The sequence below is a fragment of the Macaca fascicularis genome, chromosome 7 (assembly GCF_037993035.2).
Source record: "Macaca fascicularis isolate 582-1 chromosome 7, T2T-MFA8v1.1".
Classification (NCBI taxonomy): domain Eukaryota; kingdom Metazoa; phylum Chordata; class Mammalia; order Primates; family Cercopithecidae; genus Macaca; species Macaca fascicularis.
The window spans coordinates 135,363,852-135,435,154 of NC_088381.1; the positions used below are offsets into that span (position 1 = coordinate 135,363,852).

General features: G+C 48.4%; 1 protein-coding gene across 9 annotated transcripts; it reads right to left on the reverse strand.

The window, feature by feature from the left end:
- Window positions 1-8,805: 8,805 nt before the first annotated feature.
- Window positions 8,806-55,670, reverse strand: TMEM229B (transmembrane protein 229B). 9 transcript variants are annotated; one of them, XM_045397560.3, is made up of 4 exons: window positions 55,268-55,638; window positions 26,684-26,756; window positions 26,180-26,352; window positions 8,806-12,796 (listed from the first exon to the last, which is right to left on the reverse strand). In XM_045397560.3, the coding sequence occupies exon 4, from the start codon at window positions 12,773-12,775 to the stop codon at window positions 12,272-12,274; it is 504 nt and encodes a 167-aa protein (XP_045253495.2). In that variant the 5' UTR covers window positions 12,776-12,796; window positions 26,180-26,352; window positions 26,684-26,756; window positions 55,268-55,638; the 3' UTR covers window positions 8,806-12,271. The 9 variants fall into 9 exon arrangements, with proteins under 9 accessions (XP_045253495.2, XP_073853695.1, XP_073853692.1 ...); XM_073997594.1 differs by lacking the exon at window positions 55,268-55,638 and adding an exon at window positions 27,386-27,547 and having other exon boundaries at window positions 8,806-12,793; XM_073997591.1 differs by lacking the exon at window positions 55,268-55,638 and adding an exon at window positions 27,386-27,547.
- Window positions 55,671-71,303: the final 15,633 nt, after the last annotated feature.

Consider the following 71,303-nt stretch of genomic DNA (forward strand, 5'->3'; position numbering starts at 1 on the left):
AATCTTTGTTGGGCAATCAGGAAGTTCCCAGGGGTACATGGAGCATAAAGAGCCACATTCCAGAAAGGCTGAGAAAGAGGGTGGTTGCAATCAGAGTTATGAACATGCAGCACCTAGTCCCCTCCATTTTCTGGTACTTTCCCTTCCCTCCCCCTCCCTTACCCTCACTCTCCTTCCTTCTGGACAACAAAGTCAGCTGTCATCTCAAGGATATGAAACGTAAGCCAGGATTGGGTGTCACGTGCCCTCAGCAGAGTCATAGGAAGAAAAAAAAACCTAGAAACAATGCACAGTCAGAAGAAGAAAAATTGTTTCTTAGGCTGCTCAGGGCACATGCAAAGGCAGAAACAATGAGATATTCCTGCAAAAGGTGCCATCTGGTCCTGCTGGTCAGCAAGTCTGAGATCCTGGGAGAACAGATTGAGTGAAAGTCAGCAAAATAACACTAAATAACACCTGATGTCATTTTGTTTTTATTTCTGAAGGGATCCAAGGAACAGGCTTGCCCTTGGAGGTTGAAGAGGGGCCAGGCAAGGTTCTGCCTCCTGTTCTGACCTTTGGCTTTGATTGGGCAGGTCAGGTTGTCCCTGGAGCTGCCCAGTGGGCAAGCCAGGGAGGCTCTGGGCACCAGTTGTCCTTGATTGCCTGTCCCTAAAGAACTCCTGGGGACTCTACTGCAGAAAAGGACAACAGCTAAATCAGGCATAGACTGATGTCTCCTGGAGGTGGGGTATGGGTTAGATGAGAGATACTAGCTCAGAGCATGAGCAGCATTTCATGAAGGTTAGGATGGGGGAGTGTGAGGGTTAAAGATATGATCACAGGTGATGGTCAGATGTTTACAAAGAAGTCAGACATGCAGCAGGGATCTGGATTGTCCCCATGCGGAAAGTTCTCACTGTTGTATACAGAATGGGGAAAGGGACTGGTTGCAACTAACTGAAGTAATTTTCTTTTTCTTTTTTTTTATTTTTAGAGAGCCAGCTTCTTACTCTATCACTCAGGCTGTACTGCAGTGATCATAGCTCACTGCAGCCTCGTACTACTGGGCTCAAGCAATCCTCCTGCCTCAGCCTCCCAAGCAGCTAGGCCTACAGCCATGAGCCACCACACCTGGGTAATTTCTTCAAAAAAGCAAAGACAGAGTCTTGCTATCTTGCCCAAGCTAGTCTCAAACTCCTGAGCTCAAGCGATCCTCCCACCTCAGCCTCCCAAAGCTCTGGGATTGCAGGCGTGAGCCTGGCTAACAAAGAAATTTATTGGAAAGTTGTGAGGGGCACCTCGTGGAGTCAAAGGAAAGGCTGAAGAACAAACTGAGAGGGCAACAGAAAGCCAAATACCTCCAAGGATCCAGGTAGCAGGAGTTATTGAACTGTCTGTTTAGGTTTTGTGTTGAGATTCAAATCAAGGGAAAGAGGTTGAGTGTTCTGGTTTGGGTTAGAAGTCCATCCTTGGCCTGGGGAGAAGAGGACCCACCAATACCATAGCCAACGGGAGAGGGGTCATTCTACAAAGCAGGAAATAACTGTATTGCACTTAGTAAGGATGTTGTAAGCTTCCACTAGCTAGCATTACTAATTCATCCTGATTTGCCTGGTTTTGCCACTGAAAGTTCCATGTCCTGGGAAATCCCTCAGTCCCAAGCAAAGCAAGTCAGCTGGTCATCCTACAACCAACAGGGTGGTGATCCTGAGTTGGCTGTGAAAAATCCCCCAGAGGCAATTCCCGACTGGATATGGTGTCTCACACCTGTAATCCCAGCACTTTGGGAGGCCGAGGTGGGAGGATCACTTGAGCTCAGGAGTTCGAGACCAGCCTGGGCAACATAGTGAGACCTCATCTCTACTTTTAATTTAAAAATGTTTTCAAATATATTAAAAACCAAAGGCAATGCCCAGAAGACTTAATAACATGGATGTCTAATATTCAATTTTAAGATGCTTGCTGTGCCAAGCTGCGATCTAGTGCCCCACCGGCTGCTCTAGACCATCAGCATAATTAACTTTTGCACTCAGCCTAGAGGGAGGCTAGAATGTGCTCCCAGTGAACTCAACTCAACTAACTACATCTGAGCTAAATACACTGACCTAAGTCTCAGAGAGGCTCAGTCTCTTGTCCAAAGTCATATAGACAGTAAGTGGTAGAGACAGGGTTACAACTAAAGTCTGTCTGAGTCAATACCTCTGCTACCTCTTCCCTACCTTTGCCCTACTCTGGGAAGGTCCAATACTGCCAACAACCTTGAGACTCCAAGGGTCTATGGGACTTGAGCTCTCACATAGCTTCAGGAGGGCCTCAGCAGGCCCAGCTCACAGAGGTTCGGGTGCATGAGGTGGCACAGGGTGTGTGTGTGGGGTGCATGAGGTGGCACAGGGTGTGTGTGTGTGTGAGAGAGAGACAGAGAGAGAGAGAGAGAGAGAAAGAGAGAGAGAAAGACAGAGAGAGAGCAGCCCTGCACCACCCGGCCTGGTGCAATCTACCCCAGGGTAGGAGTGCTTATGTAGCAGGTACAGAGAAAGATCCATATTTCCAGTCCCGCTGACCCTAATCCATGGCCTCTGAGAGAACAGGATGGAGGCTAAGGGTGCCTGGGACCCCAGGCTCTCCCTGCAGCCTCCCCTGGCCTGTGCCCCCCTCCTCAGAATGGGGTTCCCCGGAAGGGTCTGGGTGAGGCCCCACAGGTCTTCCTTAAAAGCACTCACATCCATCACCCTCTGTCCCTCTGTGCCCACTCTCCACTCCAGAGCCCTACAGGCTCTGACCCCTGCCTGCTTCTCTCACTCGCATGCTGTACTCCTCCTCACCCTCTCCCTCACCACGCTCCAGCCACACCAGCCTTTTATCTGTACCTCAAACTCTTCGAGCTCATTCCCATCTTTGGCTGTTGTACCAGCTGTTTCCTCTGCACAAAACACTCTCCCCACACCTTCACAAGGGCACTCTCATCACGATCCAGGCTTCAGACGAAATAACATCTCTTCCGGCAGACCTTTTGGGGCTACCCAGTCTAGAGAAGCTCCCTATTCATTTGCACACCACCCTGTTTTAATGTATCACGATCTGTTGTTTTCACAAGTTCTGCTCTCTGTGTGTTCTCAGCCTTCACACATGCTGTGCTTTCAACCTGGAGTGCCTGCTCTTCACCTCACCTCCTGCTTCACCCGCTGTCCTGGCTAAATCAGACACAGAAATATTTCCTGATCTCCCCTCCTAGATCTGGGTTAATCCCTCTTTCCCTAACAGTGAGCCATCAGAGTTGTCGGCACCCTGTAATTCCATTGAAGGCATCCTACAGTGAGGACACAGGAGTCTGTCTTGCTCCCTGTTGTGCCGCAGGCCTAGTGCAGGGAGGCCCTGGTGCACAGCAGGTGAATAGATGAACAAAGTCAGCTGTGTGGACGACACTGGAAGAACGTAGCCACTCTGCTGGTGACCGGCACACAGAGGGCTTCCAGGTGCCAGGACTGGGTTTGTAAACTGAAGGCAGAGCGAGGGGAAGCTCCACGGAGACAGAAACCAATGTTGCCGGCTTTAAGTGAGCTCATCAGTCTCCAGATGGGCTAACAGAAGAAAGAGTGTTCCAGGAAGAGGTAACATAGGGGCTAAAGGCCCAGAGGCAGTGAACGGGAGCTGCAGGGAGAACTACAAGTCAGTCTCCCTGGATGGCACAGGGCTAGGGCAGAGGCAAGAAATGAGGCCAAACCACAAAGGGTTTGTAAGCCTTGCTAAGGTGTCAAGCTTGATCGTTAGGGTAATGGGAAATCATTAAAGAGTCTGAAGTAGGGAGTGAAATGGTCAGATCTGCATCTAAACAGAAACTTCACAACAGCTACAGGTATATCTTGGGGTGCCTAAATCCTTGTGTTCCCTCCCAGATGACCACACACTGTGCTTCCAGCTCTCACTCCTCATGGAATTCCTAAGTGGGTACAAAATGCAAGGGCTTCAGCCACTGTGCCCGGCCCAGGCTGGAATCTTGCTGGCCAGAAATGCAGACATTTACTGTGCTCTGCCAGTTGCCTATACTCCTCGACCCCTATACTGGGGTGAATGGTGACCCACCCAAAAGGCGTAGCCATGCCCAAGCCCCCTGAAGCTGTGAATGTTACCTTATTTTGAAAAGGGGTCTTTGCAGATATAATTAAGGATCTTAAGATGAGATCATCCTGGATTACCTGGGTGGGCCCTACATGCAATGGTAGGTGTCTTTTTAAGAGACAGAAGAGGAGGAGACCATGTGACCACGGTGGCAGAAATGGGAGTGATGCTGCCACAAGCCTAGGAAGCCAAGGATTGCCGGTAGCCACCGGAGGCTGGAAGAGGCAAGGCCAGATCCTCCCCTAAAGCCTCAGAGGAGATGCAGCCTGCCGATGCCTTGATTTGACCTCTGCCTTCCAGAAGTGTGGCAGAGCACAGTTCCATTGTTTCGAGCTACTCATTTTGTGGTCATTCATTACAGCAGTCCTAGGACACTAACACAACCCCATACTCTAAGAAGCTTCAGCCCCAGGACCCTTCACCATCTGGTGGACCCTTCTAAACCAGAACACTTCCCTTCTGTTTAGAAGCTGTAATTGTGACAGAGGCAAACAGCCAGACCATATCATCTGTGGATCTCCTTCTCTGTATTTGGCACTAAAAGGCTGCCTTTGCCCAAACCAAGAAAGTGTATTACCAGAATGAAACAATGGACGGATCAGTGGAGCTGGATCTTTGGTCAAGGCTGGAAGACTCTAAGAGGGACATGCTGGCAGGACTCTGCAGGAATTAATGGTTTGGAAACAGGGAGGAGGACAGTGAGTTGCTCTATGGTGGTGGGTACAGAAATGGCATGGATGGTTGTTGTTTAAATAGATTCCTAGCTTCAAGTTCCCAAAAGAGCCTGGGAACTGGTGTTCCGGAACACTCAGCCTGGCCTTTAGGGTGGGTTCACTAACACTCCACTTGTCAAGAGTTTCTTAAAGCACTCACTATGTGCTTGCTGTGTTCGGTGCTGTACCCAGCTAGGCAACTGGCAGGGCACAGTAAATGTCTGCATTTCTGGACAGTAAGATTCCAGCCTGAGCCAGGCACAGTGGCTCACCTCTGTAATCCCAACACTTTGGGAGGCCAAGGCGGGTGGATCACCTGAGGTCAGGAGTTCAAGACTAGTGTGGTCAACATGGCAAAACCCCTTCTCTACTAAAAATACAAAAAAATTAGCCAAGCATGGTGGCACGGGCCTGTAATCCCAGCTAGTCAGGAGGCTGAGGCAGGAGAATCACCTGAACCCAGGAGGTGGAGGTTGCAGTGAGCCGAGATCGTGCCACTGCACTCCAGCCTGGGTGACAGAGCAGGACCCCATCTCAAAAAAAAAAAAAAAAAAAAAAAAGATTCCAGCCTATCTCTGAAAGTATCAGTAATCAACCTATCAACCTTTGAGTGTGTAATAAGTGTCTCTTCCTGGAAGAATCCTTACCCAACCCTGTAGACAGCCAGGGTCCTCTGTCAGAGCTTCTGTTTTGGAGGACTGGTCAACATTGTAATGTTAGGGGCTTCCCTTCAATATCTTCAGCATCACAGGAACCAGCCTGGTCCTTGGCTCACTGTAGGTATCTAATAAAGAGTTGATGAGTTAAACAGGTGAGTTCTCAGTTCCATCTGGGTTTTCAGAAGGCACTGCAGAAGGTTCTTATCTTATTAGGAGAAAGGTTTCAGCTGTTAGTTTCAAACACTCTGAGGGTACTGACAGCCAGGGGCCCAGGTTTCATGCCAAGACAAGGAAATAGGATGAAAGAGAAAAGGCCCAGGGCAAAAAGAAGGCTGTGGGTGGGTAGGAGGGAGGGAGGGGAAAGGGTATCAAAGCTAAACTCAGCATTGGTAGAGGCCACAATTTCACAGCTCTCCTCCACGAGGTGGGATCTTTGTGCCAATTGTCTTAAGTCTTGGCTAAGATGGCATTCTACACCTCCTTTCTTATAACTCCCTCTCTCTCCCTTCCCTCCCATTCTCAAACATTTTAATTTAACTGCAAATAGCACCTACATGAGCTGGACTCAAAAGGCATCCAGAAACTCATCAAGTACAAAGGGGCATTGGACTCACCACAAATCCTGCCCCCCGTGGAAGGTCTCTGCTTATATTGAACAAAAGAGTGTTTTGCAGAGAAATGTGGTAAATCTGGGTGGCCAACTCTTTGCCAATAGACTTCTCCCGTAAAACAGAGAAATAATGGTGGCCATCTGAAATGGGAAGAAATGAGAGCATGCATGTAGGGCCCCAAGTTCTGTGCCTGGCCGCGGTCACGGTACTGGCAGTCTTGAGGCTAGCCTGGGAACCACAGCTGCTATTTCAATTTTTTTTTTTTTTTTTTTTTAGGTGGAGTCCTGCTCTGTAACCCAGGCTGGAGCGCAATGTTGCAATCTCGGCTCACTGCAACCTCTGCCTCCTGGGTTAAAGCAATTCTCCTGCCTCAGCCTCCCAAGTAGCTGGGATTACAGGCATATGCTACCACACCCAGTTAATTTTTGGATTTTTAGTAGAGATGGGGTTTCACCATGTTGGCCACGCTTGTCTCTAACTCCTGACCTCAGGTGATCCACCCACCCCGGCCTCCCAAAGTGCTGGGATTACAGGCGTGAGCCACCGCACCTGGCCAGTGTTTCAATTTTAAAGACCTGGCTCCTCTAACCTGCTGTATGAGGAATCAGTCGCTCCCTTTTCCTCTGTTTCCCTCCTTTGGTTGTACCAGGGCAGTGTAAACATTGCAGCCTTCTGAGATAGGCACCCAGGAGGACCAGGCAAGACTACGGTCATGTACTCACTGTCAGTAAACATTAGGCTTTCACAGAGTCCGGGCAGACTTCAGAAGATGTGGCTGAAGTCCTTAGTGTTAGCTCTCCTGGGGCATTTCTCTCAACACAGTGTTGTTAGTGCCCTTTGGACTGGGTGAGGGAGGGGTGGAGGAGGTGAGGAAGGGAAGTGTCAAGAAAGGCAGGAGCCCACTGAGTAGAGTCGGGAAGTAGCTGGCACTTTGGGAGGCCGAGGCAGGTGGATCACCTGAAGTCAGGGGTTCGAGACCAGCCTGACTAATGTGGCAAAACCCCGTCTCTACTAAAAAATACAAAAATTAGCCAGGCCTGGTGGTATGTACCTGTAATCCTAGCTACTTGGGAGGCTGAGGCAGGAGAATCACTCAAACCTGGGAGGTGGAGGTTGCAGTGAGCCGGGATTGCACCACTGTACTCTAGTCTGGGTGATAGAGCGAGATTCCATCTCAAATAATAATAATAATAATAATTATTATTATTATTATTATTTTTTAAAAAGGGTCTTGGGCCCCCTCGGTCTTCTCGCTTGGGGACCTGCCTCTTGCCTCTTCTCTGAAGCTCCATAAAGGAGACCCTGTTTCACTTTGCTTGCCTCTTTTTTCTATAAAATCTTGTTCTGAGAGAACTACCTTGTACATTTGTTTATGCTAACATGTAAATGACTGCTGGGGATTTATGCTAGCTCATTTTCATAAGGGAAAAAGCTTTCAGTCAAAGAAATGAAAACCTTCAAGTGAGGGAGGCAGAGGGCCCTCCTAATGATTTAGAAAGCACACTGTCTACTCCATCCAGAAAAGCAGCGGGTGTTCTATAACCCAGCTGTGACAGGGGGCCCATGCCATTTGCGTTTAGCTGAAATGACTGAGCAACTTCAAGACAGGGTCTCACTGTCACCTAGAGTACAGTGGTGCAATCATAGCTCACTGCAACCTCTAACTCCTGGGCTCATGTCATCCACCTGATTCAGGCTCCTGAGTATCTGGAATTATAGGTGTGTGCCACCATGCCTGGCTTTTTTTTTTTTTTTTTTTTTTTGGTAGAGATGTTGGTCTCTGTATGTTGCTCAGGCTGGTCTCAAACTCCTGGGCTAAAGTAATCCTCCTGCCTCAGCCTCTCGAAGTGCTGGGATTATAGGTGTGAGCCACCATGCCCAGCCTGACTGAGCAACTTCTGAACCCTCCATCCTCTTCCTGGAATAGGAAAGTAGGCAGAGGCCTGGTGGTGGTGGTGGTGGTGGTGGTAGTGGTGGTGGTGCTGGTGGTGGTGGTGGTGGTAGTGGTGGTGGTGGTGGTGGTGGTGGTGGTGGTGGTGATGGTGGTGGTGGTGGTGGTGGTGGTGGTGGTGGTGGTGGTGGTGATGGTGGTGGTGGTGGTGGTGGTGGTGGTGATGGTGGTGGTGGTAGGAGGACAGGGAAGCTCAATGGAGCAGAGGTACATAACAGGGGAGAGATTACTCCCTCCAAATGCACTTCTCTGAAAAAACAGGGCTGCCAGAGAGGAGTACAGAGCTATTTTTTCAAAGCATGACTTTCAATGTAACATCACTTTCAAAGTAAAGGGCTCTGGCCTTCTATGTCTTTGGGAGTACCCTCAGCCACCCTGCTTGGTCCCTCCTGCCTCATGAGATGTCCCAGGACACGGCTGGTGTTTCCAGGAGGAGCTCGCCTCATGGGCAGCTGCAGCCAACCTGCAGTCTACCTGGATACTGCCTGGGATCCCCCTCTGCCTGGGTGCATGGCACCAAAGTAAGGCCTGGATCACATTATGCTACCTGAGAATTGGGGTCAGGGTGTGAATTCAGGTTACCAGAGAGTGTCAGAGCAGAGACAGTAAGAAGGATTGGCAGGGAGTGTCACCTGCCCCATCCACGGGGCAGCCCCACCCAATAGCCCTCTTGGTTCAGGAGGGTATGATGCCAGGGTGCCAAGGGCCTGGCCTCCAGGAGCCCCTGGGAAAGTGGTTCCAAAAGAGGAAAAACAGATGGGCCAGAGCCAGTCTTGGAACACAAACACCAGTATATTTTATGTGCACAAATGTGAAAAGGAAGAGACAGAGGGACCAACGGAGACACAGAGCAGGCAATGGGCTCACAAACCGGTCGTGTGTCCTTCTCAAAAGCTGCCCAACTGGGAGACAGTCCCACCCACCTCAAAGGCCCTTTAGCAGAGCTGGGGCCTGCAGCTTCTCCAGGTCTGGGTGGCCTCAGGGTGGAAGGCACTCTCCCTGCCATGGCTCCCCTAAGGGCTGGGCCTCTCACCTGTCTGCATCCCAGGGTGATGCCTACACACCCCAGGGCTTCATAAATGCAGGTTCTTATGAACCAACCCATTCAGCAGCTGCCTCCCCAGGAGACCCATGCAGAGCAAGGGACCAGGACAAAAGGGCTTCACAGGGACTCCCTAGGTATTATTGCTGTGAATAAGCATAGGCCATTGTGACTCACTGGCATTGAAGAGGGGACAGGGCACATGGAATGCCTAGCAGATGTCAGAAGCAGTTCAACTATGCAGGGCAGCATATTGCAATCTGTAACTCAGAGATGCTGCCATGTCCAGTGGAGAGAGGCCCAGGACACCAGAGGTTCATGAATAGCCAGCAAACACTCCCCACCAGCACCCTTTTTTTTTTTTTTTTTTTTTTTTTGAGACAGAGTCTTGCTCTGTCGCCCAGGCTGGAGTGCAGTGGCCGGATCTCAGCTCACTGCAAGCTCCGCCTCTGGGGTTTACGCCATTCTCCTGCCTCAGCCTCCCATGTAGCTGGGACTACAGGCGCCCGCCACCTCGCCCGACTAGTTTTTTGTATTTTTTAGTAGAGACGGGGTTTCACCGTGTTATCCAGGATGGTCTCAATCTCCTGACCTCGTGATCCGCCCGTCTCGGCCTCCCAAAGTGCTGGGATTACAGGCTTGAGCCATCACACCCGGCCCTCACCGGTACCCTTAATGCTTGGTAGGGCTGGGTTTATTCCAAACTTTGAGTCCCTGGGCACTAAGGGATTGGGGACCTGATACCCAAAAAAGCAAGAGTTGAAGTCTGGGCTATTCCCAGTGAGATCTGAACCTGTAGATCCCGTGGTCACGCCATGGGCTGTTGCCTTCCTTTGTTGGAGGTTTGATGCCTTATGAGGGGCAATTGGAGAAATGGGACACCTAGATGGAGCAGAAACACAATGCTGGATGTTGCCAGGCACAGAGGCATACCCCCAGGACCTCCTGCACTTGGGAACTTATAGGACCCAGAGAGTAAATGGTGCCAGGGAATGCCCACAGGGCAACGTCTGGAGCAGCAAGACCTGGTGGGCCAACCAAGGACTTGCTCTGGCTGAGAATTATGGAGGCATCAACAAGCTGGCCACTGGACTCAGTTGTAGAATGCGAGTGTGAAGGTGGGTAGTGTGGTCTAGGGGCCCACATGGAAGGCCTGAAGGGGTGCTGGGAGACTAAGACAACATGGAGTTGGGGAGAGAACCAAGGAAACAATTGCTCGGAGAGAACGGAGAAGCCAGACAATATTCTCCTCCTGGAATTTTCTCCATCTATAGATGGAAAACAATCTACTCCCACCAGAAGCCTGATTCTCTGTAACCCCCAAAGCCCTGGAGTTGGGGCCACAATAAAATCAAAAGGAGGGCTGGCCCCTGCAGAAAGTAGTTCATCCCTGGATTCGAGGAGCCTGCCCAATAAATAGGCTAGGAAATACCCTTCGTTCTGCTCTGGACAGGGCTAACTGCAGAAAATCCTGCCAAAGGCAGAGTCTGCAAGCTTTTCTTCAGACCTAGAACACAACTGTGGCCCACCCCACCATACCCTGCACCCTGGGTTGTGCTATCAGCACAGTATGGGCAGGGCAGCCAGCAGGGAAGAGGACATTCTCTCCACAGGTGATACCGTCACTTTGTAATGATCCATAAAAAGGGGAAGGCTAATTTCTACCTAAGAGTCCTACTGTGGTCAAGAAGAGACCATGTACCATGGGATGGGGCACTTTCTAACAGACCCTTTCCCTTGAGGAGTGAGAGAGCCAGCAGGCTGGAGAAGTATTTCACCTGTCCACTGCCAGCAATGGACCTGTCACAGGGCAAAGTGGGGCAGGGGAATCAAGGTGCCAATGCCCATGAGTGTGGCAGGGTTAATACTGTTTAAGGAGTAAGCTCAAAGGGTCAGCCTTGCTGGGAGGAGTTTGGGGAGAGGGACAGCCCTGAGGTTCTGCTACAGGGCTGGGGCTATGGCAGAACCAGAACTGATACCCTCCCACAAAGGAGGCTCCAAGGAGCCTTCTACAGCTGCAAGGTCCTCCTCTCTTTCTTCCTCTCATTCTCCATCGGTCTCCAATGCTGGATACCTGGCTTCTCCATCCCATAGAAAGCTAAACTGCTCAGTTTTGGCTTGAAAATAAACCAGGCAGGGAATAGACAACCTAGAACTCTGCCTTTTCCCCACCAAACTGACTCGCCTCTAGGTCACCATTGGGGATCCACAGCGCCTATCCCAGCCTGCCTGTGCATTGGAGGGCATCATTTTTTCTCAGCTAAGCCACTGAGAAGGGATCACTGCCACAGCCCACTAGACCGGGGGTAGGGAGGTGTAACTCAGGAACTCCTCAGGCATCAGGCCAGCGGGAACAATGGAGGGAAGGGCTGCAAGGGGGTGGGGGTTGGGGGTGTCTCAGGGCTCATCTCCCGCAGCTCCTGTGCTGGCTAGGGAGCTGGGGTGGGGCAGGTGTGGTGACCGACATGGATAAAGAGCTGCTAGTGGTAAAGGCCTTGAAAACAAGACAGAAAAGGGGGAAACGCCACCGAACACACGGGGATTGAAACCTCCAAAAGCCCAAGGTTGGTGGGAATCCAGCACCACGGGGGCCCCAGAAGGCCAAGGGAGCAGCGCAGGGCCCTGGGGGAGGGGAGAGGAGCCAAGGGAGGGTCTCCCAGCCCTTGCAGACCAGCGTTGCTGCCGCGCAGCCTCCTGGCTGCCCAGTCTCTCCTCGGCTGCAGCTCAGCAGGCCCCTGGGGAGGTATTGGTTGCAAGCAAGCACCTGAATATTGCCTAATGGAACCAGCCAAAGCTTAACTAAATCCAGATCAGAGGGAGGGAGGTCAGGCCTTGCCTCCCACCTGTGGCCCCATTCTCATTGTCCCTTAGCCAGGACAGGGCCTGCTGCTTCCAAAGTCAACTACATAGTCTATCGCTGCTCAGCCACAGGCCTTCTGGCACCAACCCCTGAGCTGGGCCAGGACCCATGGACCCTTCCCAATGTCCCTCTGCTGCCTCCACACCCCATCCCCCAACACCTGACCACGGCCCCCCAACACTGGCCCCCGCGGAGGTTAGGGGGCTCTGTGTGCCCCACAGGGCTGAGACTTGGCCGGGGCAGGGCTTTTGCTGCATGGATGGGGCAACCTCACCAGCTTGGTCTCTTTGTCCTTGAGTTCCATGAGAGATCCCCAGGCCCCCCACCCACTTCCTACTCAGTCAGTCTTGACATGGCCATTGGCCAGGGCCAGGGCGCCGCTGGGCTCCCCGGGCTCAGCGTCCTTGTCGAAGCGGAGGCGGAGGGTGTTGCGGATGATGAACTGCTCCATGATGAGGGCCCCACAGAACCAGGGCACGGCGTACTCCAGGGTGATGAGGCCCATGAAGTCAAAGTCGAACTGGGAGTAGTCCCAGGGGCAGGCGTTGAACTGGCGCAGGATGAAGCCGGTGGTGAACTCCCACAGGTAGGTCCAGAGCGTGTAGATGAGGCAGCGCAGGAGCAGCGGGCAGCGGCCGCGCAGCCGCAGGTACATGCGCTCCACGATGAGGATGGAGGTGCCGTAGATGAAGAGGGCCCACACACTCGTGACCCCTGGGAACTTCCAGTTCAAGTTCACCACGAACTCCCAGGCCGCCGTGAACATCACCTCGCAGAAGTAGCCGTGGATGGCGTACAGGTACCAGCGGGACAGCGCCGTCAGGGGCTCCGCAGAGGCCATGGCGCCGACTGGGGCTGGCTGCTGGGGGCACAAGAGAGACAGGTGAGGGCCGGGCGCGGTGGCTCACACCTGTAATCCCAGCACTTTGGGAGGCTGAGGCGGGCGGATCACTTGAGGTTAGGAGTTAAAGACCAGCCTGGCCATCATGGTGAAACCCCATCTCGACTAAAAATACAAAAATTAGCCAGGCGTGCTGGTCTGCTCCTGTAATCCCAGCTACTCGGGAAGCTGAGGTAGGAGAATCACTTGATCCCGCAAGTCAGAGGTTGCAGTGAGCCAAGATTGCTCCACTGCACTCCAGCCTGGGCGACAGAGAGAGACTCTGTCTCCAAACAAACAAACAAAAACAACAACAACAACAACAACAAAGCAAAGAACAGAATAACCCACCCACCCCACTGACTTCTCTGCAACTCTATCCAAATGCTACTTAGAGGGAGGTGTCTGTACTCCCTACAGCTTTTTTGGATTATCTGTGGTCAGTTGAAGAGTCGGCTGGCCTGGTCCACCAATCAACCCCATTTCTAGACTACTTGCTGATTTCTCAGCAGGCCTGTCCACTGGGGACCCCATTTCTTGCTCCACTTCTCAAACAGTTCCATGTCACTCATATTTCTGAGATGTAAGTGACCCATCACATTTGTCCTTGTGTGTGTGCATGCCATTTTTTAACCATTAAGTGTATAATTCAGTGGCCTTAAGTACATTCACATTGTTGCCCAATGATCACCACCAACCGTCTTCAGAACTTTTTCATTGTCCCAAACAGAAACTTTGTATCCATTAAATACAAACTCCCATTCCCCATACCCTCAGCCCTGGCAACCACTATTCTATTTTCTGTCTCTATGAATTCAACTACTCTGGGTGCCTCATGTAAGTGGAATCATACAAACACTGTCCTTTTGTGACTGGCTTAGCATAACCGGCTTAGTTTTCACTTAGCCGAACGTCTTTAAGGTTCATCCATTTTGCAGCACATGTCAGAATTTCCTTCTTTTTTTTTTTTTTTTTTTTTTTTTTTGAGACGGAGTCTCACTCTCTCGTCCAGGCTGGAGTGCAGTGGTGCGATCTCGGCTCACTGCAACGTCCACCTCCCAGGTTCAAGCAATTCTCCTGCCTCAGACTCCTGAGTAGCTGGGACTACAGGCGCACGCCACCACACCCGGCTAATTTTTGTATTTTAGTAGAGACGGGATTTCACCATGTTGCCCAGGCTGGTTGCAAACTCCTGAGCTCAGGCAATCTGCCCGCCTTGGCCTCCCAACATGCTGGGATTACAGGCATGAGCCACTGTGCCCGGCCAGAATTTCCTTCCTTTTAAAGGCGGAATCATATTCCATTGTATATATCACCATATGTTGTTTATCCATTCATCCATTGATGGACACCTAGGTTGCTTCTACCTTTTGGCTACTGTGAATAAGGCTGCTATGAACATGGGTGTACAAAGGTCTGTTTGAGTCCCTGCTCTCAACTCTTTCAAGTACATATGCAGAAGTGGAAATACTGGATTATATGGTAATTCTATAGTTAACTTTCTGAGGAACCACTGTGCTATTTTCCACGGTGGTCACACCATTTTACATTCCCTATCAGTAATGTACAAGGGTTCCAATTTCTCTACATCCACCCCAAACACTTGTTATTTTCTGTTTTGTTTTTATAATGGCCATCCTAATGGGTGTGAGGTGGTTCTCTCATTGTGGTCACATTTGTCTTTGCTCCATTAAATGGGGTTTTGGTGTTTGGTTTCAGTGTTGAGGGGAAACCAATGGATTGACACAGGAAAGTCCTCCCCTGTCCTTCTGGCTCCCTTCCCCTTCCCTCTTTTAAACCCCACCAGTCTTCAAGGCCCGGCTCCCATGCTGCTTCTCTCTACTTTCTCCTCGCCCTCCACCGGTGACTGTCTCCACTACTTATCTGGTCCCTTATCAGGTGCCACCCCAATGTCTTTTTGAGGAACGTGCTCTCATGATCCAACTAGCCTGTGAACTTCTTGAAGACAGTGACTGTTGCACAGGCTGGTGCTTTGCGGCCTTGACACAGGTCTCTCCTGGGCAGGCCCTCTCTAAATGACATGTCCTGTTCATGTGGAGGGCGGCGTGGGACTGCATCAAGAATGGGAAGGTGGGGCTTGAGAACATAAATCCCAGTTCTGCCAGCTGCCAGTGGCTTCACATCTCTGTTGATCCCCTCTCCAAGGTGGGAGAAGAGACAGAGGTTAAAGAGATGACATCTGTAGTATGCACACCTGTCTGGGAATCCCAGCCTCACATTTCAGCTGAGGCAAGCCTGGTCACATTAATACCTACCCATCCTTGTGCATTGCTCTGTGGTCTTCCAAGCACTTCATTCACATTTTGTCATGGATCTTACATAATTAAGATTCAGGCTGGGTGCAGTGGCTCATGCCTGTAATCCCAGAACTTTGGGAGGCCGAGGAGGGTGAATCACCTGAGATCAGGAGTTTGAGACCAACCTAGCCAACATGGTGAAACGCCGTCTCTACTAAAAATACAAAAATTAGCCAGGGTGGTGGCAAGCACCTGTAATCCCAGCTACTTGGGAGGCTGAGGCAAGAGAATTGCTTGAACCCGGGAGGTGGAGGTTGCAGTGAGCCAAGATCGTGCCACTGCACTCCAGCCTGGGCAACAGAGCACGACTTTGTCTCCAAAATAAATAAATAAATTAAAAAATAAAATAAAATAAAAAAGATTCATATGAAGGTCAGATAATTTTACTCCCATTTTTTTGCAGTGAGACAGTTAGAGCTCAGAGAGGGGACATCATTTGTCCTATATCTCAGGGCCAGTAAATGGAAGAGCTGAGACTAGAACCAATATCTCTTGCTTTCTACTTCAAAACTCATCCCCTGCACACAACTACCCATCTCTTAGACATACGTACCAAATGTTACTCCCCTGCTCAAAGATGCTCGATAGCAGCCAGGCACAGTGGCTCACGCCTATAATCCCAGCACTTTGGGAGGCGGAGATGGGTGGATCACCTGAAGTCAGGAGTTCAAGACCAGCCTGACCAATATGATGAAACCCTGTCTCTACTAAAAATACACACAAAAAAAGGATGGGTAGGTATTAATGTGACCAGGCCTGCTTCAGCTGAAATGTGGTGGCATGTGCCTGTAATCACAGCTACTTGGGAGGCTGAGACAGGAGAACTGCTTGAACCTGGGAGGTGGAGGTTGCAGTGAGTAGGGATTGCACCATTGCACTCCAGCCTGGACAACAAGAGCGAAACTCTGTCTCAAAAAACAAAACAAAACAAAACAAAAAAAGCGATGTTCGATAGCTCCCTATTTCCTAATGAAACACAACAGCATCCTTGGCCTGCCATTCAAGATTCTTCATGACCTTACCCCGATTGACATCTTCAGCCTTTTCCTCACAATCCAGCTCTTCCTGTCTTTCATTTCCTTGCCTTTGCAGGTCCTGTTCATTCTATTAGGCCTGCCTTTCTCCTCTTACTTCCGTGAGTATAAACCAGGTTACAGGTTACCTTCAGAACAAAATCTCTTTCATCCCCTCAGGTCCCAAGTCCTCTCTTCCTCTTCTGAATTTCTACAGCACTTACTCTGTCTCACTCCCTTTGGTACAGGTTATTTTCTGTTATATTATGTTGAGAATTTCAGTCCCCGGCCAGACCTCTTTCCTGTGTGCTGCACCTATAGCTCCTGCTCTTCTCTAGACAGCTCCCCGTAATATCCCACAGGCATCCCAAACCCCTTTCCTAAATCAAACCCATGGGCAGGTGTGGTGGCTCATGCCTGTAATCCTAGCACTTTGGGAGGCTGAGGCAGAAGGATTGCTCGAGCCCAGAACTCTTGAGTTCAAGACCAACCTAGGCAATGCAGTGAGACCCTGTCTCTAAAAAATCAATAAATAAAATCAAACCCATTATCTTTTCCTCAAAACCTGTTTCTCTCCTAAGACCCCCACCCCAATTAATGGCACCAGCATGCACCCAGTTAGAACCAGAGGCCTCGAAGTCTCTCTGGCTTCCTCTGCCACATCCCCACCCTAACATGAGTTCCTGAGAGTGAGGGCCTTGCCTGCCTGGTTCAGCACAGTATACCCGGTCCCTGGCACAAAGCCCAGCACACAGTAAGCATTCGAGAAAAGAATAAAGACATCTCTTAGTTAGCAATTGCCATATAACAAATCATCCCAAAAACCCTGGCCTAAAACAATTACTGTCTACTATTACAGCTCACATGTCTGTGGTTGGCAGGCGGCTGGGGCAGTGTAGCTCTGCTCCCCCTGTCTCTCATCCTCCTCTGGGGCCCAGTGGACTTGCCTGGCCCTATTCTTCTCATGACAACGGCAGAGGCACAAAGGTGAGCAAGCCCAGCAGCACAAGTGTGGTTCAAGACCCTGGTTAAGCCATGCCCACCAACATCCCACTGGCCAAGGGAAAGCCACCAAGTCAGCTACCAACTCCCACCCTTTCTATCTCTTAAATATCTTTGGGATCCATCCCCTCCTCTTCATTATTCTTCTCATTGCTGCCACTGCTCTGGTTCACGCCCTCATCATGTCTCACCTGGATGACTCCAAAGGTCTCCCAGCTTTGCCTTCTTCCTTCTAATTCACTCATCACAGGACCAAAGAGTGTGTAGAAAAAACGCAACCTTTCTAAAATGCAAATCCAATATTTCTCACCACTTAAAGCCCATGAGTGAATCTTCAACATCTACAGAGTAAATAAAGCTCAAACCCCTGGGGACTGCTGGCAAAGCCCTTCACAATTTGTCCCTGCCTCCGATCCTGTCCTCCAGATCTCTACCTTGCTGTTTTTGCTACCTGGGCCCCTCCCAGGGCCAGTGAACCCTCCTTAAAGACCCAGCTCTTCGTCTGTGAGGACTTTCCTAAGCACCCTGACTCCAGACTGTCTGCCCACTTCTGCACCCTCCCTTCTCTGTGGTGATAGAGAGCACTCTGCTTTGCTGGATTCATCTGAAGGCCAGCACCAGCAGCCTCCTGAGGAATGCTTATTTAAGATAGCGGTAAGAGAAAAACGCAGGATTCAAAACTGAATATTCAACCTAACTCTGATTCTGCAAAGGCATGCATATGTGCACATATACAAAAAAATTAAACAACAATCATCTCTGGATGTGATTTTTTTCTTTATATTTTTCTGCATACTTTTTTTTTCCTAACAAGCATGTATAACTTTTATAAAACTAAAATTTCATCTTAAAAATGCTTAAGGAGCCTGGACACAGTGGCTCACGCCTGTAAACCCAGCACTTTTGGAGGCCGAGGTGGGTGGACCATGAGGTTAGGAGTTCAAGACCAGCCTGGCCAACATGGTGAAACCCTGTCTCTACAAAAAGTACAAAAATTAGCTGGGCATGGTGGCGCGTGCCTGTAATCCCAGCTACTCGGGAGGCTGAGGCAGAAGAATTGCTTGAACCGGGACCCGGGAGGTGGAGGTAGCAGTGAGCGAGATCATGCCACTGCACTCCAGCCTGGGCTACAGAGCAAGATTCTATCTTAAAAAAAAAAAATGCTTGTGGAGGCTGGGTGCGGTGGCTCATGCCTATAATCCCAGCACTTTGGGAGGCCAAGGTGGGTAGATCACCTGAGGTCAGGAGTTCGACACCAGCCTGGCCAACATGGTGAAACCATGTCCCCACTAAAAATACAAAAATTAGCCAGGTGTGGTGGCATGCGCCTGTAATCCCAGCTACTCAGGAGGCTGAGGCAGGAGAATCACTTGAACCTGGGAGGCAGAGGTTGTGGTGAGCCGAGATAGCACCACTGCACTCTAGCCTGGGTGACAGAGTGAGACTCCATCTCAAAAATAAATAAATAAATAAATAAATAAATAAATAATCCTTGTGGAATGAATACGTATTCATTGTATTCATACATCATATATAGAAGGTGTTCAATGAATTTGCTAAGCAAATGAACTCAAAGAAACCTGAAGTCACATAAAATTAATGCAGGCTCTTCCCTCATGGGTCATCCAACAACAAACCATGCCTCACAGGTCTGAATATGGCCAGCTGGTCAAGCTCAGGGGCCCCAGATGATCCTAACTGCCTGAGTTGGAATCCTGGCTGATGCTTTCCACCTGTGGGACCTAATGGACGCTACCCAACTACCCTGTGCCTCAGGGTCCTTGTAGGTCAAGTGAGGATAATGGAAGTAATAACCACAGAAGGCTGTTGTGAGGATGAATGAACTAGTACATATACTCTACTTAAAATACAGCTAAGGCTCCAGAAAGGGCAGCTGTCATTTCTGGCACAGAGCCAGGCTTCTGGACATCCCCCTCCTGCTTTTACGCCACCTCCTACCCAATGCAGGGTCACTGTGCCCCTGCTCTCGGCAGCCTCCAGGCAGCCCTTCCTGTCAAGCAGGTTAAGTCTTCATTGCAACCCTGAGCACCAAGCTAGTGAGCCAAGAAATCCGGTGGCAATAATAACCCCACATATGGCCCTCAGGAAAACAAAACTCCCACAGACATCCCAGGAGAGTGAAGGTGAGCCTCCAGCTGCCTTGTGGCTACTGAGGGATGAATGGAAGAGGAAGGGTGTCAGAACCAGCCCGAGGGGCAGGCTTGAAAAGACGGTAGAATGAAAGGGGCACAGCCTCTCACCCCCTCATTTTATCCTATACCTCCCACCCCCAGGCAGGAGAGAACAGATCCACGCTCCAGGCAAACACACTGAGGAGGACTGAGGGCCTGAGACAGATGGCACAGCACAGGGATGTGGAGACCTCTGGACCTCCTACCCCGACTTAGGCCCCAGGACCTGCACGGATGCCCCTGGCACTCCCAGCCCCCAGGACCCAGGCTGAGGGAAGGGGAACCTCACAGGGGCTCTCCTGCAGCAGCCTGACATGACTGCATGGACCTCATCACTTGGGCCAGATCCTGGGCCTTGAGGCTGACTTTAAACCTTGCTCTTCTTGCCTCTGATCTCTCTGGGATGGTCCAGAACGGTTTCCCAGCTGTAACAGATGGGAGGGTCCAGTCTCTTCCCCATCCCCAGCAGATAACTTGGGAGAGTTAGATCTCAAAACCCTGGGAGCAGAAGCAAGATGAAAGGGGTAGCTGTCAAAGGGACAGAGAAACCTAGGGTGAGAGACAGCAAGTTGCTGAACAGAAGAGAGAATGGAGTTCATGTCTGTAGTCCCAGCACTTTTGGAGGCTGAGATGGGAGAATAGCTTGAGGCCAGGAGTTTGAGACCAGCCTGGATAACGTAGCGAGATCACCATCTCTACAAAAGGAAAAAAAGTAGCCTGGTTTGATGTGGTGTGCCTGTAGACCCCAGATGCTAAGGCAGGAGGATCCACTGAGTTCAAGAGTTCGAGGCTACAGTGGGCTATGATTGTGCCACTGCACTCCAGCATGGACAATGAGCAAGACCCTGTCTCTTAAAGAAAAGAAAGAAAAAGAAAGAAAGAAAGAAAGAAAGAAAGAAAGAAAGAAAGAAAGAAAGAAAGAAAGAAAGAAAGAAAAGAAAAGAAAAGAAAAGAAAAGAAAGAAAGAAAGAAAGAAAGAAAGAAAGAAAGAAAGAAAGAAAGAAAGAAAGAAAGAAAGAAAGAAAGAAAGAAAGAAGGAAGGAAGGAAGGAAGGAAGGAAGGAAGGAAGGAAGGAAGGAAGGAAGGAAGGAAGGAAAGAAAAAAAGAAAGAAAGAAAAGAAAAGAACAATGAAGAAGCAAGATGGGGGAGAGAGAAACAGGGTGTGCCCCAAGCCCAGATTCTGTTTCTGGGCAGCAGGAAGCCATGGGTAGTAGATGGAGGGGAAGCACACCACAGCAATGTCAGACAGTGTCCGACGGTGGAGCTAGGAGAACATAGCTGGTCCATGCAAGACCAGTGGGGGAAATGAAAGACCTGGGTCAGGGCAGAAGATGGGGTTGAAGACAAAGGAATAGGAGACAGTGTCATTGGCTGAGGTGGCAGCTCCCAGTGTGGTGGGGGAGATGATAATATTAGAGGCTGGGCGTTGACTTGGATGCGTTTTCAGAACCCCACCCTCCAAACCCATTTCTAATTAGCACAGGAGCTGTGCTTAACTTTGAACTAGGACAGGCTCACCCACCCCATACAGGGCCTAGACAGGCCCCTATTCCCTGCCCTGGCCTCCAACCACCTGACTCACTGTACCCCTGGGCCCTTTCCACTAGCTTCTTGCTCAGCCCTGGGATCAGAGCCCTGGTAAAGCCTATAGCAGGAAGAACTGGCAGCTCAGGGGACCTTGGCTTCTTTCTCCTGGTGACAAACAAAACTGTCCTGAGACCTGTGACATGAAGATAGGACAGCCCAGGAACAGAAATTCAGAGTTGATTGAAGTGGAGGAGAGTGTGAGCAAGGTTGAATGCAGGAGGACAGTGTTTGGAGAGCAAAGGACAGCTTCACAAGCAGGGTTTGACTGAACAACACTCAAATCCAAGAGTCCTCATACCTGATGAAAGGGCCTGGGCAAACAGAGTCCCAGCGAAGGGCCAGGACTCAAGGTGACTTGTGAGGGCTGGGAACTACCCCTCCAAGGGAACAGGTGATGGGGAAGAAGAAGGGGAGCTGGCTTTCAGAGCCCTGCTCACTAAGAGCATCTCACCGGCTGCTCTCCGAGCCTGCTGTTCCACAGGGTGGCAGGGGACACGGCCAGCAGTTCAGAGGGGTAAAGAGGCTGCCATAAAAGTCTAAGACAGGCTGAAGGCAAAACCAGATGGAATAACTGCCCTTGGTTTTGTCAAAAACTCCCATCTTGTTTCAGGGGCCTAAGGTGCCACAACACAATGACTCTGGGAATTTTGTCCAGAGAAGCATCTGGCCAGAAAATCGGGATTCCCCTTCCATGCAACCGGCCTGAGAAGGCCTTCCGTTTTCACCCCACTCACTTCCCAAGCTTCACTCCCTAGCCCCAGGGATGCCCATCACTACAGTTCCATGTTCTGGGGAGACCCACAGCCCTTCTAGGAGGCCCCTGAGGGCAAGGCAGTGGGGGACAGCTTCAGGAACCCCTGGGTGGCTCTGTACTGAAGGTGAGTGGCTTCAATGAGGAAAGGGCAGAAACTTCCCTGAACTTCCCCTGTGGTCATCAAGTTAGCAGGGAGGAAAACAGGGCTTGCTCAGGGCCAGAAGGGAAGCAAGTGGAGGGAAACTCCTGTAGCCACTGGCTGGTGCATATGCCGCAGATTTCCACCCTCTTGCTGTGGGCACCCACCCAGGAAAGCCCCTGGGATCAGTGATACTGCAGGCCTTGACAAAGTCCTCCCTCCACCTCCCAAGTCACAGTGATAATAATAACCAGGTACTCTTCTAAGTATTTCCATGTATTAACTGAAAAAAATCCTCAAGCCCATTTTACAGATGGGGAAAGTGAGGCAGAAAGAGACTACATTTTTTTTTTTAGATGGAGTCTCACTCTGTTACCCAGGCTGGAGTGCAGTGGCATGAACTTGGCTCACTGCAACCTCTGTCACCCCGGTTCAAGCGATTCTCATGTCTCGGCCTCCCGAGTAGCTGGGACTACAGGGAGCACCCCCACACCCAGCTAATTTTTGTATTTTTAGTAGAGATGGGGCTTCACCACGTTGACCAGGCTGGTCTCCAACTCCTGACCTCAAGTGATCTGCCTGCCTGGGCCTCCCAAACTGCTGGGATTATAGGCATGAGCCACCACGCCTGGCTGAGCCTACATTCTAATAACTATAAAAGGCAAGTCTGGGATTCAAACCCCACAAATCGGGCTCCAGAGTCTTTGCTCCTAATCAGCACACTGCACTGCCCCCGAGGCTGACTACAGGCTCCTCTGAGGGCACCACCATTTTCTGAGTTCCTGCTTCTGGAAGGCTGGGATGGTATGTGGAGGGACAACAGGAAGTAAGGAGAAGGCTGTGAACTTCCAGGTGGATCATTAACAGACATCCCAACTGAGCGTCAGAGCTCCTAACGGCTCCCAGCCTGTTCCTCAGGATCCACACAGAGGCCCTCTAGGGTAAAAGCTGACAGTCACAGGACCGTGACAGTAACCAGCCCTCAGGCCTCAAGGCATGCGCCACTCAAAGGCCCCTCACCAGGACACACAACCCAGAGGCCCCCTGACTGCCAGCCCACCCCAGTGCTCCTGGGAGTCTCAGATGGCCCAGCCCTGCCATGGAGAACTACCCCTCCAAGCGAACAGGTGATGGGGATGGGGAAGGGGAAGGGGAGCTGGCTTTCAGAGCCCTGCTCACTAAGAGCATCTCACCAGCCAAGAGCAGGGCCAGCTGCCCAGAGGAGCAACAATCAGCATGTCAGGAGCAACGGTCCAAACACAGAGGATTTTAGGGGGGCTCAGATCCCAAGCAAACCCCAGCAGGAGGCAGGGCAGGGTGAGTGGGCTTAGGGGATGGAGTCAGTTCTGGCACAGAGGTCCCTGGGGCTCAGGAAGCAAAGGGCGCCCTGCACGGGGGAGCCGGCAGGCTGACATCCCAGACCTGTATGTGGCTGCCTTGCTGTTACCATTCAGATCTCAGCTCAGCTGTCACATCTCAGGGACTTTTGATTCCCCAGTCCAAAATAGCCTCTCTGTCACTCACATCATTCCACTTTATTTTCTACATAGCACTTTCACTTTCTGATATGTTGCTTCTTATTTATGGTCTGTCTCTCCTCAACTAGAATGAAAGCTTCATGAGGGCAGGGGCACTGTCGTGTTCACTGCTGTGTAATCAGTGCCTAGAGTGGTGCCTGGCAATAATACCTAGTAATACTTGTGGAATGAACGGATGGATGAATGGGCCCAAAAAGGCCCAGGCCCTTAAACACTGATGAGGGCAAGTATAAACACTAGCTGCCTCAGTCTCTCTTCCCTCCTTTCTTGAGAAATATAGCCTTATAAAATGTTTAATTCTCGCATTTAATTTTTTTCTGATTAAAGCAACATGTGCTGAAATTTAAACATTACAGAATGACATAGAAAGCAAAAGTTCCCTGTAATCACACATCTTAGAGAAAGTCACTATTAATGGTATGTTGTGTAGTAATCCAGATTCAATTTTATTTTTTAAAAAGCCAATCCATGCATCATAGAAAAAGCATTCATAGGCCAGGCATGGTGGCTCACACCTGTAATCCCAGCATTTTGGGAGGCTGAGGCGGGAGGACTGCTTGAGCCCAGGAGTTTGAGACCAGCCTGGGCAACATAGTGAGACCTCATTTCTAATAAAGAAAAAGCATTCATAATTCCAGGCTAACAGAGATTATCATTTCTCCTTTGCAATATTTTCCTATGTGTGTATTTACAAGTCACCATAATATACTTATTCTGCAACCTGCCATTTTTACTTGTCATAACTATTTTTCCAAGTTGTTATATAGCCTCTGTGCTCGTGATTATAATGGCTGTGTAATATTCCAGCAAGTGGAAAACTGTAATTTACTTAACCTAGATGTCCAAAGGAAACAACTGTTTCCCATTCTACTACTGCAGATGATATAACGAGAATTACCTTTAATGCCTGTAATGGAAGAATTTAGTCCTTTTCTTCTCTGGTAATATTTCCTAATAAGATTTCTTAATGGATAATTCCAGAAGGGGAATCACTGAACCAAATGGTACAACAGCCTTAAGGCTGATGGTATAAATTGCTGTGGGGAGATGTGTCTCCCATCTGAGTCATCACGCTCCCACAGAGGCATCCATGGCCATCTCTCTACCTCCAACCCCACTTCTACAGTCTAGGCTTGCTCACACCACCCTGGCTACAAATCAACTCAAGAACACACTTCCTGAAAAACACTCCAGTCAAACTGACTTTGCAAGCCCAGGCTGAGTGGAAAACAGATTCTGGCCCTGAATTATAAACTCTCAACTAGGAGAGTCAAGATCTACCTAAAGTGGAGAAAGACCTGATTACTCCTTTTCTACTCTCTGCAAATTCCTGCATGGAATCTGAAGCTCTGGGCTCCCATGGACCAGCCTAGGAACTCCTAAAAAAGCTTGTCTCTTCAAGATTGCAAAAGCCCAGCTCTGCCTGCCATGCCTTCTGGGGAACTTCCTTCCTGCAGGTCTCTGATCCCACCAGGCTACAGGCCCTGCATAGACATAACAGCCTTCAGGCCAGACAGGCCTCTGGGGGTTGGGAAAGCAGCCAATTGTCATTTTTTAAGGCATCATAATTAAGGAAAAGCCAGGGGCTGAGGCTGGAAAGAAAGGCCTGTAAGGACAGGCAGGGCTGTGCAGTTAGGAGCCTCTCGCCCTACCTCGAGCTTGTCTTGCTGAGGAGGAGATGCTGCTGCTGACATGTGGCAAAAACAAGAGGACCTGCTTCTCCAGATCCCCTGGTGGTCACTCTTATGGCAACTAAGGCTCACAAATCTCCCCACCTCCCAGGGCCCTGGATGCCCTACTCCAGGCCTCCTAGACCAGCACCACATGGGTTGCTCATGGCTTCTGGGCAGAGTCCAGTCCCAGGTGATGCACGGTCCTCACTGCACAGATCTGAAGCCTGACGGCCAAAGTAGATGCTGTTTCCCAGGTGTGGGTGCTCACTTCACTCACGCCAGCAAATCTGAATGATATGGTTTGGCTGTGTCCCCACCCCAAATCTCATCTTGAATTCCCACATGTTGTGGGAAGAACTGGGTGGGAGGTAATTGAATCATGGGGCCAGGTCTTTCTCATGCTGTTCTCGTGATAGTGAATAAGTCTCATGAGATCTGATGGGTTTTCGTTTTGTAGTCTTGCTCTGTTGCCAGGCTGGGGTGCAATGGCATGATCTCGGCTCACTGCAACCTCCGCCTCCCAGGTTCAAGCCATTCTCCTGCCTCAGCCTCCCGAGTAGCTGGGACCACAGGTGCATGCCACCACGCCCAGCTAATTTTTGTATTTTTAGTAGAGATGGGGTTTCACCATGTTGGCCAGGATGGTCTCAATCTCTTGACCTTGTGATCTGCCCACCTTGGCCTCTCAAAGTGCTGGGATTACAGGCCAATCTGATGGTTCTATAAGAGGGAGTTTCCCTGCACAAGCTCTCTCTCTTTGCCTGCCATCATCCATGTAAGATGTGACTTGCTCCCCCTTGCCTTCCACCATGATTCTCAGGCTTCCCCAGACACTTGGAATTAACCCTCTTTTTCTATATAAATTTTCCAGCCTTAGGTATGTCTTTATCAGCAGCATGAAAACAAACTAACACACTGGGTCTGGCCTGGCTTTTAGAGGCCATGTGGCCATAAGACGGCTCCAGCATGTGATGGCCCAATATTGCTTGACATTCCCCTCCCATTGCAGAACTGCAGCCCTGTGACAGGACCTTGGATGGGGAACAGACTCAGAACTAGAACCTCCAGACTTGTGCCCATGCTGATGAGGTGCTGAGCAGGCAGGATCACTGGGCTGGTGATCCCCTGGGTGCTTGTAACATACTCACTTATCACACCCTTGAGTGTGCAGCTCACAACAGACATCAGGATCTTTGTCCAGGAGTGTCCCAGGATAACCTTTGTTGGCTGGGCCTCAGTGCCATTCTTAGCAACGTAGGCAAGCATCAGCCCTAGGACTCAGGTGATCCTTGGCTGGGGGGCTGGCAGCTTCCATGTGTCCCTGGGAATAAAAGAGGAGGCCTTTATCAGCTCAGACTGCCCCCAGCAGATCCAAGGCAAACACTGCAAGGACCTGGGCTCTGGGGTCAGCACCAGACACTCATCCCCACCTTGGCCACCAAGGCCCTCTCCTGCCCCCTCCTCTCTGCATCCAGTTTGCTCAGGTCTGATTAATCCAGCCACAAGAGTCTGGGATGGTCCTGGACAATCCACATGTCGGGGGTTAGGACTTAGGGCTTCTTGCCTGAATGTGTGCACACTTGTGAATCTGAGAGGAGCTATAATTTTAGAATCCAGTTACATCCTCATTCAGCTTCAAATTACATTCTCACCTTCACCCTGTAGTGGGTACATCTGTTCTCAAGGGCGGTCAGAACCTCATGGAAGGCAGACAATGTAGGACATCTGTTTCAGCATTTTGAAAGCAGAGAACAACCGCACATGCAGAAAAACAAAATGTGTGCTAAATCTTTCTATGTACAATTCTACCTCTCCAATATTTATTCATCTCATTTTATGATTTTGGTTGAGGCCCTTCCTATGAACATCAGTAGCCGGCTACAAGCTAATACAAATCTTACTTTATAATGCCCTTTGCCATTATAAAGGGGGTGGGAGCTGGCACTCCCCCGTGGATGACCAGGCAGGATGGACCAGAGGCGCTGGCCTGTGCTGATGCCCATGTCCACCTTCCTCCCTCCCCTCTGACCCCCAGGCTCTCTGAGTAGACGCCACTTGGGCCCTTGCTCAAGCTGACAACCTGTGAGGCAGCCAGGCAGCCGAGGAGAAGTGAAAGCGCAGGAATGGGGGACCTGAAACTCACTGTATGGTGTGGTTTTGGGGGGTGCCTCCCCTAGGTCTCCCCTCGGGGCCTCTGCACTGAGAGCATCACAGTGGGCTGCTGTACTCAGCCTTGCCTTCCCCCGACCCCCCAGCTCCTTCACAAACAGGACTCTCCAACCCTCCCCAACCTGTCCATCTTTCCCACTTTTCCCAGCCTGCCGGATGGCGGACGGGGTCACCTTGGCACGTACCTATCACCTTGAGGAAAAGGCTTTAACGGGGCATGTCCGAACCCTCTGGGACTCCCTCTCCACCAGCACCACAAGGACCATGTGCCTGGAGAGTTCAATCCCACCTGTGGCGACTTCCCCTACCCTAGGCCCTCAGCCACATCCACGGCACAAGTCAGAACTAAAACAGAAACAGAAACCAAAGACCACATCCTGCCGGCACAGCCTGAGGGTTGCTGCAGCCAGCTCTGGAAGCCCACTGCCTGCTGGGGTGCAGCCCTGGCACCTGAAGCCCCAGCACTCAGAACAGACTCCTTTTCGGGGCAGCATCCCACCAGAGACCTCCCGCTTCCTGATTGGCAGGCTTTTTCCCCAGGAAAAACTTAGTTGCAGGGAGGAAGAGATGATGGTGCTGCAGGGGTCACACCTCTTCCTCCAAGTGCATAAGCTGTCCCTAGGCCTCACTGACACTCCCTATCCCCCAAGAGTAGGTCCCAGGGGACAGAGGACATGAGGCTCCTTTGAGGACTGCAGTACCTGAACCAGAGGTTCTTGGAGCATATGAATGAATGATGAGCCTTTATAGGAACTAACATATGGATGGAACTTAGATCCTCTCTCATGATTTTCTCAGGCTCCTGTGGGGCAGGGAGGGCAGAAATGGTCACCTCTATTTTAGAAATGAAAACACAGAGGGTTCAGAACAGTAAGAGATTTGGCCATATCCAAACATTTGATTCAAATCCCAGTCCTCAGCCTCCAGAATCACCCTGTCCCCATACGACGTGCCTTGGAACTGCTTCCCACCCAAATCTCATCCTTAAGGCACATGTCTGCACGCAAGGGTCTTCAAGTCCGTGTAATCTACTTAGTCCGTTCCAAATAAGCTGCTTATTTTGCAAACTTACAGCTGAGTTTGTCCATGCAGCTTCTCGTAAATATGCCTGAGACACTGCTGGGAGCATGAAGAAGCAGAGACCACCGGCCTGTTTCAAGCCCTGTCATCTCTCCTGCCCTCCTCTGCAGCCACCATTCTGACTCCTTCTTCCAGACCCTGCCCCCTCCTCACTCCTTTGCGATGCCATCCCACAGCCTCCAGGTCATTCCATCACTGATGTTCCCAGGGGGATCTGACCATCCTTCAACTGAAACATGTCGTCCCATCTTAAAATTATTTCTTTGTGTCTATTTCCCCCACCACACTATGAATTCCTTGAGATCATAAAATTTCTACTGGATGGATGGACAGGCAAGGTGAAGAAGGGCCCAGCTACATCTAAATTCTTGGGCAACTGAAACATCTAGTGTTACTAATCAAACATAGCAATGTCTTGTGTTTTTCTCTAATTTCTGGGTCACCATCACAGATGGGTTGTCTCCCACAAAGCGCCATACATGTCAGTTTACCACAGGCAAGGCTGTCTCTGCAGGTGAAGGAAGCAAGGAGGGTGCTCACTTTCCTTTCTCCCATCTCCAGGAGTCATTGCACCACCAGAGAATGAAGAGAGGCAGAGTGGGCAGTCTAGGTTTGCACAACACAGAAGACATGTCCAACATCACGCAAGGAAGACTGGGGCAGGAACAGACTGTCCCAGGCATCAGGGGAGATACTGCAGGCTCCTACATGGGCAAGGGGCCAAGCGCAGGTTCAGGTCAGAGAATAACAACTCCTGTTCTGTTATTTCTACAATGTGCTGGCACTCTCAAAACCCACATCAGTTTTCATGCACGTAGGATTCACTTCCCAAAGAGGCTACTGGCAGGAAATTCCCTTTGCATCATTTTCTCTCCTTTCCTATAACTATTTAAGGTAAGCTGGGCTTGCAGGATTGAGTCTCTGCTTCTCTGACCGGAACCTAAAAACCAGATCTCTCTCCCCGGCCCCTCATCATCTCCTTGGCCTGGAACCTAACACTGGAGACAGAAAGTATGCAGGCAAACACTACCTCTGTTTTCTTACCCCCACTCTCCTTTTCCTTAACCCTCCCCAAATCTCCCTATAAAGCAAAAAAAGTGTTTTTCCTTCTGCTCTCACACTCAAAGCAGAACACTTCTATGACCAGATATGGGGTGGGCATGGAGGGGGTCCCCCACCCCAAACAGTTCTCCAGCGGACACCAGCTGGGTCTCCTGCAGTTCATTTAAACTTTGATGCTGTCTATCCCGAGATAGCAGTGGACCCCACATTTTGAGGGCTCAGTCCCACAAGATTGCCCCCACTTCAGAGGCCAGTCACACACAGTAAATCATCACCTACACTTCTGACCAATTGGCTACAAACCAGGTTGACCCCCTCCGTGGGTTCTATTAATTTGCTAGGATGGCTCACAGAACCCGGGGAAACACTTACCTTTACTGATTTATTATAAAGGGTGCAGATGAACAGCCAGATGCAGACATGGATAGGGTGATGTATTGGCGGCCATCCACCAGCACCGCCACATGTTCAGCCACCCAGAAACCTATCAAATCTTGTTCAGGAGTTTTTATGTAGCTTGATCTCCACCCTCCCACACCTTTCTTGGAGGTTGGATGGTGGGGTCAAATGTTCTAATCCTCAATCCTCTAAGCATTTGGTCTTTCTGGTGACTGGCTCCATCCTGAGGCTGTATAGCCCCTCCACCACCCCACCACTTCCCCAGTAACTTCATTAGCACAAACTCAGGTGTTATCAAAGGTGCTTATTATGAATAACAAAAGGCATTCCTTTCACTCAGGAAATGTCAAGGGTTTTAGGAGCTCTATGACCAGGACCTGGGACAAAGACCGAATACATTTCTTATTACACCACACTCTGACCCAGGTGCCCACAAAGTAGAGAAGATGCCTAAAGGCCCACTGGGGAACCCTCTGGTTACTCAAAGCCCCCAGTTCTTCCCACGTGACTCAGAACAGCCACTTTTACTTATCCTAGAGTAAGAAAAGCCCTGAGCACAAATGGATCTGGTAACTTCCTACACTGAGGAGGGGCCAAGCTCAACTACAAAAGCAATCAGTATTCCAGATCCCCTGAGGGGAAAGCCTGTGTCTGTCCAGCTCCCCTGGGAAGCAAGGAGAGGCCCAGGCCATGGGGGCCTGCCTGGCATGGGGAAGGTGTGTGGAGATGGGAGCCAGGCCCCAACCCCACCGGGCCCTGTCCTTCCCCTCTGTGCCCCTTGCTCTGAGCTTGGAAGCTGCATTGTCTGCCTGACATCTCTTCTGTCTCACTTGGAGACCACCTGTCTTGTCCCTCTCCTCTCCCCGTTCCTTCTCCCTGTATAGCCCACTCTATCTCACATGCCCCTCTCAAAATCCCCCTCTGAGCAAACCCTGACCACCCAACTCCACCACCTTGGAGGGTGGTCTCTGGTCCCATGTCCCTTTCCTCCCATTCCCACCTCCGGCACTCAGTAGCTGCTGCTCGCTGCCTGAAAGGCTGGACAGCTGCTGGGCTCTCTAATTAGCTGCCTGGCCGCCGTCCCAGAGCGAGGCATGTGTTACTGTAAAGAGCTGCCTCACCTTGCCTTCATCAATAATCCCCTATGCAGATCCCATCAGGCAGTGGCTGAGAGGCCCTAGAATACTCTGCACGTAAGACCAGGAAGCCCTCTCCTGTCAGCCAGAAAAAAGAGGCAGTGGCCTCACAGACTCACTGGCAAAGTGACCAGGATTTTATCTGGGTTCTCCCCATTACTGCCCATGTCCTGAGGGTGTCCTGGAGGTTACTCCACCACACTGCACGTTCAGAAGCGACGAGGACCCTGCCCCTTTGTTGCCTCACCAGGGATGCAGAAAGAAGCCCAGCAGGGCTTTCAGAAGACAAGCCTGGACTGCTCCTATGGTGTGACACTAGGACTCTGCTTTTCACAGCCTGTACAACCAAGCCACCCAGAGATTTCTAAACAACCAAGGAACTTAGTACAAGAAGTCCTGTGGTAACTGGTTTGTTTATTCAAGGTGTTGTATTCCAGTAGTCAACAAATATTTATTGAGACCCAGTGAAGGCCAGGTACTGTACCATGTGTGAACAAGACAATGGTCCTGCCCCCTTGGAGCTCACAGGCAGGTGGGAGATCAACAATAACTAAGCAGTCCCAAACATACTATAATTTCTAATATTATGCCATGAAGATGGGGAAGGCCAGGTAGGGGAAAGAAAGAAACCAGATGCTGGAGGGTGAGTCTTAAATGTTAAGGAGGTAGCATTTGCGCATAGGTCAGAAAGATGAGAAGAAGCCATGCAAAGAACTTTGGGAAAAGCATTCCAGGCAGAGAGGACAGTTAGTGAAAATACCCTGAAGTAGGAGAAAGTTAGACAAAGTTTGAGAAACAGCAAGGCCAGAGTAGCTGGTGTTAGGCAGTTTCTCTTCAAAGGTTTCAGTACTTGGTTCTTTGTTCTATTCTGAAAGTAATCTTACCCATCCATCTATCAGCCCTCCCCATCTTTGTTGCACCCAAACACACCCAAGCATGTCCCATCACCTATGTACTCGTCTTTCCCTTCAAGTGCCCACCCTTGCCTCCTTTGATGATGTCAACAGTAGCCTATCGGAATTAGTTTAGATTGTGCAGTCCAACCCCAGCCAACACGGGGAGGACACAGGAACAGGGTCTGTGTTAGGGATAAAAACCCCTGCTCTCCTTTGTTCAGTGTGCTCCTGTGATTGTAACTGACAAAGGCAGCACCCTTCTGCAGAAGTAAATTGCCTTGCTGAGAAAACTTTTTTTTGCCTGAGTGCTGGTTTCACTTCGCTACACTGAGCTTTATTTCCAACACTGGGGGGTCAGTGTGCTTTGGATGCTGTCAATACCCTGCCTGTTGGGGTGAGCATCAGGCCCCAGCCTGGCCAATCACAGCACCACATTCCCCTGGTTCTGTGATTGGTTCAGGGATGGATACATGCTCCAGTCAGAGCCAATCCTGAGATTCTTGTTGGAATGGCCACAAAGACCACAAAAGAGGAATCTTCTTTTTTTTTTTTTTTTGGACTTGGAGCTATAAGGATGTCAGTCTGAAATTGACAAGGTAAGGCCAGGGACAGTGGCTCACACGTATAATAAACTTATTTATTTATTAAAAATAAATCAGTTTTTGTTTTTTTTTTTAATTGAAGGATGAGAATTGTTCTGGGGAATCTGTGACAGTTGCTGTCTGCTCTCCATCTGAACCAATTGGGACCATTCCTTTCCTTAAGTAACAGCCCACAGGAAAGGCCAGCATGCAGTCAGCTGGACACTGACCCCAGCCACACCAAGCACCTCCACCATAAGCCTTAAGCCCAACAACCCCTGCCCTTCGCTCAGCCCCTTGCTGGACAGCTCCATATACTGAGAAAGCACCCAGTCTTGCTAATGCTCAAAATATGGCTTCAAACAGCACTTAGGCAAGAGTAATTAAAGGGAATGTTATCTCAGTCAGTCTCTCATTAGCCACGTAATTAGACTGCTGAAAATAATTAACATTCCTTTTGACAAAGGATAAGAGGACCCATTACATTCATTAGGACAGCCTCAAACCAGCCTGAGAAAGGCAAGAAGAGAATTTAGAGATGAGACCCAAAGAGGTTATGCAGCTTTCTCAAGGTCACAGTGCTAGTAAGGGCAGGGCTAGGATTTGAAGCCAGGCAGTGTGCCTGTGGGTTCTGTGCTCTATCAGAGAAGCAGCCATGGGGGCTACAAGGTTTCAGCCAGCAAATCTAGGCACAGGAAGGGCCCTGAATTGGTGGTTATTGAATTTGGAGCAGCCAGGCCAGTCGGCCGTGCCCCTGCCCACCATGCTTATACTCTGGACACTAGGGTTGAGAAGTAGGGGATGCCTAGACCAGTTCTTGCCAGTGCCCAGCAGGTACATCCCACCCTCCTGTCCACAGCCAGTGGTGGCTGGCTCTGGTGCACAGAATCAGCGTTCACAGAGAGGTGACCTGAAGACCTCAAGATCCAACAGAGGAACACAGAACAAAGGCTCATCCAACATTTGACAAGAACCAGGGCTACAGAAGAAGCACCAAATTTAAAAACAGAAGTGGCCAGATGCAGTGACTCATGCCTGTAATCCCAGCGCTTTGAGAGACTGAGGCAGGAAGACTGCTTGAAACCAAGTGTTTGAGACCAGTCTGGGCAACATAGTGAGACTTTGTCTCTACACAAAAATTTTAAAATTAAATAAAGCAAATGGGGCAAAATGTGAATCACAGGTGAATCTGGGTAAAGAATATATGAGTGTTTTGTACTGTTCTGGCAACTTTTCTGTACGTTTGAAATTATTTCTAAATAAAAAGTTTGGAGGCAAAAACATCAGGGACCCTCTTGTTAGGACAGGGGGTGGGGCCCAGAAACAGACATGGAGGCAAATCCAGGGAGAACCACACTGGTCATCAGAGGTCTGCACTGGGCACAAAAATTCCAGCTCTGGGGTTTCTGCCTGCCAAATCCCTCCTGGAAACATTTCCTCTTCCAATTTGGCCCTCCTTTTTCTTGCTTCTCCACTGAGTTACTCCCTCCACCACCCAGGATCAGCAATCCTGCAGAAGGCATCCATCCTAATGCCAGAAGACAGGGTTAAACTTTGGAGTCTATTCGCATATGTAGTTAGTATCTCCTGGAGATGTTTTCACACTCGTTTTGTCCACAGCCCATAATAATGAGTCAGGTTACATTTGTTAAACCACAGCCTTCTAGATTTTTTTTTTTTTAGATGGAGTTTCACTCTTGTTGCCCAGGCTGGAGTGCAATGGCACAATCTCAGCTCAGCGTAACCTCTGCCTCCCAGGTTCAAGCGATTCTTCTGCCTCAGCCTCCTCAGTAGCTGGGATTACAGGTGCCTGCCACCATGCCCAGCTAATTTTTGTATTTTTAGTAGAGATGGGGTTTCACTGTGTGTTGGCCAGGCTGGTCTTGAATTCCTGACCTCAGGTGATCCACTCACCCTGGCCTCCCAAAGTACTGGGATTACAGGCGTGACCCAACATGCCCGGCCAGCCTTCTGGATTTTATATTTTATTTCCCCCAAAGTTCTGTGCTATTCCGAGTCACACTGCCTGACTTAGGCCTTCAGGCCATGTTCCTCCCTTCTGAGCTCTCACACAGGCTTTCTAGGGTAGATGCCCCATTTCAACACCTCAGCACCATCACAACCACCTGATTCCAAAGCAAAGCCCTCAGACACAGGCACAGCCTCCTCCTCAGGTTCACTGTCACAGCTGTGTGTGGCCATGTTAGATAATGCACAGCCAGACAGCTGAAAGAGTCTTTACCCACTGTAGTCCCAGCTATTCAGGACTCTGAGGTGGGAGGATTGCTTGAGGCCAGGAGGGCAAGGCTGCAGTGAGCCGAGAGGGTGCCACTGCACTCCAGCCTGGGTGACAGAGTGTGACCCTGTCTCTTAATATTATTTTTAAAAAGTTTGTATCTATTTATTTTGAGACCAGGTTATGAGACTGGCTAATTTTTTTATTTTTGGTAGAAACAGGGTTTTGTCATGTTGCCCAGGCTGATCTCAAATTCCTGGGCTCAAGTGATCCATCCATCTAGGCCTCCCAAAGTGCTGGGATTACAGGTGTGAGCCACTGCTCCTGGCCTTTTTTTTTTTTTTTTTTTTTTTTCGAGACAGGGTCTGGCTCTGTCACCCAGGCTGCAGTGCAGTGGCACGATCTCTGCTCACTGCAGCCTCTGCTACCCAGGTTCAAGTGATCCTCTCACCTCAGCCTCCCAAGTAGCTGGGACCACAGGCGCGCTCCATTACACCTGGCTAATTTTTCGTATTTTTGGTAGAGACGAAATTTTGCCATGTTGCCCAGGCTGGTCTCAAACTCCTGAGCTCAAGCAGTTTGCTCACCTCAGCCTCCCAAAGTGTTGGGATTACAGGTGTGAGCCACGTGGCCGGCAGATATCCTGTCTCAAAACAAAGAGAGACCCACTTAGGACTAAAGGGACTCAGACAAACCATGCTATTGTACACATTCACTAGCTTATTAATTTGGGAATCTTTACATGCATATTTTATGTCCAGACCACTGAATGCAATGTAAGCTGGGGCATGAATGCTGACGCACAACAGCAGGGCTGGTTGTTTTTTAAAACACTGGCAATATAAGAGCTTGGAAATTCTACAGTAACATCCAACATCAGAAAACTAATAATAACTTACATTCTTACAGTGCTTTTTACTTAAGCGAGACATTTCAAATTCATCTCAGTATTCATGCATTCACTCACACGTTCATTAAACATTTACTCAGTATCTATTTTGTGCCACCAGGTACATTCAAAGACCACAAAGTCAAAGACCCCAGCCCAGGGCCAAAAGAAGCTGACATTCTATATGGTCCTGGATTACCCATCTGCACACTACACACATGCTTAGGGCACCGGCCACCATGGGGCATCAAGAAAATTATTTTAAAGAAGAAAAAATGAGAGAGAATACAAATGAAGTCATTTGGCTTCAGCACACATATAAATTATCTGTGTTTTATATTATAATTTAGAACTATATTAATTTATTTTTAATTGCTTATGGGACCCTAATATCATCAGTGTTGAGGGCCTCTAACTCAGTCCAAACAGTAAATCAGGGATTACAATCCTAAATGCTAACAATCTTAAATGCTAACAAGGGTCAAGCAGCTACCACAAATTAGTGAAGGCTATTAAGAAACACAACACACCAGTCCGGCCAACATGGCAAAACCCCATCTCTATTGGACACTGGGGTTGAGAGCCAGGCATGGTAGCGTGCACCTGCAACCCCAGCTACCTGGGAGGCTGAGGCAGGACAATCGCTTGAACCAGGGAGGCAGAGGTTGCAGCAAGCTGAGATCGTGCCACTGCACTCCAGCCTGGGCAACAGAGCGAGACCCTGTCCAAAAAAAAAGAAAGAAAAGAAAAGAAACATGACAAAAATTAGCGAAGCCTATTAAGAAGCCAAGACTGACAGGACTCAGTGAGTGATTTATTGGGAGGGAGATTGAGAGGGAGGAGTCGAGGATGACACCCAGACTTTTTTTTTTCTTTTTTTTGAGACAGGGTCTCATACACTGTCACCCAGACTGTGAGTGCAGTGGCAGAATCTCAGCTCACTGCAAACTCTATCTCCCGGGTTCAAGCGATTATCCTGCCTCAGCGTCCTGAGTAGCTAAGATTATGGGCACGCACCACCACACTCATAATCTTAGCCCCCACCAGGGGGCTAATTTTTTGTATTTTTAGTAGAAAAAGGGTTTCACCATATTGACCAGGCTGGTCTCGAACTCATGACCTCAAGTGATCCGCCCACCTCGGCCTCCCAAACTGCTGGGATTACAGGTGTAAGCAACTGTGCCTGGCCTAACATTCAGACTTCTGACTTGCACAATGGCACCCAAGAGAAGAGCTACAGGAAGAGGTACGAATCTGGGGACCCACAATGGGCTGCCTTTTAGGTGCTCTAAGTGTGAGGTGCTCCAGGACATGTGGGAACAGTCAGTTTGGGACCCCACCTGGATGAAGCACTGCAGAGGAGGAGCACACTGTGGAGAAGGTACATGGGGTGACATCTGGGGCTGGTGGAGGACGAGGTGCTTTGAAGGGGCCAGAGAGGCAGGAGGACACCCAGGGAAGCGGAGGCAGGAGAGTGCTGGAGGCTGTGATCAACTGCAGTTGTAAGCTGGCCAGGGACAGAGAAAGCTAAGCAGCACACTAAAGAGCATGTGAGATGGAGGAGTGTAGGTTGGGCGCGGTGGCTCTCGCTTGTAATCTCAGCCCTTTGGCAGGCTGAGGTGAGAGGATGGCTTGAGCTCAGGAGTTTGAGACCAGCCTGGGTAACATAGCAAGACCCCATCTCTACAAAAAATTTAAAACGTAGCCAGGCATGGTGGTGCAGGCCTGTGGTTCAAGCAATTTGGGAGGCTGAGGTGGGAGGATCCTTGAGCCCAGGAGGTCGTGGCTGCAGTGAGCTATGATCATGCCACTGCACTCCATCATGGGCAACAGAGTGAGACTCTATCTAGAATTTTTTTTTTTTTTTTTTTTTTAAGAAGAAAGAAAAATGCTTCCTTTAGGCCAGGCATGGTGGCACACACCTGTAATCCCAGCACTTTGGGAGGCTGAGGTGGATCACTTGAGTTCAGGAGTTCAAAATCAGCCTGAGTAATATAGTGAGACCCCATCGCTACAGAAAGAAAAGATGGAGGAGAACTGTGAGGGGAGCTAACTAAGATAGTGTGTGCAATGACTCTTGAGAAATTAGTTTGTGAAGAAAAGGAGAGAGAAAAGCTGCTGGAAGGGAAGCAGAGGTGAGACAGGTGTCCTCCCTCTGCCTCCCTCCTTTCTTCCTATTCTCTTCCCTTCCCCCTTTCTTTCTCTCTCTCTCTTTCTTTCTTTCTTTCTTTCCTTTCTTTCTTTCTCTCTCTCTCTTTCTTTCCTTTTTCTTTCCTTCTTTCTTTTTGTTTTTTGTTGTTGTTGTTGTCTTTTTTTTTTTTTTTGAGCCAGAGTTTCATTCTTGTTGCCCAGGCTGGAGTGCAATGGCACACAGTCTCGGCTCACTGCAACCTCTGCCTCCCAGGTTCAAGTGATTCTCCTGCTTCAGCCTCCCAAGTAGCTAGGATTACAGGTGCCTGCCACCACGCCTGGCTAATTTTTGTATTTTTGGTAGAGATGGAGTTTCACCATGTTGGCCAGGCTGGTCTCAAACTCCTGACTTCAGGTGATCCACCTCCCTTGGCCTCCCAAAGTGCTGGGATTACAGGCGTGAGCCACCGTGCCTTTCTTTCTTTCTCTCTATCTCTCTCTTTCAAGATAAGAGAGACCTAAGGATGTTTAAATAGTAAGGAGAAATTACAGCAAGGGAGAGCTCGTGGATAGGGTATACGCTGTGGGCACACACGAATGCCCTGGATTGTCTGGGGTCGCGGGAGGGCAGCACAGTGGGCATCCGTCCCGAGGTTAGGCCAGAAGCGTGTGTCATGGTCATCCCTTTTACAGAGAGGAGACCCAGGCACATGGAGTTAAGTGTAACCTACCTAAGGTCATACAAATACTGAGACACGGTAGCCCAGGCCGAGAACGCAGGTATCCCAGTCCTGGGCCCTCCTTCCAGTGCCGGCATGAGAAAGAGCTGAAGGGCAGCTCTGCCAGCACCATGGTAGGTGGGGAATGCCACAGGTACTTACAAGTGGACACCTGGAATGCAATTCCCACACGGCCAACGAAAGAACTCTCCCACATGACTTTGGAACGTTCTACTGGACGTCACAGAGGTAAAACGTCCTTTTATAATTATCTATATCAAGATTCGAACTCCCTTTCTAAAATAAACACAGCGGGGTTTTGCACGATTTTAACACATGCTGAGTTGTCTAGGAACACCATTAGCAAGCAAAATGGAGGAGATACTGTACTCTGTGTTCTTTGGAGCTTTACCAGGAATGGTTCAGCATTTTGGAAAGTCACGTCAACCCCAGCAGCACCTCTCCTGGTATTTGAGTCACTCACACAATACACCTGTATCTTGTGGGTGTTTGTGGATGTTACATTCTCGGTGAGTCTATGCAAAGGTTCAAGCATCTGACTGCATCCTTCTGCCTTCTGTATGGTTGTGCCCAAGCAAGCACATGTTAGAATAGATAATGATATATTGCTGGGGCTCAGAAACCAATACCTCAAGGTCTCTCTGACCTTCTCCCCACCACCCATCTACTCTCCCAAAGGAGGATGAAGTTCTCTGAAGTTCCTTCATCTGCCTAAGATGCAGATCCACCAAAGAGAACAATTGTGTTTTCTTCTCCTCTGTAAGACCAAGAATGTAACCACATCTGAAAACCACACCTGAACAGACCCTTTACAAGTTAATGTCTGTTCCCGATCCACTCGTTCCTCCCTCATAATCTTTTATTACCCATCAACAGAATTCCTCATTGCCCCCCTCCCATACCTGGTTTGCCAAGATGTTCTGTAAGCTTCTGAGCCACGATGGAGGGTGGGCAATCACTCTGTGGTTCTCCCCGTGCACACATTAGTAGAGTTTATATGCTTTTTCTCCAATTAATCTGAGTTTTGTGAGTTGATTTTTCAGCAAACCTTCAGAAGGCAAAGGGGAGACTTTGCTTTGACCCCTACAGTATTATAACTAACTTTCCCTTATTTCTTTCTCCTTTAGAGTATGGTTGAGGCATTATACTGACTCTTAAAAACTTATATTTACAAATATTTACTAAATAAAAGACAGGGCTACCATTTCAGATAATGTGCCCTAAAAGCAAGGGAAACTGCAATGCCAAGAAAGACGAAGGAGTGAGCAGAATTAAGGTGGCTTCAAGTGATCAATCTCCCAGAATAAAGGCAACGTGTTTTGTTGCTGTTGGTTTTTCTTTTTTAAGACGGAGTCTCCCTCTGTCGCCCAGGCTGGAGTGCAGTGGCACGATCTCGGCTCACTGCAGCTTCCATCTCCTGGGTTCAAGCGATTGTCCTGTCTCAGTCTCTCGAGTAGCTGGGATTACAGGTGCACACCACCATCTTGATTAATTTTTTTTGTATTTTTAGTAGAGACGGGGTTTCACCATGTTGGTCAGGCTGGTCTTGAACTCCTGACCTCAGGTGATCCACCCACCTTGGCCTCCCAAAGTGCTGGGATTACAGGCAGGAGCCACTGAGCCCAGCCAAGGCAATGGTTTTATTTATTGATTTATTAGTTATTTAATTTTCGAAACAAGGTCTTGCTCTGTTGCCCAGGCTGAAGTTTAGCAATGTGGTCACAGGTCACCATAAACTCAAACTCCTGGGTTCAAGCAATCTTCCTGCCTTAGCCTCCCAAGTAGCTAGGACTACAGGCACATGGCACAACACCCAGGTAATTTCTTAATTTTTTTGTAGATATGGGGTCCTGCTGTGTTGCTCAGGCTGGTCTCAAACTCCTGGCCTCAAGTGATCCTCCTGCCTCGGCCTCCCAAAGCACTGGGATTATAGGCAGTGGCCACTGTGCCCCACTAAAGGTCTTTTATTGATATCAGCTGGGTACACGGACAATGTAGTCAACCTATGGAGCTTAAAAAAACTATTCAGTTGGCACCTTTGGGAAATTTCATTTCCCTGACTAATTCAAATTACATTATATCTCAGCATTTTCCAGCGTAATGACAATAGGTAGAAGACCACAAGTTATCTGAAGAGGCCAGGGAAATCATAAATGTTTCAATGTCTGGAGGCAAAGATTGTTTAGATGAAGTCAAATAAATAGGTGCCAGGCTTGGTCTGTGGAATATCTTCCTTAATGGACAAGAAGATGAGTAAACAGTATGTAAGAGGATGCTTTAGTATATTTATGGAAAATGCTATATCGTGAGGAAGCATGGACAGGAATGGGGTAGAGAAGTGATGATCCCAGAAGACCTCCAATAGGTTAAAAAGGCAGTGTCAGAAATACTTATGGCTCAGACTCTGAGAAGGGCTGGTTATTTAATAGTGTGGGAAAGGCAGCCTCAATTCCCACAAGTATGACCATCACTGCTAAACAGCAACAAAGGATAAAAAAATATATATATGCCCTTCAATTGAGGGGATAGCTGATTCATGGGTCCTCCACCATCTGAGGACACCTCGGGGCTGGGGATTAAGGAGGGGCGTGGTCTCCTGGCCAGTGGAAGGTCCAGAAACAGGACTTTTTACGCCTGGCTCTTCCATTGACACTTGTAACTCTCAGTCATAGCTCCTGTACAGTTTCTGCATCAAAAAAGTAAATAAGGGTACAGTGTCTCTGCCTCTAGTCCCAGCTACTCACGTGGGAGGATCCCTTGAGCTATGATCACACCACTGCACTCCAGCCTGGGCAATAGAGTGAGACCCTGTCTCTTAAAAAAGAACAAATAAAAACCAAGAGGCCGTGTGCGGTGGCTCACACCTGTAATCCCAGCACTTTGGGAGACCACGGTGGGTGAATCACGAGGTCAGGAGTTCAAGACCAGCCTGGCCAACAAGGTGAAACCCTGTCTCTACTAAAAATACAAAAATTAACTGGGCGTGGTGGTGTGTGCCTGTAATCCTAGCTACTCGGGAGGCTGAGGCAGGAGAATCGCTTGAACCCGAGAGGCAGAGGTTGCAGGTGAGCTGAGATCTCACCACTGCACTCCAATCAGGGCAACAAGAGCGACACTCTGTCTCAAACAAAATAAAACAAAATCGAAAACACAATAGAACACCTTAGATTCCATTATTGTGCATTTCTGTGTTGCTTTTATGATTTTCCATGTGCATTTGGATATTTTTTAAAGTTTTAAAACATCCAGTCAAAGCAGCTATAGGAATTAATCAGCAAATTGACTCAAATGAGTAGCTGCATCACCTTCCAGATGAAAGTAGAGGAACAATGTTCATTTGGGATCCAAAGAAACATCCAGGTATAGGAAATGCCTCCAGGTATACTTGGGGGTTAAAAAAAATAATAATAATAACAAAGAAAATGCCTCTAGGAACCAGCTTCTTTGCATGAGCTAACTTGGCCTAGGGGCAACAGGTCCCAACTAGCTTGAACTGAAGTGCAAACCTCCAGCGGGTCCCCCCTGCCCTGAGGACACACCAGTTCATCCCAGAGTCATGGCAGTGGGGTTAGGAGAAATGGAAGGATTGACCCACAGGCTAGAACTAGGGTGAGACAAGACAGGCACTCAGCTCAGGCACAAAATTTAAGGGAGTGCCAAAATATTTAGTAATAAAGATAAATGATATTTTATTATTTTCGTTTATTTATTTTTGAGACAGGGTCTTGCTCTGTTGGCCAGGCTGGAGTGCAGTGGCATGATCATAGGTCACTGCAGCCTTGACCTCCTGGGCTCAAGTGATCCTCCCACCTCAGCCTCCCAAGGTGCTGGGATTACAAGCATGAACTATCGCACCCAGCCAAGATAAATAATATTTTTAAAAATCAAGTTGGTAAGCCATGACCACAGGCTATAGTTATATTGGAGCCAGGGCTGAGATTAGGGACAGGCCAATGAGGCAGGGTCCCAGGTGAGGTTCTGTAATGTTTGAAGAGCCCAAAGACCTGTCCCACTCCAGTGCCAATGGCATCTCTGTTGAGGAAGGTCATATAGCACCAAAGTCCCCTATCTAAAACCCCTGGAATTCAGAATTTTAAAGATTTTTTAAAAGGTAATGTAGAGCACATATCATAAATTACATAATCCTCACAGCAGGGTCTGGGGCAGCACCCACTAATCAAGCACATTCATGTTTCTATGGTGACATCTATGAATATTCATACTGTGTGGTGTGAGCCTCTGTTAGACCAAGTCAGATTTTGCTGTCACTTGAGTGAAAGAAAAGCTTTTGGTTTTATAGTGCTTCAGATTTCAAAATTGCAGAGAAAGGACTGTGGGCCTTAACAGCATGACATTAGGTCTCCCAAAGAAAAAAGGCAACAGGCTGGGCGCTGTGGCTCATGCCTGTAATCCCAGCACTTTGGGAGGCCGAGGTGGGCAGATCACCTGAGGTCGGGAGTTTGAGACCAGCCTGATCAACATGGAGAATCCCCATCTCTACTAAAAATACAAAAATTAGCTGGGTGTGTTAGCATGCGCCTGTAGTCCCAGCTGCTCGGGAGGCTGAGGCAGGAGAATCACTTGAACCTGGGAGGTGGAGGTTGCAGTGAGCTGAGATCGTGCCATTGCACTCCAGCCTAGACAACAGAGCGAGACTCCGTCTCAAAAAAAAAGAAAGAAAGAAAGAAAAAAATGCAACAGATAGGACCCAAACTTTTGTTATAAACGTGTGCTGAAAAGAGAACTGCAAAGTCCTTGCTGGTGATCACCCAGAAGGTGATTTCTTCTTCCTCTTCTTCTTTTTTTTTTTTTTCTGAGACTGAGTTTTGCTCTTGTTGTCCAGGCTGGAGTGCAATGGCATGATCTCGGCTCACTGCAACCCCGCCTCCCAGGTTCAAGCAATTCTCCTGCCTCAGCCTCCCGAATAGCTGGGATTACAGCCATGCGCCACCAGCCCTGGCTAATTTTGTACTTTTAGTGGAGACGGTGTTTCTCCATGTTGGTCAGGCTGGTCTCAAACTCCCGACCTCAGGTGATCCGCCCACCATGGCCTCCCACAGTGCTGGGATTACAGGCATGAGCCACCGTGCCCGGCCCCAGAAGGTGATTTCTAAAGGTCAGTCAAGGCCAAAGCAGAGTGATCACAGGGCTTATTTCCCAGCAGCCAACCAACTAACGTTATTAAATACCTTCTGTGTGTAAAACCTTGTACAGGGTCCTGAAATGTATTAAGATACACAAAACAGAGTTCTAGCCTTCGGGAGCTTAAAAATTAGTGGAGACAATATGGCAAGCAAAACCACCATAGAATATTAAAAAACTGAAGGAATATCATCTGGACCCACCCTTTAAACATGAAACCAACGTTCAGAGAAGTTGAGAGCCTTGCATAAGTTAGCAGACAAGCAGATAACCGCATGCTAACAAGCAGATAGTGGCGCTGCACGAAGAGATCAGGATCTGTGTTTGCCAACTCTTGTTCACTGCCTTTTGCATAAACGCACATAATAATTGTGACCTGGTGACAAATGATAAGAGTAGTTAAAAGATCCTAACAGAAGTGGTTTTGTTTAAATGCACTTTTGCAGCAGAAATGGTCTCTGGTTTCTAAAAGGACTACAATTTGGGTACGCAGCAAGGCAGGTGAGTGCCCTTCAGGCATTGGAACAACTGAAGCAGGGGTGGGTGTGTGTATGCCAGATTAGTTGTTCAAGTGGATTAGGCTCTGGGAAAGGGCATAGAAGGAGTTCCTGGGGGCGCTGGGGAGATACGTTTGGAAAAGAATGTAAAGACTATGGAGAGCTTGAATGCCAGGGCGAAGGATGTCAATTATCTCCTAAGGTAGCATTTCCCATCCCTGCATGCCACCTTCATGACTCGGCATGGCTGCCCACTGCCCTACGGGAAATGACAGAGGGTAGTACTCTGGAGTACTCTGGAGTCAGATTAGTAATCCGGAGTCAGATTCTTTCACACTCTGGAGTCAGATTCTTTCCATTCGAATCCCAGCTTTGACACCAATTATGTGACTTGGACATGCTGCTTCACCTCTCTGCCTCACTTTATTCATTCATTCATTCATTCATTCATTCATTCATTCATTCATTGAGACAGAGTCTAGCTCTGTTGCCCAGGTTGGAGTGCAGTGGTACGATCTTGGCTCACTGCAACTCCGCCTCCCGGGTTCAAGCAATTCTCCTGCCTCAGCTTCCCGAGTAGCTGGGATTATAGATGCCCTCCACCACGCCCAGCTAATTTTTGTATTTTTAGTAGAAACAGGGTTTCACCATGTTGGCCAGGCTGGTCTCGAACTCCTGACCTCGTGATCCGCCAGCCTCAGCTTCCCAAAGTGCTAGGATTACAGGCGTGAGCTACTGAGCCCGGCCTATTTTTTTTAATTTTTATTTATTTATTTATTTTTTTGAGACAGGATCTCGCTCTGTCACCCAGGCTGGAGTGCAGTGGTGCAATCTCGGCTCACTGCAGCCTCTGCCTCCTGGCTTTAAGCGATTCTCCTGCCTCAGCCTCCTGAGTAGCTGGGATTACAGGCGCCCACCACCATGCCCAGACAATTTTTGTACTTTTAGTCGAGATGGGGTTTCACTATGTTGGCCAGGTTGGTCTCAGACTTCTGACCTCAAGTGACCCGCTTGCCTCAGCCTCCCAAAGTGCTGGGGTTGCAGGCATGAGCCACCATGCCCAGGCTCAGTTTATTTCTTTGTAAAATAGAGAAAATATAAGTACCTTCCTCATGAGGATTAAGTGAGAAAGCATGTTTACTGTACTACAAAGAGCAACCTGGCATTATAAGTTTATCAATAAATGTCAGTTGTTGTCATTAACCGTTTTATTTAAGTCACTTTTTTTTTTTCAGTTAAATATATACTGTAGCCTTATTCTAAGCAATAATATCCACGAAATCACAGGCTTATTGTGACAATGATGGTTTTGATGATACACATATAACAAGATGTTAAATCAAAAAGTCTTAACTAAGGCAGCAAGATGCAACAGGTATAATGCACATAAGTGTGACACCAGAGAAGGACGCACATTTTCAAAAGAGGTGTGCAAGGGCCCCTCTCTCAAGCTGAGGGTATAGAGGGTCAGAATGGGCAGAGACTGGGGAAGAATCTTTGTGGAGGAACTCTGGGGTTGCTGTTAGTGTGCTGTGATATCTCACCCTATCCCCATAGAGAACTGGCCCTCCTGTCGAGTTGGTGAGAGGGGGATTCACCAGGACCACTCAGGAAACTTGATGTCTGTCCCTTGCAACTGGGAGGACATGGTGGACTTGCACCTGACCACCTACTGAGACATCCAAAGGATGGGACACAAGTTGGCCATCTGCTGTTGGAGGAGCCAAGGGAGACTGCTGAGCTGGGGTCAGCCTGCCTTCCCAGGTTCACTGCGCCCAGTGATGTGTCATTGTTTCCTTGGACCAACGTGGGCCACATGCCCTAATGTGGGCTGACTTGAGGTCAGAGCAGGTCTTCTCTGAGATGGCCCCTTGGGCAGACTGAAGGACCTTAGCTAAAAGAGGCTAGAGAGGTGAACCACTGGATTTCAGGGGCTGAGGAAGGAGCAATGAACTAGAATAGAGGATAATTTGCTCTTTTTTTTTTTTTTTTTTTTTTTTTTGAGACAGAGTCTTGCTCTGTCGCCCAGGCTGGTATGCAGTGGTGCAATCTCAGCTCACTGCAACCTCCGCCTCCAGGGTTCAAGCAATTCTTCTGCATCAGCCTCCCTGGAATTACAGGCACCTGCCACCACGCCCATCTAATTTTTGTATTTTTAGTAGCGACAGGGTTTCCACCATGTTGGCCAGGCTGGTCTCGAACTCTGACTTCGGGTGATCTGCCCGTCTCAGCCTCCCAAAGTGCTGGGATTACAGGTGTGAGTCACCTCTCCTGGCTGATAATTTGCTCTTTTTAAGACAATAGAAGTGAGACATCCCAGCAATTGGGAGGGTAGGGAGGGTTCTCTGAGAATCTGATAAAAATATGGACCAGGAAGCTGGAAGCCAGCAGACAATGTACCCAATGAGCACTTTCCTGCCCCTCCCAGTCCAGTGACAAAGGAGTAGATGTATTTTTATTTTATTGTGTTTTTTAGTTTTTTCCATGGGACTCTGCTTCATAGAGTGGGTATATTATGTACTTAGTTGAGACTATGCTTGTAAGACTTAAAGTGATCACAGAATCTTCTCCTATGAATAACCAGAAAAGTTACAGGGCCTAAGTTTTCACCCTAGACCAGGGAAAGAACTAATCCCACTGGATAAACATAAAGAGACAGTGGGAGGCAAAATTAAGTTGCTTGATGAGTACATTCCAATGAGTCATGTTTCTTTATGCTCACTAGAAACATAGCTATTAAAATGAAATGTTTGTCCCTGTACCAAATGAAATCATCTCTCATCCCCCCCGGTAGCATGGTACCACCATTAGAAATAATGGAGATAGGGGAATAAGAGGTGAGGAGAACATAAGATAGGCAGGGATGTAAAATATTGGTTTGGTGGGTTCAATGGGAACTCATTTGCTCCCCAACCTTGAATATGATGAAATGAAAATAGAAGATGCACCAAGGAATGAAATAATCCAAGCGTCCTTAGAAAATGGCTTTGTTTGGACCGGGCGTGGTGGCTCATGCCTGTAATCCCAGCACTTTGGAAGGCCAAGGCAGGCGGATCATGATGTCAAGAGATCGAGACCATCCTGGCCAACACGGTGAAATCCCATCTCTACTAAAAATACAAAACTTAGCTGGGGGTGGTGGCGTGCACCTGTAGTCCCAGCTACTCGGGAGGCTGAGGCAGGAGAATCTACTCAGGAGGCTGAGGCAGGAGGTTGCAGTGAGTCGAGATTGCACCACTGCACTCCAGCTTGGCAACAGAGCCAAACTCCATTTAAAAAAGAAAGAAAGAAAGAAAGAAAAAGACTTGTTCAAAGGGAACTGAAGACAGCCTAGCCCTAGCCCAATTCCATGAACAAAGAAGACGTGTCCCCTGCGTTCCTGGGCTGAGTATATGGCTTAGCCTTGCCCTTTCACGTAGTTAGGGCAACAGAGGGGGTATATTCTCACTAACACTGAATTGCCCAGAAAGCATCAGCTACATTAGCCAGGTGCTAATATAGGTGGTGCACCTATAGTCCTAGCTACTCGGGAGGCTGAAGTGGGAGGATTGCTTGAACCCACGAGTTCAAGGCTACAGTGAGCTATGATTGTGCCACTGCACTCCAGCCTGGGTGACAGAAAAATATGCTGTCTCTAAAAAACAAAAACTAAAAAAATCAACCAGAGACCTCAAGTTCTGGAGACCTGAGTGGCAGAGGAGCAGGGATAGGGGGAAGGATCCTGGACTGAAGCAGGCCCTGGAGTCCCCAGGGTCTCAGTCTTTTACCCAAGCTGGAGTGCAGTGGTGCGGTCACAGCTCACTGCAGCCTTGACCTCCCAGGCTTAAGTGATCCTCCCACCTCAGCCTCCCAAGGAACTAGGAGTACAGACATGTGCCACCATGCCCAGCCAATTTTGTGTAGAGATAAGGTCTCACTGTGTTGCCTAGGCTAGTCTTGAACTGGCTAGGGATTCTCCTGTTTCCGTCTCCCAAAGTGCTAGGATTACAGGCATGAGCCACTCTGCCTGGCTCAGTTTACATTTTAAGACAAGACATAAGGAATGGTGAGTATAAGGGTGTACAGACACCACCTCTCCGATGCCCCACTGAAGTGGTTAAAAGAGTAATGACTGGGCTGGGCGTGGTGGCTCAAGCCTGTAATCCCAGCACTTTGGGAGGCGGAGGCGGGCGGTTCACCTGAGGTTGGGAGTTCCAGACCAGCCTGACCAACATGGAGAAATCCTGTCTCTACTAAAAATACAAAATTAACCAGGTATGGTGGCGCATGCCTCTAATCCCAGCTACTTGGGAGGCTGAGGCAGGAGAATCGCTTGAATCCGGGAGGTGGAGTTTGCAGTGAGCCGAAGTCACACCATTGCACTCCAGCCTGGACAACAAGAGCCAAACTCCATCTCAAAAAAAAAAAAAAAAGAGCAGTGACCAGACCTAGTCCCCCTTCTTGAGAAGGGACTTCCTCCAGCTCTGACTTTGTCCCTTAGCTTCCAGTTTGGCCTCTTTCTCCTTTAACACCATCTCTTCCCTCCCAGCTCTGACTTCTGACAGTTCCAGACCAGCTGAGTTATTTCCTGAGAAAGGCTAGAACCTCAACCTTTCTCAGGAAAGCCTGGATCATCTGGTATTATTACCTGAAGAGATGTTAGAGAATATCTTGTCCAAATGATAAGAAAACTAAAAGCCAAAAAACTTACATCACATGCCCAGAGTCACTGAGGTGTGAGAAGAACCCAAGTCTCCTGACCCCTTGCACACTGATCCATCATACAGCACCATGCTAGCTCTCCAAGAGAGGTCAGCTCACCTTCCTTGGACCACCACCTCAACCCTCCTTCCTCTTCCATGAATACTTCAAAATGGTGGAAGAGGCCAGGTGTGGTGGTGCACTTGTAGTCCCAGCTACTTGGAAGGCTGAGGCTAGAGGATCCCTTGAGCCCAGGAGATAGAGGCTTCATTGAGCTAGGATTGTGCCACTGCACTCCAACCTGGGTGACAGAGCAAAACCTTGTCAAAAAAAAAAGGCAGAAGACAACTTGCTTGGAACAAACAAGAATGGATCCCAATCCACTAGCTGGTCACCTTTGAATGCAGAAATCAGTGGCTCTACTTTCTCAGAAGAACAGGATAATCTAATGCTTGCTGTACTTTGCTCAGTGTAGCTGGGACCCCAGAGTCATACTCAGGTCTCTACAGCTGAATTATAATGATAGGCAGGGAAAGGCCCAGAAACTAGGTTGGAGGATGAGGATTGGGGTCAAGAATCTGCAAAGATAAGCTTCTATGACTAGTGACAGTAGGATAACAGAAAGAAAAATGTTGCCCAAACAGACCATTAAGCAAGAGGAAAATTTTGGTATCAAAATTAAATGGGATTTATGAGATATATTCTTATGCCAAGCAGAAAGCATGTTCCCTTTACAGTAACTCCCAGGCCATCTGGTCTACTTCCCTACTGCAGGGTACAGACCTCTCCTTACTGAACATTCATTGAGATGATGTTTTTCAAATAAGAATCTGTACTTCTGTCTCCTTTTAACTAGTTGTGTTTAATCTACATCAACTCTCTCTTTTTTTTTTTTTTTTTTGAGATGGAATTTTGCTCTAGGCTGGAGTGCAATGGCACAATCTCAGCTCACTGCAACCTCTGCCTCCCAGGTTCAAGTTATTCTCCTGCCTCAGTCTCCCAAGTATCTGGGACTACAAGCACTAGCCACTATGCACAGCTAATTTTTGTATTTTTAGTAGACATGGGGTTTCACCATGTTGCTCAGGCTGGTCTTGAACTCCTGACCTCAGGTGATCCACCCGCCTTGGCATCCCAAAGTGCTGGGGTTACAGGCATGAGCCATCGCCCCCGGTCAATTCTCCTTTTTATATGTTAACCTATACTGCCTCCACTTTTACCCTCTCCCAAACATTTGTTCTATCATCTGATCCAAGCTTATAAAACACAATAGATTCAGACTGGCTGGGAAATGTGGCTCATCCCTGTAATCCTAGCACTTTGGGAGGCTGAGGCAGGAGGATTGCTTGAGGCCAGGAGTTTGAGGTCAGTCTGTGCAACAAAGGGAGTTATAGAGACTCTATCTCCATATAAACAATTTAAAAAGTAGCCAGGTGTGGTGGCACATGCCTGTAGTCCTAGGGAGGCTGAGACGGGAGGATCGCTTGAACTCAGGATTTCAAGGCTGCAGTGAGCTATGACTGTGCCACTGCACTAAAGCCTGGGCGACAGGGAGAGAACTCATCTCTAGAATTTTTTTTTATTTAAAAAAAAAAAATCAGATAGATCTCAGTTCAAGTCCCAGTTTAGACAGTTACTAGCTGTATGATATGTGTGATCACTTTATCTTACAGAGCCTCAGTGTTTCCAGCTGTGAGATGGGTATAATTAATAGTAGCTATCTCATTGCTGTGAGAAAACAACATATGTAAATGCTTAGCCTAATAAACGGTGGCTGTCATTGTTATTGCCATGATCACTGAAGCCAGCTGAAGCTCTATTTGTGGAATTAAGTCTCAGAGGGCTGAAATGGGCTGTCCAAGGTCACACAAGTGAGTGAGTCAGGGAGGGATCCCAGATTTCCTGATTCCTGAAGCCTTTGCCAACCATCAGCTCACACACAAACGAATCATTGCCCAATGACCTAGAAATCAGGGTATCCGATCACATCCAAGTACCACAGCTGGTGATTTAATAAGCACTCACCATGTGTGCAGGCTATATGAAAGCTTTACAGCATCTATAGGTCAGTATAAGAAGGTCATCTCATTGCTCATGCCAAGAGAAAAAAAAAAAGAAAACAAGACAAAAATCTGGAACCTCTGCTTGTGTTTTGCCCAGTGGTAATGATATTTCTTGTCCATATTTGCTTTAAGAAAGTAGATGAAAGTAAGACCAATGCTCTGGCTGCCTTACTCCTGACTTCAAAACAGCCTTTTTGATTGGGAACGAGGAGGAGAGAGATCCTAAGGACTTAGGGACTAAAATGGGGTTTGACCAAGGACAGCAATGAAAAAGGAGATGGGGGTTGTCAGTGGGCTAAAAACAAGTCCCTGTCGGTGCTCTGAAGAATGGCAGTTATTGTCAGCAAGGTGGGCTTCTCGCTGCACCAGGGCCTGTCCCTCCACTGACTATGCAAGCAATGAAACCATGGCGCCCCAGGAAGCACATTTTATCTTGAAGCATGAATCACCCCTCAGAAGTCTAGAAAAGAATCCTCTCTTTGTGGCCCTTCAATCTCCTTGGCTGGCATCCCTAGCTACTCAGGGCTGAAATCAAGGCCTTACTAAAACTCAAGGTGAGTGACCTTTCCGATGGAAACGGATCATTCCAGAAGCTCATGTGACAGGGGTGCCTCTTAATAACTGAAAGGAAACAATGAATGAATGGGCCAGCTAGATGGCATTCGTCATTCAAGTCTAACTGCAAAAGCAGTCAGAAGTGGATAATCCAGTATATTCTGAATGAGGGGCTTTTGGGAAGCAAAGGAGTGGCAGAAGGTGATCTCTCCCCTCATCTTTTCATATTTATCAGCTCTCCCTACATTGATTGAAAGCTGAAGTCTTATTTTAAAAAAAAAAACAAACAAAAAAAACTGTCATGCTTCTAGAAGACGGAGCAACCGGAAGGAGCAACCTGAGGACCCGAGACCTGTCCGTGTAGACGGTTTGCCCTCATTTCAAAGATGCTGTCTCTTCTACAACACCAGCCACATTGGGAGCCAAGAATCCTGAAAAAATATTAAACTCCCTACTGGGGAGCCAGCAGAGTAAAGGACGGTGAAAAGCTGGATGTTCAAAAACGCGAATTGTCAATGACTTTGGTTGCTCCTCAAACTGCCAGACTGGACTGTGATCCAAAGGTAAGTGGAAGCACCAAAATCAGAGGAGGGTGGAAAGTCGCCTTTCAGAACCATCCTTTGAAGGAGCAGGGGGCCAGCATCACTCTGTCACCTCAACTCCACTACATTTATACATAGGGGAACTGATGTTAAAATGAACATGAAGTATAGCCTCACAGGGGAGGAGAGCCGAAGTCCACACTATGTATAAATGCAGCCTGATGAATGTGAAAACAGGGAAAGGAGCAAACCCTCTTTTCTAGCCTGGAAATGTGATGGTTGACTTAGCCTCAGTTCTATCTATGGATGTGTGTCTTGGGGTGCAAACCACTACCTTTTCCTTGAATCACAGCAGCATGGGGCATCCCATAACTCAAAGTCTGAGGCAAATATACATCTTGAACCAAACACCCTGGTACGTAAATTCTATGAGTTCATCTTTATCTTATAGCAGAAAAGTATAACCTATGGATCTACTTGGGTACTTGATTTTAAACGCCCTTAAATCCCAGGAAAGGAAAATTTCCCCAACATATGCATTCTCACACACCACAGACAGTGTGCCAACTCTCAGTGGGACTCAGTTTCCCTAAGGGGAAGCAAACCAAAAGTGCCCCCCTCATACTCCTTCCCTAGAAATCAGCTTTCACTTTACTTTTCAAAGACAAAGCCTGATTTCTGAGAAGTGATGTAGAGTAAGAAGAAGATCTGGCCAACAGAGGCTGAAATTCCTCAGCTCAGAACATGAGAATCCTGTCTGATATTCCCTCCTTAGCCAGGTGTTGCCACAAAGGGAGATAAGACTTTGCCAGGTCAGAAATTATCCTCGCCTTAAAAGGAAGGTTCCTGCAATTGAAAAATACACCCAAACCACCTTGTCTGTACATGGGAGGTGGGGAGAGAGGGGAGGAGAAGCGTAAAAGGATACAAACTTGAAAACAGCCAGGCTCTGGGAGGGTTAGCTATCCCTTCCCTCCCCTCAAGGACAGCCAGATCTGATATAGTTGCCGATAAGATCAAGCTGCCTCACTCTACTGCCCTTACCCAGGTCTCTCCTTATGACATCAGAGTACCCAACATCATTAGAGACCCTCTTCAGAAACTAGAGGCTGACAGTCACTAACATTCTAGCTGGAAACTGTCTACCAGGAAAAAGTCCACCAGGAAGGAGCTCCTGGGAGGTAGGCAGAAAAAAACACTTGCTGCTTAAGTGCTGCAGCAAGAGCTTTTCTGATAAAAACTACACTTTTAAAACCAACACTGAGCTTTGCCTACCACAAAAGCTGTAATTTGGTCCCTTCCTGTAAAATGACACCTTTCCCTTTAGAAACAATATGTAAATCTGATACAACCAAAATAAACACAGTATAATGCTCATTAACTCATTTAATATCTTTCATTCAAGGACTTGAGGGTCTTAACCCACTTATAAATGTAAAAATTCATGCCTCATCACTTCAAAACAGGAAGTTAGGAGAGTATCAATTTCCCATCTTAAGATATTTAAGTTCCTCAGTATATTTGAGGAACATGCCACAGAAAAGTCCATCCTCTCACCGCTGGAGGCTCGGAGGTCGGGCCTCCATATCATTACTCTCAGCTCTGAATAAACAGCTTGGGATAAACCAATAAAGCCCCTCCAATGGGGACTTGAGTGATAATCAACCCTGCCTGCCCTGTTAGAGTGGGAAGGTCCATAGGAGTGGGCCTAGCTGTGCTTCTCTGGTCTAGTACCTGCATCTGACTTTAGCCACAAATTGCAGGGCCACAAATCTATAGCTCAGGGGACTCAGTTTTCTCCTGCTACTCCTTATTGGTCCTGGAACTTCCCTTGTTCCTGTACCTATGAGTGATCAAAATCAACACTAAAGAAAGCCTGTTGTCCCCACCCAAAGCCTGCCACGCTCTCTCTCCAGTTGCTTATATCTGTCTCCAAACACAAAACTGAGGGCTAAGAGTCATCTCAGCACACCCCTGAGCAAGGTGTCTCTACAGCGAAGTGTCCTGGCAGGCCCACCCTGGTCCAAGCTACTTGTATCATTAGCTCATTCACACCAGCAGGCGGGAGAGTCCTCCACTAGTCCCGGGCCCTCCAGTGCCTTCTGTCTCACAGGCAAGCAGATGTATCTGTCTTCCAACCAGGGAAAAAAATCTGAGCTCCCAAAGGGCTGTCCTGCCACAGGATAGGAGCTGGTGGTCACATGTAAGCCAGCTCAGAACTGGAGGCACCTTGTTCCTGGAGACACAAGGCCAAGGACCGGGGACCTGGAACCTGGCCCATTTGTTTTCTAGAGAGAAAGACACTGTACCACCCCCAAGGCAGGTTGCTTGGCCCTCCCTTGACCCCTCTTCCTGGTACAGCAGGGAGAAACCCAGGCCTCTCAATTACCCAAGGCTCATAGCCACGGCAACAGCTCACTTATTACTAGGGTGCTGAGAACACGAGAATTGGTGAGCAGAGCCCCAAGGTTACACCAGCAGACAGCTCCCTGGGGTCCTGCTCTTTCCCTTCAGGGAGAGCCTTGAGCAGTGCCCGAACACCCTGCCCTCCTACCTCCAAGCTCTGTACCTAAGGCAGCCAAACACCCCCAGGGAAACCCTGGGGAAAGAAAGGAGACAGTCCCGGGAAGGAAGGGAAGGGGGTGGGTTTCTGACTGAGCATAGAAAGAGGGAAAGGAAGACACCTGGGAAAGAGGCCAATGTCTCCCTGCCCTTGCCAGGAACCGGGTTGTAACACTTCCCATCTCAGCCAGGCATCTTCCACGGAGGACCAGAGATCAGGGAGGGCAGGTGAAGAGCTGGCAGCCAGGGGGCTGGGCTGGGCCCCGGGACATGGACCTGGGGAGTCGAGGGCGCCTAGGTGTGGGGTCCACCATCACCCAGCTTTTCCATGCACCCTGGGGAGAAGGCTGCGGGGTCCTTTTGGCAGCGTTCCCTTCCCTTCAGCAAAGTCCTCAGCCTCTAACTAGGAGGGTCCGTGGTTCCCACTCCCAAGCCCTGGCTCCCCAGCTTCCACCCAGATTGTCACCCCCTTCCAACCTCCCTAGGTGGCCTCCTGGGTGCTCTCCGCCCGGAAGAAGAGGAGGTGTCAACCTTCCGCTGGCCCTCGCTTCCCCCGACACCCCTTTGTTTCAGGCGGGGAAAGTTGCCAACGCGCACCCCCTTCCTCAACACGCCCCCCTGTGCGCCCATCCCCCGCAGGGAATCCAAGCCCGGGCGCACCATCTATCTAATCTGCGGCTCGCTCTCGAACCGGGGCAGCAACCTCGAAACCGAAAGCAAAGAGGAAGCGGGATCAGCCAGAGCCCCAAGTCCGGTCGCCCGGTCTTCTCCATCACCGTCCCCATCGCCCGCGCCCCCTGTGCTCGGAGCTGCCGGCCCCGCGCGGCCACCTCTCCCGGCGGTGGAAAGGCCTGTCTGCGGGCATTGGGGTACCTACCGGTGCGGGGCAGGGGCCGTGGGCAGGGGCAGGGCAGGGCCGGCCGCCTGCCGGGAGCAGGTGCGGCCAGGAGCGCAGTCTCTAGGGCTGGCTCCCGCTCCTCCTCCCGCGCCGGGACTCGGGGCGCTCTCCTGCGCCGCCTGCTCCCCGCCCCCAAACCCGGCGCTCCAGCTCCCCCCGCGCGGAGTTGCGGGCCGTGCCTCCCCCACGCCGCCTGGCACCCCCACGCCGCCTGGCACTCCCGCGCCGCGCCTAGTCCCGCATTGTGTGTCGGCGTCCGCCGCGGCGGCGCGGGGGCAGAGGGGCTGCAGCCGCCGCTGCCCGGGAGGAATGGAGCCCCCGGCGGCCGCGGCGGCACTCACCCATAGTACGGATGCGCTGCAAACTGCACATGCTCGCGTCTGACAGGCGCTCGCCCTGCCGCCCGGCTTAACTCCTTGCTCGCCCGCTCGCCGGCCCGGCCCGCTGTCCCCTTCGACCTCGCAGCCTCCCACAGCACGGGGTCAGCCCCGCCACGGGCGCCTAGGAGCACGCCCCCTGCCTGGGCCGCGGTGCAGGTGGCTGAGGTGCAGGGCTCTTCGGCCCTCCCTGTCTTAGCCAACCCGCCTGCATTTGAGTGTCTGTCAGGCCCGGAGCTTGTAGCTGGGACCAGGCGTGCAACATCCACTGTGGGTATCATTGCAGGCCTGGGCTACCTGAGGGCCACGAACCACGTGGTGTGGCAGACCCACCCACCTTGTGCCAGCACTGTGGACCCTGCCGTCAGTTCATGCAAACAGCCATGTAAGGTCGTTTGTTTATCCCCATTTCCAAGAAGGAGAAACTGAGGCCTATGGAAGTTAAGGAATTTGCCTAAGGCAAAGCTCGAACCTCTAAGGCTCATGATTTGCTTTATACCATAAAGATTACAGAGAATATGTTATTTCAGAAGTCAATCTAGATTCTTTTATTGGGAGGTGGAAAATAATGAATGTCATCTGGAAAGTCTGGAAATTCCACAATGCTGAACGCAGGAAATCAGCAGCTGAGGGCCCTGACTTGAGACAGGCCCCTCCGACTGGTCCTGGGTCCTGCAGAAAGGCTGAGCAGGGAGTGGGAATGACATCCAGCCCCCATTCCCACGCCAAGCCTAGGTCCTGGCACTGGGTGCCTCAGCCAATAGGAAAGGGCATTTTGAAAATTTATAACACCCTCTGGGGGTGTCCTTTTGTCACTAACCCATCCGGAGAGAGTACCCTTTCTAATTCTCTTGCAAACCCTATGCATGCCTAGGCCTGATCTGAGGGGTCTAATGGCTGCTTTTCAACCTAGCGGGAGGGGGGAAATGAGGAGAGGGATGACAAGAGAGGCTGAAGCTCTTTCCCCTTTTTGTAACATGCACCAGTGACAAAGAGCTCTCAGAAGTCCAAGGCAGCACAGAGTCTTCTAAGAAAAAGATCCTATGGTTCATCCAGCTGCTCTTGCCCCATTCTGGGCGAGAAACTGGGCTGCTTTCCTCTGTCTGAACCTAATACATAACCCTAATCTGATCCTGTGTCTTCCTCTAATTGCCTGATGGGGCCGTAGGTCTTCTACCAACCTCCTGTCCCTGGCCAGAATATTCAAAGATCAACTAAGGTGCCTCTCAAAGCTGGGAGTAGGAAATGTGGACAAGGAATTTCTAAGTCCATCCCCGTACATATCCTGTTCTTGGGCTGGTCAAGCCATTCTTCTCAGAAGGAAAGCAATGGGCTTCTGATGGGGGCAGAGGGAGTCATGTTGGGTTCCTCAAACAAGTACAAGAAGTAGACAGCCATGTGCTACCAGTGGCAGGAACTCTAGACTTCCCCCTGAGTTTGCTTTCTTTTCTGTAAAATGGAGATATTGCCTCATTGTAAGTATAGTATAATGACCCAAGGACATCACGCATGTAATATTCTCAGTACACAGTAGGCTTTGGATAACAGGGAAATTTGGTTTTTTTTGCTGGAGATAAGGCAGGAGAAGGGAGAGAGTCAGGGCTACAGGCAGGCATGTGGGCTGTCCCTAGTACACTGTCAGAGATGCAGGAGACAGTGTCTCAGGGACACGTTGGCGAGAAGCAGCTAGTCTAGCAGCAAGGTCTACCTGATGAAAAGGGCCATCCCCTGTGCCCCTTTGCCACGGAGGCATAGTACGCCTAATCTCCTTCTCTAGCTGTGGCCGGCGGCTGGCAACTGGCTCTCCCCCAGGCTCTGGGAGGCAGCATTGCGCAGAGGAAAGCACAATGGGCTGGAAAGGCTTCGGAAGATCTGAACTCCTGGCACCTTATGCATGAGGCACAGTAGGCATGGGGCTCAGTGCTCACAATATTTTTAGGCACCCGCAAAAATGTTTGAATTTCTTTTAAACTCAGAAGCAAAAAATAAACATTGAAGTCAAAGAAAAATATTTTAATTTATAATATTAATATTTTCATCCTTTAGCAGAGAAGCTCTATTGTAGAAGCCAAGATATCAGTTAGAGAATCAGAAAGAAGGGTTAGGAACTAAGGCGCAATGCATGGCATCATCCAGCCTCTGCTTTCTCCAGGTCTCCCATGAACTTAAATCCATGTCCTGGGTTTTCCTTATTCTTTACGTTAGGGATCATTTCTTCCCAAAAAGTTTAGATAGTAGTGCCTTACAATTGCCATATTTTCTCTCTCTGGGTAGGACAGCTATTTTTATCACCATTTTATAAATGAGGAAATTAAGGCTCAAAGAGGTTGTATGGTTTGGTCAAGGTTAGATTGCTAGTAAAGGCAGAATGCAGTTCAAACTCGGGTCTTCTGTTACCACTTCCAAGCTTCTTTCTGTTTAGATCAAGAACATTTGACATAAGATCAGGCGTGCACAGGGTGGAGCAGTCTGCTGTAGAAATGGACTTTAAAATAGCATCTGTAACAGTGAGGGCCCTCCCTGGCTTTTCACCCAAGGAATGCTGAAACTTACATACAGAATTGTGGGAAGGGGTGGGGAGGGTGACCCTGGGTGCAGGAGGCACCGTAATCATGGTTCTAGCGATTCAAGAACAGGTTGAAGATGGAGGGGCCTGGGACAAACCACCCCTGCTGCACTAACACACACCAAAGGATACCACCCCTGCTTTGCCTTCGTGTCTTGTCAAAGCAAGAGGAGCGGTGCGGTGGCATGGGCCAGGAACAGACAGGCTTTGCTCAAGCAAACCTGGGTTTGAGTTCAGACTCTCCATCCTAGTTGGATGTCTTAAGGCAGTTCATTTAACTTTTCTCAGCCTATTTTTCTCATCTGCAAAATGGAAATGGCAATAATACCCAAGTCCAGGGCAGTTGTAACAGTAAGTAGGAGAATGCATATAAGGTGCTTAGCATAGTGCCAGGCACATAGTATAATACATAGGTAATAAGTGGCAGTAGCTCCACCCTGTCATGTAAAGGCCCCGCCATGGTAGGCAGTGAGTGGTAGCTCCCTTCACATCTCTCTTCCACCACCCAGCAAGGACAAGAAGAGTCTTTAAAGTATCTTTATATCTCTAAAGTTCCTCGAACATGTTAGGTCCTTAGACATATATTCTGAAAGGCAAGAACTTTTCTGCCCTTCCCCCAAAAGCAAACCAGCCATAAAGGGTTTGTTCTTGTCCCCCATAAGTAATTTTCTTGATAACTTTCAAAGGGAATCAGAAAGATTTCTTTATGCTTGTTAGAGAGGACTGGTTCCCGGGGGCCGCCCTCTGACCACAAGTCAGGAGAGATGTGGCTCAAGAGCGTGATTCCAGTGGAGGAACTGACCTGCAGCCCGATCAGAAAGGGTCTGGGAGGGAGACAGAGCAGGGAAATGGGACATCAAGAGAAGATCACATGCAGTCTGTTGCAGATGCTATGATAAGAAAGCAAGAAGTGAGGTAGAAGCAGAGGAAGCATTGAAGTCGAAGCCAATCTTGAATTTGGAATTACTTGGATCAGCTTTACAGGAAAACAAATTGGGCAGGAAAGAACTGGGAGATGGGATGTATGGATATGGTCTTGGTGAGAATGCCAGCATTTGAAAACAGGGGGAGTTTCTTTGCAACTGTCCCTTCTTGAAATAGGAAGGAAAGGGGCATAAAGAGGCTAAGGAGTGTGAACCCAGATCACGCAGGATTCTTTGACTGCAAGCAATAGAAACCGACTTTAGCTATCTTAAGTCTAAAAAAAAAATTCATTGGAAAAGAATATGATCAGATGGCTCACATATTTAAAGGGAATGCTGGCAAAACAAGCTCGAAAGGACTAGCACAGCACAAGGCTAGCTTTGGGAATCCAGGTAATGGGAAGTAATCAAGAGTCTCCTCGGGGCTGTGCTGCCAGAGCAACTAGACGCCAATCTTTTCATCACTTCTGCTCAAGCATAAAGAGTCAGATTTGCCTAAGTTGAGTCCTGCATTCACGTTCCCTCTTGGGCAGGGAAGGGTCCACCCGAATACTCTGGTGTAAGCCCTACTAGGCACTGCACATCATCCTGAGTAGAGGCAAACAGTGAAAGAATTAAGGGGCTGTTACTACAAGAAGGGAAAGGCTGCCGAGTAGCCCCCCAACAGTGAATGTCCAGGACAAGGGGAAGCAAGCAGCATAGAGAATTTGTACCTGACTCAGTGGCCCTGAAGTTTTTTGTTTTTGTTTTTTAACTTTTCTTTGAGACAGGTTCTCATTCTATCACCCAGCATGGAGTGCAGTGGCACGATCATGGCTCACTGCAGCCTTGAACTCCTAGGCTCAAGCGATTCTCCTGCTTCAGCCTCCCAAGTAGCTGGGACTAAAGGCATATGCCACCATGCCTGACTAATTCTTTTATTTTTTGTAGAGACTGGATCTCCCTATGTTGCTCAGGCTGATTTTGAACTCCTAGCCTCAAGTGCTCCTCCCACCTCGGCTCCCCAAAGTGCTGGGATCATAGGCGTGAGCCATCATGTCTAACCCAGACTTTGTTTTTTAGAGTGGTTTTAGGTTCACAGCAAAATTGAGAAGAAAGTATGGAGATTTCCCATAGCCCCCTGCTCCACACATGCATAGACTTCCCATTATCAGAATCCCCCACCACAGTCGTATATTTGTTATAACTGATGAAGCTGCCTTGACATACCATTATCACCCAAAGTCCAAAGTTTACATTAGGGTTCACTCTTGGTCTTGTTCTTTTTATGAGTTTGGATGAATGCATATTGACATATATCCATCATTATGATATCATATGGAATATTTTCACTGCCATAAAAGTCCTCCATGCTTTGCTGATTCATCTTTCCCTCCCCCTTAACCCCTGGAACCACTGATCTTTTCACCTGCTCTACAGTTTTGCCTTTTCCAGAATGTCATATAGGTGAAATCATACCATTTATGGCCTTTTCAAACTAACTTCTTTCATTTAGTAATATGCATTTAAGTTGCCTCTATGCCGTTTCATGGCTTGATAGCTTTTTCTTTTTAGCACTGAATAATGTTCCATTGTCTGGATGTACCACAGTTTATTTACCCATCACCTACTGAAGGACATCTTGGTTGCTTGCAGGTTATGGCAGTTAAGAATAAAGCTGCCATAAACTGTATGCAGGTTTTTGTGTGGACATAAATTTCTAACTCCTTTGGGCAAATACCAAGGAGCACAATTGCTGGATTGTGTGGTGAGAGTATGTTTAGTTTTATGAGAAATTTCCAAACTGTCTTCCAAAGCAGATGTAGCAATTTTGTGTTCCCACAAGCAATGAATGGGAGTTCCTGTTGCTTCACATCCTCATCTTGTCAGTATTTCCACATTTGGGTCATTATAATTGGTGTGTAATGGTATCTCATCGTTGTTCTCTGTAAAGTTCTTGGCTATGAGAGAAGGTGAATGGAGAAACAGGTAAGCCTCAGGAAAGCAGCAAGAGGCTCTGAAAAGTACCAGGACAGGAAGATGTAGATTGTTGAATAATATCACTTCTTATGCTGGGGTTGGTATAGAGCTGGGTGACACATCATTATCACCCAAAGTCCATAATTTACATTTAGGTAACTTCATAAATTACATTACAAAGTCAGACTTCTGCACAGCTGAGAGCTATGCTCAGGAATGAGTGCATTGTGATAGGGGAAGCAAATGCAAAAGCTTACTAAGGATGCCTTTGAATATTTATAAAATGTCACAGAGGGATGGAAAGGGGTACCAGTGGAGGGAGAAGAGGCATTAGGCCCGGGGGAAATGATTAAGTCTTGTGGGTTTATCAGAAGATTTTGGTATCCATATGTCCATGTGGGAAAGGGGTGTGTAGGTACTTTCATAGAAGTCTCAAAATAAAGTGTCTTGCTACTTTGGGGATATTTAAAGGCCCTGTCCTCTCTCTTTTTTTCATCATCAAAAAGAAAATCCAGTGGATAAGGACTATACGGTATTCATGAACACCTTGAGCCTGAAAATGAAGAGCGCATGATTCTGTGATCATGTGAATTCATCCATAAAGCATTAAGACATTAATGGGTGTGCACTAAAACAGCCCTGAAAATTAGCACAGGTTGATAAGAAGAGCAGTAAGTTAGGAAAAGGCCGTAAGACAGGAAAAGGCCAAAGCTAAAATAAATCAAAGTGAGAATAAGAACACACACTGAAATCACATCACCTCATACTTTTAAGTATGGGTTTAACTGTGAAGGTCGTAAATCTTTTGTAGGACAGAGTTGACTATGAAAGTTGGGGATTAGGCCGGGCGCAGTCGCTCACGTCTGTAATCCCAGCATTTTGGGAGGCCGAGGTGGGTGGATCATGAGGTCAAGAGTTCGAGACCAGCCTGACCAACATAGTGAAACTCCGTCTCTACTAAAAATACAAAAATTAGCCGGGCGTGGTGGAGTGCGCCTGTAATCCCAGCTGCTTGGAGGCTGAGGCAGGAGAATCGCTTGAGCCTGGGAGGCAGAGGTTGCAGTGAGCCGAGATCGTGCCACTGCACTCCAGCCTGGGCAAACAGAGTGAGACTCCATCTCAAAAAAAAAAAAGAAAGAAAAAAGAAAGAAAAAAGAAAGAAAGTTGGGGATTGTGCAGGAGAGCCCAATTCCACACATATCCCCGTACCCCCTCCTCTCCCACTCTACTGCTCTCATTTCCTTCTCAGCAGTCAGCCCAGATGCTGGGCAAATTTAAAAGAATTTCTGCCCTAGAGATTAAAATCCAAACTCCAAGCTGGTCACCTCCCCTCTGTGCCTCCCTTTGCCAGGATACAAGAAGCTTAGTCGTCTGAGGGGGGACAAAGGAGTATTGTTGAGGCGAGCCTGGTTATGAGAAGGCTTTGCAACTAAAAGCTTTTATGCTGCTATCTAAGCCACTCTGCCTGGGGGGACACTGTGTGCCTGTCCCAACTTCACTATATCAGTTCAAAGAGAAATTTCAGCCAGACACAGTGATTGCAGGAGGATATCTTGGGACTTGGCAACATTAATAGGTTAAGAATTTGTATCACAGCATTCTCATCCAAGTCACAGCTAGGTCCTGGGATGGGGTAGAGTGGGAAAATCTTTCTTTTTGTAGATCTGAGTCAAAAGGTTTCTCCTGTAAGAGCCAGCTGAGAGACAGCTAAGCCTGGGGCGGGCGGTGAGGCAGTATGCCCACTGCCTTGTAGAGGGTGGGGCAAACCCCATCTCTATTCTTTTTACCCTCCTTGTCCTGGACCTGCTAGAACTCTGCCACCTTCAGGAAAGGCTGCAGAAGCCCAAAGGGTTGATGATCCCAGAGAATATCTTGTCCGGGGAATTAGTTCAATTAGTCTCAGATGCCAATTAATTAACAAATGTGTATTGAGTGTCTTCTCTTGCCTAGCACTGTGCTGTTTTGAGAACTGGGCTTCTGACTTCACGAGGAGCCCAGGCTGGGCGCGGTGGCTCATGCCTGTAATCCCAGCACTTTGGGAGACCAAGGCAGGTGGATCACGATGTCAGGAGTTCAAGACCAGCCTGGCCAACATGACGAAACCCTGTCTCTATTAAAAATACAAAAATTAGCTGGGTGTGGTGGTGGATGCCTGTAATCCCAGCTACTTGGGAGGCTGAGGCAGGGAGAATTGCTTGAACCCAGGAGGCAGAGGTTGCAGTGAGCAGAGATGGCACCACTGCACTCCACCTGGGCAACAGAGTAAGACTCCATCTCAAAAAAGAAAGAAAGAAAGAAAGAAAGAAAGAAAGAAAGAAAGAAAGAAAGAGAAAGAGAAAGAGAAAGAGAAGAAAAGAGAAGAAAAGAAAAGAAAAGAAAAAAGAGGAGTCCTGTCCTCAAAACAGCGCAGTGCTAGGAAAAAAAGTCATTCAACTTGTTATTCAATTCAACAACCATTAATGTTCTATGCACTGTGCTAAGGATTATACAGGTAGGGTTATATGGGTAACAAAGAATGAAACCTAGGCATTTGGAAGATGAGAGCAATACAAGATGGTCTATAACAAAGCATTACCCCGTGCTCCAAGTAATTGCTTTAGATTCTACACCTCCACACAGAGGAAGGTGTGCGATTATTTGTGTTCTACAATGGGGCTGTTTCTGTGGCCATGCTGTATCTCTACCATATCTTATTTGTAGGTTAAACTTTGGCTTTGGCTCAAGATTGACCAGTATTTGTAAATACACACTTCTTTTTGTTAAAAGACTCTGCCTTTCTTTCTTGCCCACAGCTTAGGTCAAGGTCTGCTTTCTCTTAGTTCCCTCAGCAAAGAACAGACATGGGAAGGGGAAACAACATCTTTGGAGGAATTTTTTTTTTCTTTGTATCCATGGGCAGTAATGTCAGGTATAGAGCTGTGATCTCTCTAGGGAATACAGTAGAGGGAGCTGAGAACAGGGAGGGAAGAACAGTGACACAAAGAGGGTTTCCAGTGACACAAAGCAAGAACACAGAGGGGATGAATCCTTTGTTCTGGAACTGCATGTCTGTGTTCTGAGTGGATAGGCTAAGAAAGGAACTGGCTGCTCAGAGACCCATTTTGACCTTGTAAATGCCCTGTAGTTGTTTAATGGGAGATTAATACTCTCTCACAACCTTGGGCTTTTCTATTTATTTTTTTAATAAGTGAAATCTCATATGTTCCCCAAGTTCCTGGGCTCAATCTTCCCACCTCAGCCTAGTGAGTAGCTGGGATTACAGGTGCATGCCACCAAACCTGGTTCTGTTTTTACTATTTACATCCAAATTCATGTTCTAGGAAGACACTGGGCCCACTGGACTCCAATCTGTGTCATAACTGCTCATTTTTCACCAGGCTGAATTGAGCTGGCTGGTGTCCAGAACTCTAAGAATGCCAAAGGTCAGGTCATGAGGGTCTCTTGTGCTGCAGTTAGGAGTGTGGAAAAACATGGGTGGCTGTGGAGGAGTGAGAAGGGGTAGATGAAGGAACACAGGCTCAGGATTTTCTCCTGGAAGTTATGCCACTCCTACCCAGAACCTCCTGCAGTCCGGCCAATGGACCACACCCAGCTAGCTTCACTTTCCTTCTTTCCTCAAATGGAGAAAATGGTTGAATACATCATTTCTCTTGAAGGTTGTGAAATGGGCTTGAATTAGAAGTAGGGACCCAAGTTAACTCTGTCCCCAGACTTGTGTCTGCTCCTTCAAGTCTTGGACAACCGCCAAACCACAAGAACATACCGTATAATAGGAATCCAGTAATGCTGTTGTGGTCATAGTGTAATTGCTTTGAAGAGATAATAGGGATCCAGATAATATCAAAAGATGTGAGGCCCCTCTGATCTGAACATTGATCCCCAACTTCCCCAGGTCCCCATTACCATATCCCTCCCCAGTTTCTTAATGAGGAGAAAGGAGGCAGAACTCAAAGCGCTGGCATTAAACTTGAGGAATGGGTGGCTATGGGTGCACATTCTGGCTCTTGGACTGGCAGGTTGTGGCTTTATTGAGTTAGATATCAACTTCCCTGAATCTCGGCTTTCTACTTACTCATGAGGATCAATACTTTTAAAACATTTTAATAGCTTTATTAGAAAAATGATTCATACTCCTTGTAAAATGCTTACATAATATAGAAAAGAACAAAGCAGAAACTAACAAAATTATGTCAAATTTCTCCACTCAAAGACAATCACTGTTAACCTCTGGGAAAAAGAATTCTACCCATATTTATATACATAAATATACATATAGTTACATGTATACAGTTTTACATAAAACAAATATTTTACATGCTTTTCTAGACATTGTTTCACTTGACATTAAGTAATGAATATCTTTCCTTGTCAATAAATATAATTCTTCATCATACATTTTGATGGTTGCATAGTATTTCATTTTCTAGATGAATCATAATTTTAATACTTTACTTACTGGTCTTAACTGTTGGACATTTCAATTGGATCCTTTTCCCCCCTTTTATTTTGCTGTTATTGCTGCTATAAATATTAGGGGCAACCCTCACTCTTCTAACATAAATTGTAAGAAATAGTCATGATGTAGCTCAATAAAGGACACAAGAATCACAACATGCCATGTCAGTGAAAGGAGATTTAGAGTGGGAAAGGTCCTAGTAACATTTTAGTGATTCTCCCCACTATAAATGGCTACCAATCTGATGAACATTACTGCACATGCACTTTATTACACTTGACAGGAAAATATATTTACAGAAAGTTACTTTGAGTATTCCAGTGGATTTATTTCAACACTAACAATTTTGCCTCCCAAAAGAACCCATGTTCTTCTCAGGAGTGTCTTTTGTTTTAGAGATCCTGGATCCACACAAGCATGATGCCCTGTGCCCAGGAAATTTCTGCTTTCAAGATCAAGCCATTCCAGAAGGCATCTGAGAGTTTCCCCAATGGCCAGTGAGGCAATGTGCAGTGTCTAGAAGCAACAGCAGCCGCATGTCAGCCCCAGAGCAATGCCTATTGGCTTTCCGTCCTAGGAATCTGCCTGCTCTGCTCCATCACCAACCTTATACATGAGACCTGTCTGTCAGCTCCACCTGGTTCCTTTGGGTGGGTCCACTTTAGTGTTTCCTCTTCTGGATCTGGACTAGGAAATCCAGAACCTGGAAATGCAGAATCCTTTTTAGAAATGTGCACTCTCCACACCACCACTCTGAAAACCCCAGAGCTCACTTCTACATAAGCAAAGTTCCTAATACAACTGGGAGTCGGTCTATTGCCAGCTCTGTATCCCATCACTTTATCTGTAGCAGAGCAAAGTGAATCCTTGACTTGCAGCTTGGACTTTGTGCAGAGGCGTCTCTTCCTGTCCCCTGCCTGTGTAACATGGCTAGGTAAGACGCCTGCTTGGAATGAGTGCCAAGCTGACGGTCGGTCTGTGCATGCTGCTTTCAGTCTTATGCTTTGCACAGTAGGAAGAGGTACACATTGCTTGGTGCCAGGTGCCTGGAACTAGGAAAGGGGAGAATATTATTTCCATCTTTTCCTAGTCTTTTATCCAACTAGGTATTCTATCCCACTTCCCCGAAACTATGCAAAACTGAACAGGATCAAAATATGCATAGTTTAAAGTCTCCACTTTAAGCACAGCTTAAATCCCCATTAATCACCACATTTGTAGGTGACCAAAGCATGCAGCAGTCAGATCAGAAGGGAACGGATCTGGCCCTACACCTAATTGGGAGCCAGAACGCTGGGGCTCAGGGTCCTTGAAGAAAACAAACAAGCCATCCTGGCCACTAGGTGGTGCTGAGAGATAGTCTCCAATTGCTGGCAGTCACATCCAGGGCTTCCATACTGAAGGCAGGTTTGTCATCAGAACTCAACCCCTTTTACAAACAGGAGAGGGCACAGAGAGCTTCCTGGAAGGTATGAGCCCTGACACACCATCAAAAACACTGAGCACAACAAGGAGAAGTCCTGACCATCAAGGGAGATAACAGACCCATTGGTTCAGGCTAAATCACTAGGGGCAGGGCAGACGGAGCTGCAATGGCTAGGTCTGCTCATTCTGTCCATGGGTTTCACTTATTTCCTTTTCTGTGAATCCCAGGGTACTTGTGGCTCACTCATTGCAACCTTTCAGCCTGGAAGGTGCCCTGCAGGGGAACCCACACATCCCTGAGCGGAGGCAAGCCTCGAGTTGCTAAAGGTGTGGTCTTTAGAGTCAGGCAGGGCAGGGTTTGTGTCCTGGCTTGGCTGCTTGCTTGCTACCTGAGCTTAGTCACTTGGTCTTCGTGAGCCTCAGTCTGCGCATCTATAAAATGGAGATAAAAATCGCTTCAGCTCCAGAGAATTGTGAGAATTAAGATGATTCCTCCCCTTCAGCCCGGCAGCTGGAGGTTTCAGTGAGCCGAGATCGCGCCATTGCACTCCAGCGGGCAACAAGAGTGAAACTCCGTCTCAAAAAAAAAAAAAAGATGATTCATCCTAAAATGTTTAGTGGGTCAGGAACAAAGTTAGCCCTCAATAAATATTGGCCTTAAATGTTTTGATTTTTAATTAGGAGATTAGAAAGAAAGATTTCATTCGTTTGCAGTGCCCTGGAATGGCTGGCTGTGTCCCCAATGTGTTTTGGTGAAGTTGCTTCTATTCCCATTCAGCAATTATCAGATGAACCGACAATGTGTTTGGTACCGCAGCAGCCCCTCATTCCCCATCATGGCCCTGGTGAAGTGTTCATTAAGTCCTTATCTCCAGGCTGAGGATAGCAGCCATGAAGGTCCTGCTTCTATTTTACAGTTAGGCGGAGGCACAAAGAGTTGCTGAGATGTCCTCAGGTTGCAGAGCAAAGTAGTGGCTGAGCAAGAACTCACTCACAGCCCTGCATGCAGGACCCCACCCTAGACCTCTGGCCTCTTCCTGTCAGCAAAAGTAGTGGCTTTGAGGAGGGGAGGTCAAGTAGCAGGAAGAAGCCCTCCAAAGTCCAGTTGTCCTGTACTGAGCCACCTACTCCTCCACGCTCTCCCTCTCCTACAGTGGCCTACTGTGGACACTCGGCAAACACATGATGAATGTATGAACACAGGACCCTAGCTCACCAGAGCTCTCGTAGTTCAGCTCTGAGATGGGCTGGTGGGGACTCAGACGGGATGGGGTAGGAGGATAAGGCAGGGCTGGGAGACTCCTTTATCTGGGCTTGGGTCTGTCTTCTGCTGAGGAGATAATAATAACAACAACCAGCATCTATTGAGTACTTACTGAGTGCCAAGAACTGAGCTAGGTGCCAGAGCTGGAATTTGAATCTGGAAGTTGAACCCCACTGTCAGCTTGAGAACCCATTTTCTACAGCGGCCACACATGCGTCCCAGAAAAGAAAAGGGTCACTGCCAGCTCCCTGACAGGCCTGGGTTTCCTTGGCTTCTTAGAGCCCTAGTCTCTCCCCACACAGGCTCCCTGGGCTGTTGGAGAACCTGCCACCTACTTAAAGCTGGTCCGTGCCCAGTTCCTCCCTCCCCCAGTTGATGTGAGCAGCCATTGTTCTCATCTTTGATGAAAACTGTTGGAGAAATAAGACAGCTGGTTTAAAACTAGGATGTTGCAAACTCTAAAATGATCTAGAATTGCAGTCAGATGGCTGGATTTACCTGATCCTCATTCCCTGAGCTCCACCAGCTCCCAACTCAGTTGCTCTTTTTCCCTCCCTCTACTGTCCCTATCCCATTGAGCCCGCATCCACCTGGCTCTCTCTTGCCTGAAGAACCTGCAGCTGCAGCGGACAGAGCATTTTGCATTGATATATGTTGTAATTACATCAGTTCTGCCCTGGCAGCTGCTCTCTGAGAAAATTACTCAAGAGCATGCCAGTCAATACAGATCCCAGACAGGTGCGTGACAATGCAGACTTCTGGGCCCACTGATCTGAATAACTAGGGGTGGCCTGGAATCTATATTTTCACATCAGCATTTTATGACATGAGGTTAGATTTGGAATCACTGCCCACCTCCTCATTGGAATGCTTCTCCACCAGGCCCTCCTTCCATGCTGCTCCTCCTGGGTACCTTCCAGCTCCCTAGTCTTTGGGCACCTTGCTAGTCCTTTACACCTTCACACCTTCAACTTCCCTCCTCATTTCATAATATTTACTAGATGCCAATAATATGCCAGACACTGAGGCAGGCCCTTTATCTCCATCTTTATAATAACCCTCTAAGGAAGGAATTCTGATTCCTGATTTACAAACAAGAAACGCCTTCCCTTCCCTCCCCATCCTCTGCCTGGCTCTCTCTGGCTCCCATACCCACAGTTGCATGAAACAGATCATTTGCAGTGATGTATGTGGTAACTGCATCACTTCCACCCTGTGTCCCCTGGGCGGAAGAGCCAGGATTCAAGGACAGGCATGTCTAGTTCTAAAGCCTGTGCCCAGAGTTCATGGGTCACACTTGCCACACTTTCCTTCCTGGCACAGTGGCTGGAAAATAGCAAGTACTCAATAAATATTTGTTAGTGAGTAACTGAATGAATAAATGAAAGAAGAGTCCATACTTAAAGTTATAACACTTCCTCCTATCTTTCCATACCCATCTCACATGCACACACATACACACTCACACACACACACTGAGGATTTAGCCTCTGGGCCATTTCCTTTCCTTCCTACCTGGACCTTCTCTGCATGTCCAATACTGTCTTCCTAGCCCCACTTGGATGGTGACTATTGACACTCTGCTCCAACCCATGGTTACTTTACCTCTCATGTCCCATGGTGGCTAATCCTGACAATCACTGAAGAGCCAAATTGCTCCCAAAGATTCAGCAGTAGAAGTAACCTCCTGACTTCCCTGTGACCCAAGGCAGAGAGCAGAAGCCTGGACTAGGACTGGCCCCAAGTTTCCTGAGAGTCTGAGACTCCCTTCTCCTTCTTCTCCCCTCTCTTCCCCTTCCAACAGCAACTGAGAACCAGGTCCTGAAGGCAGGAGGAGCAGATCCCTTGATTTGAGGGGTTTTTGGTGAAATAGGAGGAGGTCTCTTTGGAGCTCAGAGCCCTGCTCAGAGAAAGCAGGTGGGGATGGGAAGTGGGGTTTCTAGAAGGCTCATACATGGGAAGATGAATTGTCAACCATTTCACCAGCTCTCCTAGAGTTATTCCTATCTCTCAAGCTATCTACTCATCCATTGCAATCTTGTAACAGAGAGCTCCTAGACCTCCAGCCAATATTTGTTCAAAGAATAAATAACAAAAGCTTCCATTTATAGATCATTTGCTGCATGCCAGACAACATATTATCTCATTTAATCATTTCAACAACCCTAAGAGGCCGGAATTATTGCCATCATTACTTTACAAACGTGGAATTAATTCAGAAAACTTAAGCAACTGCCCCAAGGTCTCACCACCACTTAAGTGATAAAGCTTGAACTGAGCTCTGGCCAGTTCCAAGTTTCCCTTTCTCTCCCATGGTGCTATCCAAGGAACAAGGCCCAGACTAAGATGCTGTTATATTGACTCTGTAGGAATTTATTTTTTAAACATTCCAGCCTAAACCCTGTGGTGTGTGTGTATAAAGTGACTCTCCTGTAACCCCTAGAGTGGTTGGTTAGCATCTGAAGTGCCCTAATCAGGAATCTGCACTCCAGAAAATGGGTTACATAAGCACTTCAAACAACATCAACATATACACCCAAGGGCTTAATGTGTTTAAGGGATGCTAGAAATAATCTTTTATTGGTGAAATAAGCAGTTTTCAAAACATGGAGTTGGCCAGGAAGATTATTTGCCCTTGCATGAATGGAGTGTGAGAGCCAGAGCAGGCCAACTGCCTGACTTTCTTGAAGCAGGCTGTGTGACTGTTTTGTGCCAGCTTGCCAATACATGCATATTTGGCAGAATTTGGCCTTAACTATTTTTAATATCCCACCTGCAGGAGATTACAGAAAAGAAGCCTCCCCGCACCTCTCACGTCCTGTGGCAGCTAATACAATCATCGAAGGACTAAACTGGCTCAGACCAGTTGACAAGTCCCCATCCCGGCCTCATCTTCTTTCACAGGAGTGCCCTGGCATATCCTTCAACTCAGGCACATGATGGCTTTTCTTCCCATCTCTCTGCTCCATCCTCCATTCTCCTTTGTCAGGTCACTTGTAATAATAAGCTAATATCCAAAGAAAGAGGCTCTAGGGGTGATGGTGG

What these genes read in the sequence shown, in the direction of transcription:
- TMEM229B (XM_073997593.1), bottom strand. Translation starts at nt 12,775, where the DNA reads ATGGCCTCTGCGGAGCCCCTGACGGCGCTGTCCCGCTGGTACCTGTAC.